Source organism: Polyodon spathula, chromosome 31, assembly GCF_017654505.1.
Source record: "Polyodon spathula isolate WHYD16114869_AA chromosome 31, ASM1765450v1, whole genome shotgun sequence".
NCBI classification, from domain to species: Eukaryota; Metazoa; Chordata; class Actinopteri; order Acipenseriformes; family Polyodontidae; genus Polyodon; species Polyodon spathula.
In genome coordinates, this window is record NC_054564.1 from 7036465 (window position 1) to 7108553 (window position 72089).

The window sequence follows — 72089 nt, forward strand, 5'->3', positions numbered from 1 at the left end:
CAGGCCCTCGCGGCGCGGGTGGTTTTCTGCTGGCTATTTGTCAAGCCGAGCGAGAACCAAAACGTGAAACTCTGGCATCACAACACATCTGAATCTGGCTCGGAGCCGAGTTGGGACAGGGCTGGGTTAATAACTTCCGTCAAGCATTCTTCTCCTCTTTGCGTAATTAGCCCGTCGCAGCATTTCAGTAATATGTGAAGAACGAAAACCAAGAAAAATACAACCATAACTCTGGATTTGCCATTCTCGACTCAAACACAGCGCCTCTGATATCGCATCCTGTTAACCGTGACATTATCCCTAGTTGGTAGTTCTAGCTTTTTGAAATGAAGTCATACTCCTCTTTAAGTGTAAAGTGATATTAACGGTCGTTTCTTTGTTCTGTGTGTGTGTGTGTGTGTGTGTGTGTGTGTGTGTGTGTGTGTGTGTGTGTGTGTATATATATATATATATATATATATAATAATAATGATAAGGAATGATAAGGACAAGTATTATTGAAACTATATCCAATTATAATCCAATTATTAAACAATGCTCATTCCATTATCGCATAGTAATATAACAACAAGCAATTAAAGCAAACACATTCTTAGCATTAGTCACCTAGCTTATGGTGACAGCAATAGATTGATCAAGTCCTCCTGTACACCAGACATTCTTTCTCAAGGTTAGAAGTTTCATTCTCTGGTGCAGAATTCCCCAAGTAGTGCACCGATCTCGTTTCTGGTACACCTTGCAACAATGCATAATAACATGTTAATTATGTGTAAGTACACCTGTATTTACTATGTAATTACTATGTAATACACAGTAATAAGAGACTTAATGTTAAGTGTTACCCATCACACTGTAAGCTATTACTTCTTCCAGGCTCACCTAGCCTCTAGCACAGCCATTTATTCTTGCTCTCTTCTGCTCTCTGTCACATTAATATGCTGAATCTTCAAAACATGCTGCGCTTCCCCAGTGTGTGTGTGGGGGGGGGGGTGCCCTGCACAGATTAATGTCCCTTTTCCAGCCAAACACGCTGTTGCCTGCATGCGCTGATCAAAGCTGCTCCCTTCAAGCTCTCGTTAATCAGTGCTGCTGATCCATCTTTACCACATAAGTGCTCTGGAACTCGTCCCATATGCTTGGTGCCGGTGCTACAGCTGCCCCAGACTCAGGAGCGATAGCGTGGCGCTAATGAGAATCCATGTGTCTAGCAAATGCTTTGTGTCACAGCTGCAACCTGACTCAGTTTATCTTGTGTGCTGCCCCGTTGTTAAATTGAAACACCTCTCGGGATGCATGAATGAAATACTGGTACAGGGATATTTCATTATTGATTGATTGCTTTATTTATTTATTAGGTTTTGCATAAGCCGTCTCGTTTCTTATTTACCACCGCTAAAAGAAATCTATAATGGAACCCAATCACATGTCTTGTTAACACATATAGCAAAGATATCATATATATGTCCCAAAAATAAATCACATAAAAATTGAAAGCAAGCCCCCATAAATTTTCTAGCCAAAATAGTATTATTGTAGCACCTTTTTCACTACTCCCTCAATCATTGAGTACTACCCTGACAGAGGGAAGCCGTGCAGAGGTTCCCTTATCACTTCAATGGAGAGTAATGGTGTGGACTCTTATGCCAGTGCACCAGCATGGAAGAGAGATGCTTTACACAGTGTCGTACTTTCAGATATATTACAAAGCGAAGGAAACGTGGCCATGCAGCCATTGCCAGCAAATATAAAGCAATTAACGAAGTGTCTACTTGTAATCCTCTCTGTTACACAGTAAATAACAGCAACTGTTAATAGTCATTAGGTTAAAGTTAGGATTAGGGTAACATGGTTTGTGAAAAAGCCTGGTTTTAGACAAAGGCAGGGAAATTCATGTTATAATCATCAATAAGACATTCTATCATTTGTAAAGTTTTAGTTTTTATTTTAATGGTGCGCGTAACCCAGTTTATAATTCCTACTGCAACTGTGGCAATGTTACTGGATTGCAAAGAACAGTGCAGCGACAAGAAGAACACGACTTCCTTTCAATAGAAAACAAAGGAAAACATTCAACATTTAATAAAAAGCCAATGACAACAGTTAAATCTCATTCTGCGTTTTCTTTTCGTATCCCACTCTGGAGCAACACGCTTTGTCTGTAAAGATTAATATGTGAATGTCAGCTTGACAGCAATGGCAAGATCTCTTTTCAAAATTGTAATAATTAAATGCACAAGAGAGACAACGTGCCTCCTCATGAGTTGCAACACTGAACGAGATGTCATTTTTTTGCAGGGGGTTTGCAATAGTTTCTGCAGTCGCTAATACAGCAGACTCTAGCAAATGTGAAGCACTTGGGATTATAACCCTGTCCAGATTGTTGATTTGTTCCAAACAGTGATCTGTCCCTTGTTAAAAATGCCTAGTCCTTTTGTGGTACAATCCTCATTCAAAACATGGATGCACTGTCTGTCTCTCTAGAGCTATGGCCAAATATTTTGCATCACCCTATACAATTGACTAATTATGCTTCATAATGTCAAATGAAACCTGCAGAATAATATTACCTTAACATTTTGAATTACACACCGCTTTGTAAAAAAGTGACAAACATTGAAAGATTTGACATTTCAAAATCGAACAGCACTACAAAGCGGTGTGTAATTCAATATGCTAACATAACATTTTTCAGTAGGTTTCATTCGACTTTATGCAGCACAATTAATTAATTCTAGAGGGTGATGCAAAATTTTTGGCCACAGCTGCCCACTAGGAGTGTAGAGGAATCCAGAAGGGATTTTTCATATTTTCCAGTAAAGGAAGGCAGATTGGCATAAGGAGAAGTGGCGAGCATCTGGAATCCACACAGTGTTCCTGTGGTCAGCAGTTTTATGTTCTTGTATCTGGGTCTCACCTTGGGCAGAGCAGCTGCTTGTAGTCAGTTAATCATCCTCGTTCCAGATCAAGGTCTGGCAAACGAGATTGTAAGTGAAGGAACGTGCGCCTCTAGCGACCTCAGATTAATCTCAAATGAAAAGCCGCTGTCCTGCCACAGAGCTGCAGGGCGCAAGCTTTCAATCACATTGACATCATATTTACCAGCAGGAAATGGAATTACAGATTGGTTGTTGTTTTTTTTTTCTGTCAATGTAAAAAAAAAAATGCCTGTGCTTCACTAAATTAAAAAGTTAAAATTAAATGTATTTGCATAATGGAAAGTGAACACTGCTAGTCTCTTATTAAAGCATGTTACTACTGTTAAACTATAAACAGTGTACTAAATCCCTATGTATGTTCTAATGTATTCTGTGGTATACCGTAGCACTGTGCTTCCAAGATTTAAAAAAAAGCTATAGTACAATCTTCAATTGAAAGGACCCTTATATAAGTTTATTATGGCAAATTATTCCCATGGTTATACTATGCATTTACCATAGCTTAGTTTGTTATGTTTTTCATATACTCTCTGGGCTTAACAATGATTATCCATGTGCTTAAAGAGTGAACTTGTATAATCCAATCAACACACTAAAATAACACACAGCAAGCTCAGATGGTTATCAGTTTTGATCTATAAAGGTTTACCACTGTATTTTTGGATGGTGAATGTGTTTTCAATGTGGTTTCTTGTCTTTATATGAGCAGAATAGTGTACGGCATTTTGGAAACGACAAAAGGCCATCTGCGATAGAAATTCTGCTGTGCAGAAGCACATATCAAAGACCCAATCCCTGACACTAGCAGAATACTGAATAACAAATCGAATGTGCTTCTTAAAACTTCAAAAAATTCTTCCATTTGATCCAGGCTATGGATTGTCTAAATTATTAATTGCGTTGATGTTAGAGTTCATGCACTTACCTATATATATATAATATATATATATATATATACTCAATATATATATATATTATTATATATATATATATATATATATATATATAGAGAGAGAGGAGACAGAGGAGACGGAGAGAGAGAGAGAGAGAGAGAGAGAGAGAGAGAGAGATAGAGAGAGAGAGAGAGAGAGAGAGAGAGAGAGAGAGAGAGAGAGAAATATTTCACTCATTTTAGGTTCTTTTGCACCCTTTAAAAGTAAACCCAGACACAGGACTTTTCAAAGCATTTTCGTGCAGTTTTATTATTTAACAGAAATAAAAAAAAATACATCAAAATAAAACTCTCACTACACTATACTTTTTTGAAAGTTTCTAACTAGATCGGAAGGCTAAGCTGTTTACCGATTTAAAAAAAAACAACTCTGTTACACAAGAGCACACAAACACAGCACCCTTTTTTTCCCAGGCTTCACACACAGCCTTATTGCTTCTATAGGATTTTCATACCCTGGCAGCCTCTTGCCTTCACACAGACTGCCGTGCACCAACTTTTTCATACTGGCTATATACCTGCCTGCTAATTACAGGCAGGTGACACAAATTCAATTAATCAAACAATTACACCCGTGGCTGTGCAAGCACACCTTTATTTGGCAGGGTCCATAAATTAACCCCATCCCTGCCAACCACCGCCACATATCTTTCAGGGATCTGTCCTGCCACAATACAGTTTTCTGAAGGACTAACAGAACTTTAGAACAGGACAGTTGAGGACTTGTCATGTAAAATCAGTGCCATCATTTCTGTCGATGATGGCCTTACACCCTATTGACATTGCTAGTATAACACAACGGTTTCAGCTTACACAATCATTTCCTGCCCCAGCCCACTTCCACGCACTATATTGCTCTCAGATGTGCAGCTTTAAAAGAAACACCTTATACCAAGCATGATTTTACCATTCTGGTACTACACTAAGTTAAAGAAATCTCTGTTTTGCTTTCGGATGGTGCTGCACTTCCTTGGTCACCTCCTTGATCGCTTCTTTCTAGTTATTGCTCAACCAGCTGACTGACGTGATTTCAAACAGTAGCTTTAATCTAGACTGGTGAAATGATTTTGAAAGTGAAGCAGTAACCAACTACCTGAAATGCAAGTAAACTTTCTTTAGCTTTGCGTAGCGCCAGACGATTTAAAATACAAATACACTGGTTGCCACAACATGTGTTTCTTTGAGAATTGCACATTTGAGATCTTTGTAGCAAATGGAAGCAGGCAATTGTAATATTTTGGTTGCTGCATCCACTTCATGTGACCTTATCCGCTGAACTTTCTTGTAAAATACAGAGTGGCATTCTCAGTTGGTTTGAATGAAAATTACATTGGATAGTGCATCAGGAAGCAATGAACATTTCAGTTGACTGAAAATGAAACCCGGGCGACTGGAGCCTGCTGTGTCTTGAACTTCAAATGCACTGCAAATCAATATCGGAGATAATTATCTCGACTATTGCTTGAGCTATATGGATAATTGGCCTGGACCCATTCTCTTCCAACAGCTTTCCATTTTTTTAGTTTTCACCTCATTGTTTGTCTTAATGAAAATCATTCAGAAATTAGGGGAAGTTTGTTTTTTTGTCTGCTTTGAGCTCACTGGGCCTGTAGGGTCTGATGTAACCTGGCGTTGAGAAACAGTCCCTGATGTTTTGACCTCCCTAACCTGGGGCTGCCAGAGCCAACAAAATTCTCCCTGTGAAATCTCCAGCAAAGATCAGCTACTTGGAACAGCCGCACCTACACCCCCACCCCCTGACAGTGTGACTCACCCTGCACCCCCACCCCCTGACGGTGTGACTCACCCTGCACCCCCACCCCCTGACGGTGTGACTCACCCTGCACCCCCACCCCCTGACGGTGTGACTCACCCTGCAGCCCCGTGAAACTTGGGAAAGTTTTGTGGCTTTCAGATCCATTATATGAAAATGATATGAAAGCACTGAAGATATATGATCCGGGCAGAAATTCTCAAGCCCCTTCACGGTTGTGAAGCAGCAGCCTTCAAAACTGTTTTTTTAACAAAGACCCTTCTCATATTGAATTCCACAAATGAAAATCGACTGATTCTGGACCTCAAACATAGCACCCTGCCATCAGAAGGCAATGGGGGATGGGATCATGAATGATGTATCTCTAGATTCGACGCCACCTTTGAAAGTAATCCTGGGAAGACAGGTTGATATTCCCCAGCCAAATTTAATATCAATCAATCTTTATTTTTATAGACAGCCTTTCATAGTGGACCATCATCACAAAGCGCTTTACAAGATGCAGTTACAAGAAAATCCATAATACTTTAAATACAGAGAAATGCATAAACCATGATATACAGTAAAAAAAAAAAAAAGCATAATACATTAAATACAGTGGAAAGTGCATAATTCATGATAGTAGCATAATACATGAAATAGTAGCAGAAATACAGCAGCTAATAACAGATATCAGGTTTAAAGGGCATGGAGAGCAAGAGAGAACAGGTGGGTGTTGAGAGTTGATTTAAAGCGAGCGACGATGGGAGCATCACGCACAAAAGCTGGAAGAGAGTTCAAAGGAGTCGGAGCCATAAAGAATTGATCAACATTTGTATTGGTATCTTAGGAATGTAAACAAAGCGCCCATAAATGGTGATAATAAGCCACCAATAGCCTGGCTTAAATTCTGGTTTGAATTACAACACAAAAGAAAGTGTTAAATATGCCAGCTTTGCTGTTGAGCTCAAATATAGCACCAGGTGTTGATAACAGTAGATTCCAGTGGTGACATGTGTTTTCAATATTCTGTCTATTTCACCTCGTTCTAATAATAAAGCGAGAGAGCTGTAAACACACTCATCGTTCACTGTGTTCTGTGTACTGGAACATTTCAATAATGCACAGCAACTTACTGACTTGTAACCCTTCTAAACGCACGCTTTTATTTCCCAAAATAGAGTAGGGTGGGAATCAGCTGAACGGCTGATAAGTGTGAGTGATATAAACGATATAAACCTAGACTGCGATATTATTCGCAAGAAATGTGGGAGTTTCTCTAGACTTCTTTTATGGAGGCTTTCCATTGATGAATGTTTCTCTTTTTCATTTTAACAAACAGTACCGCACTCGTTTACATGGCACTTAGCTTCCATGAAGTTGTTTTTCTATCTTTATTTTTTTTATTGAAATTGCGTTGTTTCTGAAATATGGATAACCACAGCGCCTGCAGATGCCACGTCCCTCAAACTTGAATGACTGTGATTTTTCAGATTATTTCTCCTTGTGAGCCTGATTGCAAGATTCAAATTGTTCCTTTTATTTGTCTTATTGATTGCAATTAACCAGCTTTTGGTCACATAAGGCGCAGAGCCAAAGGCCGTTTTCGAAAATAGAAAGTGCGCCGCAGAGCAGCCTTCTTATAAGACAGGAGATCCTGCGATTAAGTCTGTCGAAGAACTGCAGTTCAAAAACTTGAGGTTTTTTTTTCTAGCAGCTCAATGTGTTTCCTTCACTAAAAATCACATCGAAAACCTACTAAACCAGAAAAAAAAAACATGAACTAAGGATTAAAAACAATCAGCGCTTGGGGATTTCTTCCTGCGTATGTCTGTGGATGGCTAAAGCATTATTTTGTCTTGGTAACAACCACTAAAGAGAATACATTCCAGTAACAGTGTCTTACCCTGTTCCAAATTCCCTTTCTAGTGCGCTATAATATTTACAGAAACGAGAAGTCTGTGCAAAGTGTTTCAACCTGCTCATAGTTCGTACTGATGGAAAAATGTGTGTGTGTGTATGTGTGTGAGTGTGTGTGTGGTTTTTTTTAAGGAGTTTTTGGTAGCTTTTCAAATTACAGGACATGAATAACCATTATATTTTAATAACTGGGTACACCATTGTATCAGAAAAGGGTTTGGTTTAGAGTTAGGGTTAGGAGGTTAGGGTTTGGGGGTTAGGGTTATATCATGCAATTACACATGCAGTACAATGTAACTATGCATAATAACATTGTGATTATGTTTGAGCACTCCTGTATTTAATAAGTAACCGCTATGTAAATACACAGTAACTAGAGACACTTAATGTAAAGTTTTACCTAAACATTTTCCTCCCATCCCATTGTGTTTGATTGCGAATGTGGCACCAGATATTCAATCTGTTTTCCTAATGTGTTGCAAAAATAATTTATTCTGAACGAGCCAGAAACGATTCAGGGGCTGCGGTAAATGGAACCGTAGGGTACATACTGATGGATCACTTTTATGAATAATGGCATCATCAGCGTTTAAATGAAGTGGGAACTCAACTGGGCTTGTTTGCTAAAACAGACTTGGCAAAGAGGCTGAATCGTGAATGTTGTTTAAGGAAGGGTGAATTTGTATTAGTCTTTGTATTAGCCAATTAGAAATGCACCTGTGTTTGAAACATTATGTTAGGTAAACGATATTAGATTGTTAGCAATACCAGGTTATGCAGTGTATAAACCATCAAGGTAACACTTCATATGAAGGTGCTGCTTATTAATGTTTTATAAATATATTATATATGCTTCATAACTATGTTATAGAGTGTTAATAAAGCATTACAGATGGTTTATAACCATGCAATTGCCATAGACAGAATTACGTTTAAACATCCGAAAGTAGAATAGGTGGCTAAAAACTGTCCCCTTTATACAAACATAATTCCATCTATGGATATTGCATGGTTAAACATCTCAAAGTAGAACAGGTGGCTAGAAATTGTCCCCTTTATAAAACTGGAATTCCATCTGTGGTGACTGCATGGTTATAAGTCACATCTAAAGCTTTATTAATAAGGTATAACATAGTAATTAAGAATCTATTATATAGTTATAAATCGTTTATAAAACAATAATAAACAGCACATTTATATAGCGTGTTACGACCAGCAACAAATCATAATTATTTTTATATAATATAAGGTAAGATGTTAAATATTCCGAAAATATAGAGGATATTAAATATTCCTTTAAATGAAGACGGTGAAGTATTTTCCCCCTATTTTCAAAATGAATTCAGTTTCTACTAAACTTGGGAACACATTATCAACCATCATTCACAAACCAGAAGCTCAGAGCAATATTAATTCTCAGAAAAACTTAAAAAAAAAAAAAAAAAAAAAAAACACACACACACACACACACACACAGCTTGACACTTAATAATTACGCCCTCCCTTCAAAATATAATTTGCATTTAATGTTTTTTTTATTTTTTTATTTCACGTTTCATCTGCTCTTGCATGGGTTATAATTATCCCATTTTCATATCCTAATTACATTGCTTGAAAGTAGCTGCTTTTTCGGATAATTCATTGCCTTGCGGTCTGATGATGTTTAGAAGCAGAATCTGTTATGCATCTTTGGCATATTTCTTAAATCTCCGGAAATGCTCCAAAGTTATATTTCAGCTGGACTGCTTGGAATTCTTTCAAATATATTTGCAGTATTTTTCAAGGATAACATTTTCTCTCACTTTGCCAGCAGGCAAAATCTAAGAGCAGCTTGCTGTAAAAAACAAAAAAATGTAAAGGATAGAATGACCCCCTTGTGAAATAAATAAACATATAGAACGTGCTTTGATGAAGACAATATGTCGAAAAGCTTTATTTAGCTTTTATTTTTACCTTGTTCTTAATAAAATATGAATAATTGAGAGACACTCTGGGATATAAGTTTTTCATTAAGTGAGAGTTGCCGTCTTCATCAATTCAATTGTTTGTTCCTGGGATGAAGCACATCATGTGTGTTGGAAATGATTGGGGCATCTTTGTAGCACCAGCATTTTCTACAACATATACAGTATATACAGTATTTATATGTATATATATATATATATAATATATATATATAATATATAATATATATATATATTATATATATATAATAATATAATATAAAATGTAGCTTTTTCTACATCGAAAAAAGACTTCAAAAGACCTGGCTGCTGCCGTTGCGACTCTCGTTTTACATAGCAGAAGTGTCTTGGTTCGTTGTCAACAGTTTTACAATATTTATAATAAGAAGCACACAAAATTCAGTTTTTAAAATTTTCACAGTTCGTCTCCGAGGAGGCCTGTTTCAATAATCACATGAGATGACACTGGGACAGCTACTTAGTTATCTAGAACAGTCCTCCCTCTCTCTCTCTCTCTCTCTCCTCTCTCTCTCTCTCTCTCTCTCTCTCTCTCTCTCTCTCTCTCTCTCTCTCTCTCTCTCTCTCTCTCTCTCTCTCTCTCTCTCTCTCTCTCTCTCTACGCCCTGTCATTGCTCACCATGCAGACGGTTTGACTCTCTTGACAATTCTGTTTTCTCTTACCCTGTCAAAATCTAAGACAGCCAACGGGGTCTGTTCTCCTGCGCGCGCGCACACACACACACACACACACACACACACACACACACACACACACACACACGCACACGCGTGTTTGTCTCTTTAGAATTCAGAATGTCAATACTTACGGTAATGCAGGTTACAAATGACATCGCTCAGTTTTAACATCAACAACGACAATAACTTAAAAATAAATTGCCTGTGTATCTCAAGGTGCTTTACACAGTTCAAAAAATACAATATATAAAAAAGAAGTAAACAAACCAAACATAACATTATTAACAGCAACAGCAAATGTGGCAACAACAACAAAAAGACAACAAGACACGCTCTTCTCAAGGGGCTTAACCAAAATCAACATTTTTTAAACTGATCAGCTGACTGGCAGTGCCTGATGTCAATGGGGAGGTCATTCCGTAGCACAGGAGCCAAGGGGCTAAAGGAACGACCAGTGAGAGCAACCCGGTTCACATCAGGAACAACCAGCAGCCCTGCCTGGGAGGATCTAAGTAATTCAGTAAGGTAAGCAGGGACCAGTATCACTGAGTGAGCGATAAGTCGAGAGAAGCAGTTTAAAAGAGAAGCGATACTTGATGGGACGTCAGTGTTTAGCCAGGACTTTGGACGGAAGGCCTGCAAATAGGGAGTTACAATAGTCAAGCCGAGAGATTACAAATGCATTGATCAAAATCTCATCAGCAGCAGCGAGAGAGAACAGCGTCAAACTTTGTCAATCTTCCCATAAATGGAAAAAAGAGGATTCGACAACAGAAGAAATATGTCCCTCAAAAGACATTGTGGCATCTAAGTGTAGCCCAAGGCTCTTTATAGAAGCTGAAGGCTGCAGTAGATAGTTACCATAACTAAAATGAACAGAAGTGAAAGAATTCAATTGTGTTTTAGAGTCATTAAGCACCAGTTCAGTTTTAATAGCATTTAGCAGACATCTGAGATTCAGTGTCTGCAAGACACTTGGGAAGCATTAATATAGCAGGAGAAATAGAAGCAGAATAAGTGAGAAGTTTTGATAAAAAGTTGGTTTAGATAGAGCCATTCTTATGGCAGTGATCAAAGACTGTAAAGCTTTACCCTTTCCCCACTCCTGTGCTGTCCGTTATTCCATTCCAGTGCTAGCATGAGGTAATAATGCTTGTAACCAGAAGGTCACGGGTTCAAATCCCACCACTACCGCTCACTGTGCGACCCTTAGCAAGTCACTTCACCTCCTTGTGCTCCATCCTGTTAAATCAATGTCCTATTGTAAATGACTCTGCATGTAATTCACAGTTCACAGCCTACCTCTGTGAAGCGCTTTGTGATGGTGGTCCGCTAGGAAGGGCGCTATATAAAGATTTCATTATTTTGGCCAAAGAAAGTCAGGTTTATACTACTTTTTTCTATAAAAAAAAATCTTCACTGATATTCCCACAACTCTTGTAAACGGTGCGCCAGATTTTAATGAGCCTGCATCTTCCTAATCTGCATATCCAATTAAGTTAATTAGAAAAGCTTATTTGCTGGGTTATAAATAACAGTGTGTGGCAATATTGAAGCAGAGCTGCTCCAAACCAGTAATGGCTCAGTGCTTGATTACAAGGTAATCATATCAATGTCAACTTGCAAGGCAATCAAAGGAACCCTTTAAGTTGATGCAGCAAATGTGTGTGTGTGTGTGTGTGTGTGTGTGTGTGTGTGTGTGTGTGTGTGTGTGTGTGTGTGTGTGTGTGTGTGTGTCTTTTTTTTTTCATTCTAAGCAAATGGAAGATTTCAAATAAAATAATTTTCTGTTCTTTTGATTCAAGTAGCTCATATGCAAAATAATTAAAAACAAAAAAAAAGTAAATTAAAGTTGCAAAGTCCAAAAGGACACCCGCTCACTTCTTATTTAATGTTCTAGTAGAATGTAAAATTCAAAGCTTTAACTAAAGGAGCCATACCACACCCATTCACAGTCCTGTATAAGAGGAACCAATTAATAACAAACTTCACATTACATTTCACTTACTATATTATGGTGCGTGCCTTTTTTTTTCTCTATATTAGACTTGACTTTGAGCTGTCTTTCAGCTCGTCCGGAGAATTCTAAGTTCAGGGATGGAACAGCCTCCCTCATTCCATTTAAATCATGTGACAGTGTGACCTCTCAGCTCAGCCACACCTACTCCAGGCTGTTCAGACCCGGCACTCTCAGGACAATCTAAAGACTGATAGAGAGAAATAATAGTAAAATATGATAATAACTCGATATTGAAGAAACCCAGAAACCGCACCAGAGGAAATCTAAAAAAGGACTTGACGTGAGACAGCTACATATTCTTTAAATCACAACACCAATTTCTCCTGTAGCATTGTTTACGCTCCAAACGTGACACCGGAAAATTCACATCACCCTTAACATAACCCAGTCTAATTTGGATCTCTCCATTCCTCACCACAAACACGACTCTCACTTTTATTGACATTTGCTGTAACAATCTCTCCCAGAAGAAGCTGTGAGCCAAAAAAAAACAAAAAACAAAAAAAACCACGCTTCTAAATATATGCATGTTCTTTTCTAGTTGGGAGAATTCAAAAGGTACCAGGAAAAGCTAACAAAGCAGTACTAACGCCCAGCCCCAGAGACCTGACGGGGTGGAAATTACTGCATGCTTTCGTTTCGCATTATTTCAGATGTGTCCTGAAGCAGGCAAATTGCCTTGGACTGTAACCCTGCGCTAAAGGTTCAGAGTTTGTTCATTTACAAAACAGCCTCTCTGCAAACTGCAATGATGTCTGGAAAGCAATGCAAGATTAAAACAGTAGTGAGGTTATAAACGCTGCAGTATAAAGCAATATAGTAAGAAGAGAATGCAATACCATGAGCTGTGACCTGCATCACAGCTGTCCAAAAAAAACAAAAAAAAAATGTCAATAACACATCATACTATAACTTTACAGAGGTTCAGTTTAATCAATCTAAAACTGGCAGCAAAGAAATTGAAACTGCTTCATATTTTAGTGTCCCCTCTCCCAAAGACAACCATGTTCAAACCAATGCATTGTGTGCGTGCTGAATCACATTGCCCTCGGTGAAAGATTAAAGGACTATTCCTCATCCTGCAGCTTGGCACGTTCTCCTGCCTGTCTCCTCAGCTACTCGCTTCCTCAATCCCTTTCACAGAACAAAAGCTGAGATGATATATTCATTGTAGCATAAGTCACCTACCACTCAGCAATAAAGTTCTCCCTGTCATTCTTACAACTGGAATAAATTGTGATAATTTAAAAAAAAAATCCTGTGAAAGGCATGGCACCTGCAATGACTATGTCAGTGCTGGAAAACGCAATATGAAAAGCTCATTAATCATTGGAACTCATACTTACTTCCCATTTGTTGGCTCATTTGGAGTTCCCAAATTGCTCATTACAAGGTTTATAATTATTCCATTCAATCAATGTTCCACACTGCAAAAGTTCTTTGCCTCTTTTAAAACTGTTTGTTTTCCAAAGGGGTATCATGGTTTGGAAACAGATGGTTTCTGGCTAAAACAGGCTGTAATACATCCGTTCCCAAAGGTTTCACCCTACACACAACATATTCAATATAATATATTTATCAACATGAATGGTTATAAATACACAACTTGAGGCACAAAGGTGTGTTCGAGTGTCAGTGCTAGAGAATCAGAAACAAAGGAAAGGTAGCAACACTTTGTCTCGCCACATAGTGAATCGTTCAAGGTCCTTTAAGACACAGGACAAGATGCCCTGTCAATTATTTCATGCAATTAATCTTGCATAGTATAAATGAGATTTTGCTGATAAAACATTTCAAGTCGCTTTCTCTTTGCAGTCTCAGGGCTCTTTCAGAGACCACTGTTTCATTTTTAATCGCGCCCAACATCCTCCTAGGATAGCAGCAAAGAGTGCATTACAAGCTGACAGTAGACTATATGAATCATTAAGTGACAGTGGCTGCTTTAAAACAAAGGTTATTTTATACGCCAGTGATAGCACACGTGTGAATGCAGGAAACGTTCTGCTTTTAAAACTCTTTAGTGTTGTATAAAACATTGATGTTGATTGACCTAGTACAACTAAAGTATTTATTGCAAAATTTACTTACACATAATTAGAATGTTATTATGCATAGTTTCAATGTTATTATGCATAGTTACAATGTTATTATGCATAGTTACAATGTAAGTAATGTGTACATTTTTTGCATGATATAACCCTCTAACTCTAAATGTAACCCTAGCACTTTTCTGATACAATTGTGTATTTGCACATAGCATGCAAATTGATGTACAAGTTAAGTGCATCGTAATTATCCATAAAAACACTGTAATTATGTGTAAGTGCACATGTATTTGCTATGTAACTACAATGTAAATAAACAGTAATTAGAGACACTTCATGTAAAGTGTTACCATTGTCTCTCCCTATACTCTATTGCTTTTTGACCAGGGTATGAGAGGAAATGTTGCAATGTAGAGATTGCAAGAGAGCCCTGTACAGCTGTAACAGTGCCTTTCATTATTGAAGAGTCCTGGAGTTATGGTATACTGGTGAAGCTAATAAACCAGTGTAATTTCTTCAGTGGGAACCTATTCAATCACTAATGAATATGACGGCGTTCCTCAGGGTACAAGCATCGTGATGGAATTGTGAATTAGCCTTCGTCAAATGTGGTTTAAAACAGAGGCACGGCATGCCCTGTATTAATAATTCAAAATACAGTGTTCTCCTTATTTCATAACACGTACGTCTATTCAGACTGTGGAGACTTCAGACCACACTTCATATAAATGAGAGCACAGTTTTGCATTTTGATAATCTGTAACCTTTGCAAAAAAAGTGTCGAAAATGAAAATGTGCTTTAGTTGATGCATGCTGCTGAAGAAACAGGTAAAAATGTCGCTGTATACCAGTGTGTCCACCACTCATTTAAAATTATAATCTGTGAGTTCAGACATAATCCAGAATGTCTCAATTCGGTATGGTTTGGGTTCCAGTTCAGTGCACACCCTAATACATTTTGCATAAGAGAGAAAGTGTAACAATTGTAGAAATCACGCACACAAAAAAACTAAAACCAATGCAATTACAAAAATCTTCATTTACTGTTTAGCATGAGAACAAGATGACTCAATATGAACAATATCCAACAAAATACTTAGATCATGTCTGCTGTCATTTGCGTACTGAAGTGAAAACAAAATAGTTGAATTATGCCTCCACACTAATTGGGCTACAAATAATAAAAAAAAGAAAACAGCCACTAATAATAAACTCAATATACCTCCACCAGAATGATTAATAGTGGGGGGTATGCGTGACGATAATGATCCTCTCCCGGTAGCACGCAAAATAAATATTAACCTAGTAAAGAAACCTCTCTTGAGGGGCTGAAAAGCCTATGAAAGCTGGCAGTGATGTAAATAAGCCCTGCAAGCCGCAGTGTTGATCAGGCTGCCGTTTCAGGGAGAGAAGCTCAGGTAATTGCTGGATGTGTTTGTCCTTGTTAATGTAGTGGCTCCTAATCAATAACAAATTGAATATGGTGATTGGCAGAGATTTTGTGCAACTGCAGCTTGCCCTATTCAGTTCCTAGCACAGGAGAGGGCAATTTTGTGTGCCCCTCCTGCCCTTGCTGTCCTATTGTCCAAAAAGGGGTTTCAGAATATAACGAGAGTAAACCCCCCCCCCCCCCTCCAAATATGTGTTAACCCTCTTATAAGCATTTATACTGCCCCCCCATCCCGTAACTCTTTAAAGTACAAGGGACACATGTGTCCCACAAATAAAAATGACTTTCACTTTCTTATTTTGGCAGTGAGGTGCATGAAACAGGGTTTATAATGTAGCGACAGGTTGGATCTGCTCATCCAAATTGTCAGTTTCCTCCTCGTGGTACTTGAGTCGCTCTCCAGTGTGTTTTAAGTGGAACCCGTTTGAACAACAAGCGCCCGATTCCTGAAAGGAAAAGTGTGTTTTGAGCACACTTCACGGTAGAGTCTACACTACACTGTGCTGCACGTTTGGTATATTATCAATACATGTATTTGCAACAAAATGATATCTAGGGCTGATGATTGTAATTCCTTGTTTGTTGGTCTCCCTGATGTTGTATTGAACAGGCTGCGTATGATGTGTATCCAGAATGCTGAGTCTGCCAGCATGTTCAAAACATATCTCTTTGACTTGCCTTTCACTAGCAAGCAGTTTGCAGCTCTGTTGATTCGCTGTTTACTTGTGTAAAGCGTCCTGGGATGCTTGTTCATCTATATAAATGAAATTGGTATGGTACTGTATAGTATGGTTTGGTATGGTACGGTATGGTACGGTATGGTTTGGTATGGTATAGAGTTCCATTCTTACAGTTACAGAATTGTGTGCTCAGTGCGTGTTGTAATTACAAGGTGAATACAATAACTGCCCAGCCCATGAGGAAAAAAATACCAATTACTGTACAGTGCTAAAATAATTAATTAAAAAAATAACTGTATAACTGTATTGGGTGCATTTTTAATTTCTAAAATAAAAAATAAATAAATAGAAGTGCTAATTTTGAGGCAGTAGGTTTGGCAATCTAGCCCACAATGTGTTGATGTGAAACATGTGCATAAGAGCTATTTTTTTTCCCTGGAGGTGGAATGTTAATTATATAACACCACAATGGTAACCAATAGCAACGTCACACTGAGCATGACTGTCTGACTCAGCGGTCATTACCTGCTGGAGAGCTGGCTGTGGTGACAGTTCAGTGCCGAAGGCAACAGGCAAAGACACTTAACGAGAGACCAGACAAATAATCTGCAGGTAAGGACCACAGTGGAGGATATTAACGCTGCTGTAAAAAAAACAAATGCTTTATTGGGTTTGAGGACGTATTTCAAATGAGTTTCCAGGTTAGATTTTGGGCTGGATCGCTTTGGTTACTTGGTATTAACGTTGCAGTTAAAAGCAAGACTAAGTCCTAGCAGGTTTTAGTCTACCATAGACTAATGATGCTGGAAACCTGGCTGAGAAAACAGAGGACGCTTCTAATATATTAGAACTATTTTTTTTTAAAGTCAGGGGGGTAAAAATAGTTTTTGGTTATATTTTATTTAAGAACCTGCATAACATAATGACATCAAACAGCTGGAAGTTAAAAAGGGCAATTGTGTTGCACTGATTTGCGGTTTATACAGGCTAATTAATGAACCAATTAAATCCAGGTTCCACAGTAATTACATGACCACAGGTTATTAACTCTGCAGAAATTCGTCATTTCGTAAACCTCAGTGGAGCCAGCATGTTTAAAGCTATCATGTAATTATAATGAAGAGAGACTTGATTAAGAGCAGAAGTAAATCAGCATGTTATTTCCCAGTGCCTCTAGTAATCTACCTAACTAATGCACAATCCTCGTATGTTGAAGACGTGGCTGTGAATGACAATTTCAACAGAATCAAACGAACAAGGCTTGCAAACATATCCCATCCCCTAAACGAATCCCCTATTCCTAAATACTAAGGAGCCCGGTATACACATGGTGATCCTCAGCTGTGCTCAGGACCCCGATCACCCTGGATACACACACAGCCGTGAGTGGACTGAACAGATTCACAGCCCTTTACCTCTGGCTTGTAGGGAAGCATGTGACCAGGGTTCATTTACAATCAATAAATCAATTAACGCCTGGCCACTTTCCGCGCTTCTCCCAATTACCAAGAAGATTCTAACCCCCAGCCCTGCCCTATTTAGAACTTAAATTTGAATAACTAATAACTGAAAAACACTATTTGCATGTGCCGGGCTTCAGCCCTGCCCCATGCCCCATGCCCCTATAGGCTGATAATGATCTAGCTGTGATCTGTGAAAAGTCAGAAGGCTTCAGTCCCTGTAGCAGTCACCCACTCACCCTTCACAACTCTCATTATCAAACTCCTTAATCCTGCCAAAGGCAGATAGTGCAGCTACACATATCAGAAATGTAGCATCCCTAATCCTAATGAAGTCCAAACAGAGGCAGACTATTTCCCTAAGCCTCAAAGTGACACAGACGCTCAATTTGCTGTATGCTGGCATATCCAACCATTTGTGTTGTCAGACAAGAGTAGAATCCATCAGGACGCATGTGAACTCACAGGCTTACACCTCCAGATGTCTTGGATTCAGTCGTACAGTAATCCCAGTTTATTCAAACAAAACACACACACACACACACACACACACACACACACACACACACACACACACATACACACACACACATACACATACACACCCCAATAAAGTGTCGGGGCAGTGTGTGTTGTGCACAGGCGTCAACCCCAGCAAGCAGTGGGAATGTTTTAAAAAGGACTTGATATGAACAAGATGAGATTCAGAAGTAAATGGTACCCTACTTCATTAAAATCAGAGCTACTACAAGCAGCAAAGTCAACATCAGAGCCAGTACAAGCAGCAAAGTCAACATCAGAGCCAGTACAAGCAGCAAAGTCCTTGAGACACAAGCACTTCATTAATACCAGATCTAAGCAGCTACAAAACATCAAGGACAAAAACAGCAAAAAAAAAAAAAAAAAAAAGAAAAGTTAAACTAATCATCCTTTTTGTTTTATTTTCAAGTTAGATATTCCCTCAATGCACGCTCCCTAAACCCACTGACTCCACACACTGGCTGTGCTTTTGTCCTCTCATTACTTTATTACTTCATTACCACGCGCTTAACTGCTTTTAAAAAAAAAAAAAAAATGCTGCGAGGAAAGATGTTTCTCTTCCTTATAATTACTTTATAAAAATGACTCCCACTAATAAGCCTGTCTCTCAAATTCTCTCTGATAGTGTTTCCAATTATGCAGTCCCTGAAATACTAATGTGAGATAAATATAAATTGTCTCCTTACTTCCCCTACCAGCACTCAGTTTAATCTTCAGTTTTTAATATTCCTTTGAAGTGAGCCTGTTGGAATGATTGGCATCCCACGGGACACTTGTAGGATCACGGGTCTGATTCTCAAGGTCGTGGGATAGTAGCAGGATAGGGGGTGAGAGAATAGGGCACTATTTTTCTATCTTCATCAAGATTGCTAAAACCGAGGCTTAATTGTGCCGGATCGTACCGGATCCTAGATCCCGTAATTTTGTCTGACAGGCAAGAATCATACCATTTGCAAATGATGAATTGTATGAAAATGTATATATATAAAACATTATCATTTTTACAACCCAGACTTCAAAACAGCAAAAAACTAGTGCTTTTAAATCGGCCTGCCCGGTATTGTTCAAACCTGAAGATTATGTTAAAACGTGGCGAGGCAAAGGTTAGCATGCAAAGGTTAGCATGCAAAGGTTAGCATGCAGCTACCGACACCAACAACAAAACACGAAACCCACAAGCAGATGAGAACTAGAAGCATATACGGGAGCTGCTGCAAATCAAGATCAGTAAATTAGGACTAGAAACTAAAAATCTATCCCTCTTCCATAAGATCTGGTACCTTTTTGTTTACAAATGAATCCCTGGTGGTTAAACTCAACAAATACCAGTAACACACCCCCTACCACGGCTGTACATTCTGAATAATCATGACCTATCACTATGAAGCTGAACATGACTCATATCGACTGTATGTACAGAATAGTACAAAAAAAAATATCAAGGAATGATTTAATTAAAATTGGAGACACCTCTTTATATCTCCACAGTCTGATAATCCCAATCTGAGACTATTAAATGAAGTTGATCACAATTTAATAAGACCTTTTGTACCTCCGTATCTCTCCAAGAACCGAATGCTAGCTAATGCTAATTGCAAGTTTCATCACCATTGGCTCAGCAGTGTTTAGAGATACATGGGAACAATATGTACCATATATACCTGTATGCATGCATGACAGACTCCATGATATCACCATTACTGGGTCTCCCACCTCCTGAGGAATACAGCACAGAAATAAATAGACATGGCATTGCAACAGCATCTCTGGAGCAAAGGATACAAACTCTTTTAGACACACAAGCTCAAGGCGTCTCCCTGTAGTAGTAAACACGTCTTGAGGATTTAGTTGACGTTCTTAACCTTTTGGTGAAAAAAATGAATTTATGCTACTGATGGTCTGTCAGATTGGCGCAGCTTTGCAATTATTCCTAGAAGGACCTTTACAAGGGCAGGGTGATGGATGAGCTAAACGAAATCAAGCTATTGACAAGACTGTAGGGTCAGAGAGTAAGATGAGGAATGTCATGGCAGAATTGTTAGAATTGTCCTCTGATTCTGCTTCTGTGCTTCGAGTATTGACTTGGAGTCGTTTTAAGATTTTAAAGACTTTGATCTAGGCTAAATAAATCCTATAATCAAAGGGAAAGTCTGGTTGTTCTTCGTTGGACTCTCTCCAAGTCTTGTTGTGGTGGTGAAAATGGAACACAGTATAAAAATGATTGACTACAGCTTTTAGCTACACACTACTTACTTTTGCATAACCCTATGGAATTAACCAATTGTACTTCATAAAGTTGAATGATTTTCTAGGTGATGCAAAATGCAACATTTCAGAAATATTTTCTAGCAGTTTTTCACTAGCCCCAGAAAGGTAGTGCAATGTTCTGTCATCCTGTTAGGGAAGCACTGTTATAACACTGAGACTGTGCAGCGCTGTCGTCCTTCTCTCCATGTGGCTGAGTGTTTCAGTTAGACAGCCTGGCAAACGAATGCAAGTTGAATGTTTGTCATTGTTTTTGGCAGGAAAAGCGTGAAGTTATTCAGCGGGAGAGACTGTTAACCTTAAACGCAGTGTTAAATACAGCAGCAGAATCATTAACAAGGCTGGGAACCCGAGTGAGTGCCACAAAATGGGTCATCTCGACACATAAATACGGGCAATTCAATCTGCATGAATTAACAGGGCTGAGTTCAATTCAAAATGAATTGCTTCAGAACTCAGAGAAAGTGCAGAAGTGCAGACATTAGTCATTTCATCAGGATAGTTATTTGTCCCTCCCCTTCAATGTATTCTGTCATCAACCAACCAGGTACTTCCCATATTGATTGACATGCTTTGCAGCCAGTAACATGCTTCCTGCAAAAACGACCTACAGTAGGAACTGAAACAGTAACTTGCTTCCTGCAAATAAGGTAGATGTTACCAGGGCTGTACCAATATATTAATGGCTCATCCCATTGCAGGTTCCATTGTGCTGCCATGGTTTCCTCTAAGTGCAGAACCATTGCACTGTGCTGATGCTTTGCATTACAAGATCACTAGACTGCAGTTAAAATGTTTTATTTAGAACTGTGCTAGAATAGTTTGTCATTTGTATATAATGAGCTGATGTGCCTGCCGCTCTCCATAGATAAAGATCTGCACAAGCAGTCTGTTTGATCCCTCAGTCTCCGTATGCTTCCAGCTGGGGATCTGTCTTCATCTTGCTATGCGGAAATCTAGTCTCTTCATTTGAAGGTGGTCTTGCCAGCTGTTGACAGACTGACAGCACAACTCAGAAACGGCAGGAGTACACCCCAATGTGGTAGCAATGATACAGACAGTGAAGGCACAATCCTGAAATGGTTCTTATAGATGTACCTCACTGTTCGATTTTATAGATCCGGTCCAAGCTCTTTTTTCACAAATAAACAAATCAAAACACAAAAACAAATCTAAGAGTTGAACAAAAACCTACACCAAACAAAACACTATAATAACACATCAAACATTCCATTCCTTTCCTTTCTTTTCCATTCCATTCCTTTCTATTTCATTCCCTTCCCTTCCCTTCCATTCCATTCCATTCCAGCTGGGCCAACTGCCTTCATTGAATCACCCTCCAAGCAAACATTTCCTTGGTTCTCTTTTATGGGGTGTGGCCAGGATGTAAATTGACTTCAATCATTCAATTGCCACCTGGCCACATTCCACACTTCTCTAATTAACTAATAAAACAATTACACAATGAAACATTTTACCACATGGCTGTGTAAAAGCCGCTGTCTTGCCCCAGGCTGCTCCTCTACACCTGAGCCCAAGACAACTGCCAGCCACCAAACACGCGTTTCACTTGTGCAGGATCTCTGCCATGTCACACCCTCCTTTCAATGAAACTGACCATGTGCACAGCTTCTGCCAATGCCAATATTACCCGCACGCACAGACACCAGCCACTCTGTAACCCTATTTTACTGCATCTCTACAAAACGGTGCATTTGTAAAGTGATAAAGCAGCCAGTTTATTAGGCTACAGCATGAATGTGTGTTTTACATTTAAAAAGAGCTTTTGAAAAAAGATAGATAAAAGCACGTCAGCAGCCTGCCTCCCCTGCCACTGCTGTAAATTCAAAATCAGAGCGACAAGCATGACAAAGAGAAATACTATGGAGCAAGAAACACCAATCAACAGGCAGAGGCAAAAATATTAGTTAGTGTAGCGTAGAGCCTTGATAAAACATAATATATAGGTACATAATATGTGCTATTGATGTCACATGATCTGATTCCAGCTAGACCATTGGAGTAAGTTTAAACTACATCACCGGAAGGGGCTAAGAATCATATAGTTTGTGGCAGATCGAAATTAATTTGCCATACTGTTTTTAAGGGGGTCAGCTAGTTTGATCGTGCCTGGTGCTCTGCTTGTGAACATACCGCTTTATAACTTTGCTGTTTTAAAACTGCTTTGGAATTATTTTTGGTATGTATTAATGTTCTAAAATATCATTTTTATGTTAACAGATACCATGGATTCCATCCATCTGAACCCTTATGCTGCACAATGACTTCACGTGGCGTGCGATTGGTCAGCTACCAGTTTCAGAGGTCAGCTGTCACTTTTCTATTTGACTAGTCGACTATGGTGTGCTGCCCCGACTGTTTCATTATGCAGTGTATCCCTACACTGCATGTTATAAAGACATAGCCCAGGGAGCAGCCAGCAAGTTATAATGATATAAGTGGTAGAGCTCAGAAGAGGTAAGAAGATGGTTTTTAAAGCTTGGGTTATCAAGGAAACGCGTGTAAAACAGTTTCTTGGATTTTACGTGTTGTATCACTGATAGACAGTCTTACGTGCCATCCTTTTAACTTCGTTTTGGGGGAAATGAAAATCCTGTCAAAAGCACATTGTGTTTGATAGAATGGGTTTCGCTGGGTTGCAAATTGCCGGCGCTACAGAGAGAGAAAGAAAGAGAGAGAGAAAGAGGGGGGAAGAGAGTGGGGATAGAGAGAGGGGGAGATTGAGAGAGAGAGAGGGGGAGAGTGAGAGAGGAGGAGAGTGAGAGGGAGAAGTAGAGAGAGAGAAAGAGAGAGGGGGGATACAGAGAGAGGGAGAGAGTGAGAGAGAGAGAAAGAGAGAGAGAGAAAGAGAGAGGGGTCCTTAATTACCCCACCATAGCAACCATTACATGCATTGAACTACTTCACAGCAGGAACAAGTTAGACAAGTCAATGATAACTAACATGATTCAGAGTCCTAGATGTTACCATGGTATTCAGACTACACCTCAGTAAACTTTAATCATGAGATATTCACAATAAGAACACAATAAGAGTCACAATAAGAACGTCAGTATAAGCAAGCTGAAAGGGTCTTTGGGGAAGACGGCAGGAAATCTTTCTCTCTGTGATCGCTTCTATTTAGTACACCGTTCGCGTCAGATGCTAAGCCATGACATTTGCAAAAATCAATACTACAATGGAAGTCTCTTTCAGCCTCTGATGACCCACACACGTGCACACAAAAAAGACAGTGTGGAGCACAGTGTTTCCATACTCCCACTGCAATCCCTCACTTGATCTTTGAACCCTGATGAAGGAGCTGCAGATTGAGTCATCGAGCACAGCCGGTCACGGCATCTTGAGCAGAGCGGGGCTCTTACTAGGTTATTAAATCATTAAGAAAAGGAGAAGGGGTCTGCTGCCTTTAGATGGAGTACTAGTAGTATGATGTTACCTTGCAAAAAGTCATAGCCTACTCACTTTATGTTTCCACACACTACGTGCACAAAGGAATCGACAGTCTGGAGGGAGGAGGGGCCCTAAGAAACTCCCACTGCACTCCTCGATTGTAAAGTTGCCTGATGTAGGGCCAGGCGCGTACCTCATCGAGAATCTGCCGGTCCGGCATCTTGATAGGACTGGGGCTATTACTAGGTAGTATAATATATTCTTTCCCCATGATCATAATAAGGAGAGAGGAGAATTCCTGGAGGGAGAGGGGCTTTCCAAATCAAGCCATCCCAGATCCAATTAATACATTTCTGCCGTAGGGAAGGCAGTACCCTCCCAGATCTCTGCTCCGCTCCCCTCCTGGTAACTGCAAACACTATTCTCATTCTCTGCAGCTCACACCTAGCAGATCAGTGGCAAGCCCAGTCAGGCACAGTTCATCTTGCCGTGATCAACCTTCAAAACCAGCGTCTGTGTTATTAACAGCAGCCCAGCTCGAATTTTAGACCGCATGGCATGTTGAAAAGACTAGACACTCTCTCCAGACTCAGCAATCTTACAGGTGTAATAGAGAAAAGATTTGAATAAAACTATTCCCTTAGCTCCGCACACACATTAAACAAGAATGGCCAGCACTTTCAGTCGTACATCTGGAAAGTACATCCAGTAATACAGGCATTTGAGCATTTCCAACTGAGCTCTCCTGGTTATTTCATTACACAGTTAATGCCCCAGTATGTCCTGTGTAGGACGAGTAAAGTCTTATTCAAATGTCATATTTTTAATATTTGTTTTTCATGTTACGATTCTCGCTGACAAGCTAGCAGCGCCAAGCGCATATGAAATCCTTGAGTTATAATTACCGAGTGACCTGTTTCTGTTAGGATGTGAAGGATGCCTTGGGGTGCTGAGCGCGTTCCTCTCGGATCTCCTCAGCTGGGTTTCTATGTGTCACGCTTTCTCTGTACTGAGTCACTCACCCTGTACAGCAGGCTGAAGTGTCTTCATGACTCATTACACTTTGAGTGGTGTGAGTCACATGAAACAGAAGGTACAGTGCTGCTTTCATCTCACTGAGTCTCATGAGGTTCTGTCTGTGTGAAGCAGGTTTCATGTATATATATATATATATATATATATATATATATATATATATATATATATATATATATATATATATATATATAATCTATAATAATAATTAATGAACCAGTAGTTCATTTTAGAAGAAATAAAACGAGAGAACATGCAAGAAAAATAAAGAGAAATAAATGGATAAACAGACTCAATCCCATCATGCCTGTTGGTTTATATAGAAATGAACAGTGGAGTGTTACAGCATTAACTGTGTAGTAAATGACATCACAAACATATTAGTAGATTTCGATAGAAATAAGTGAGTGTGGATATACGCCCCCTGGTGACTTTAATAGGACCTTTACATTATTTTTGGTATGTCCACCATTTGCAGCCTTGACATGACTCCACAAAGTGCTGGAAGGCGTCTTTAGGGATCTATTCAGTCATTAATATTGTAATATTTCACGCAATTGGAGAGGTAGGCAGAGGATCATTGCAGGTCTATTATAGTCTTGAAAGCAACCCTCGCAATCAAGTGCAACAGTGCTGCAGTAAACTACAGCGTCCGTATCAGGACACACGCCTCACACCAGGGAAACGCCAAATCCGATCGAACAGACAAGTTTGTGTTAAAGTCTCACTTGTCATGTTGCTCGACACCAGGATTTGATCCAAAGCAGGATTCATCATCACTGCAATCGGATGTGACGCAACCATTTAATCTTAAACACAAATGCAACCATTTAATAGCAGAGTGTAATTATAGCAGGGTTTACTAGTAGGAGGTAATACACAAAAAGGGATCTCAACAAGGATGGATGTGCGTGCACGCAGACTGTTGGGTCCTGACCTCAGATTAATGCAGGGGTGTCAGCTTCAGTCCTCGAGGGCCACAGCTCTCAATGAACATCATTGATCAAATTATTGGTTTAATTTGACATATTAAATATTTTTCAAGGTCTTTTACAGTTGATGGTTTTAAAAATGCACTTGATTCAAGGTGCACTATCTATGAAACATTCTGAGGACTGAAGAGAAAAGTTAAATATGTCCAGTTAATCAAATAATTAGACCAATTAAGTAATTGAGAGCACGGGTAGAATGAACGCCAGAAGACACTGCGGCCCTCCAGGAACTGAGTTTGACACCCTGCTCTAGACTCTACCACGCTGCAATGACATCATCAATCAATCAATCAATCTTTATTTTATATAGCACCTTTCATAGTGGACCACCATCACAAAGCGCTTTACAAGATGCAATAAATACAAGAATATCCATAGTACTTTAAATACAGAGAAATGCATAATACACGATATACAGTAAAAAACAATGCATAATACATTCAATAGTGGAAAGAACATAATACACTAGATAGTAACATAATACAGGGGATGTTGAGTGGCAGAGGGTTTTCAGACCGTCGCTCTCGTTTAATCTCAGCCCCGGTGAGGCGCCTGGCCTTGCTGGATTAATAATGACAGTGACAGACGGCACAGAAGGGCCACTTTCCCGGAGGAGAGGTGCATGATGGAGCCAACAGGTCAGGCTGCACGGGCTGAGGGAATGAATTGGCCATGGGGGTAGAAAGCCTTTCGCATCTAGGTCGTCGCTTCGATTGATGACAAGGTCATCTGTGATTGAAAGTCATTTTGATCTGGTGGCCGTTGAGAGATGATTTTAGGGGTGGACGAGGACACAGACAATAGTAATCCACACTGTACTCTACCAAATGGCAGCCTGACCTGCATTTAGAAAGGAGACAACAAGGTAAACCACATTTATATCAGCTCTCCAAACAGTAGCTTCTCCACGTTGTTGTGTATTCTGGTCCTAAAAGAACGTGCTGCCTTGTACAACAATCTCAGCAACCAATCAGAAGCATGCATTTCCTGCACAACTTATTGCTCTGTTGAATTACAGTTGAATGCACCCAGTAGCACAGTCAAAAGTAGCTGCCTAGCCATGGTTGGTGCGTTCTGCGGATGGTTCGTCTTGAGTTCTCGTTTGCAGTCTGCCTTCTCGAACTGGGCGATGGCTCTTGTAACACAAACCATGCGTATTATATCACAAAAATGAAGATTTAACACTTTTTTTTTTTTTTTTACTTGAGAATTGAGACGTGCAGTATGATCTTTGCTTCTCAGGCGCGATTTATAAATCACATCTCGTATGGCATAGACTCACAATCCTCGCTTGTGATCTGCAATCATTTCCAGTCCGTTGTGTTGTGAATAATGCTGTGGTCAGCTCTTCACTGCAGTGTTCTATAGCTTTTGTAGTCATTTTTGTATTACTTTAGTATAAATACATGTTAATTTGGATTCATATGTTTTTTTTCTGCCTTTATGTGAACGAAAAGACCGTTTTCTCATTGGAAATAGGTACATTTCAAAATATCACTGTCCTGATCACAAAAGCAAAGTTTGTGGGGAATAATAGCCATTTTCTATACTTTTGAGGCATAAGCAATTAGGAAATAACACTTACTACCCAGGAACAAAAAGTGTGTTACATAGTGTTACTGTCTGCTTTGTTTAAATAATATAGGGCAAATACAATTACAAAAAGTAAAAGGAAAGAGATTTTTAATCCGGAATTAAATATGCATTCCCATTTCACATGCATTACGTTTCCTCTGTAGACCAGCTCTGGCCCTGTAACTGTTTTTAAACGGTCTGTCTTCCAGTTTGTTTGTTTTTTGTTTGTTTGGGGTTTTTTTTGTATTAACAAAATGACGCTTTAGTGACACCTATTGGTAAAAATAAACTTTTTTTTTTTTTTTTTTTTTTTTTTTTTCCAGGCTCTTGCTAATGGAGAAAACGTTTCTGATCTGCTTCCTTGAAAATAAATATGAGAAATGTTTAAATATATTTTATTAGCGAATTATTGAATGCTGAAGGTGAGTAAAGGGTTCTACTAAACAAGGTCAAAAGACCGCTGTTTTATAAGATTTTGGTATTATGTATTCCAAGCATGAATGATTCTAATTCAGTATGTATCTTTTTAAAGTGCATCTCGACCCAGCACTAAAGGGCTAATTATACAGTCGTTATTAACTGTTCTGGCTGAGTGATTCTTAGCAGGTTGCGACGGATTATCTCATCCTGGGTTAGTGGAATTCAATTTGAAGGCAACAGAATTGTCTTTTCAATGTTGCTCTCCTCCACTCCGCTCCCCAACTCATCCGAAAGCTAATTTGACAGCTCCGGTTTTCAGTAAAAGATTAGACCGGGGCAGCAATGAACAAATGCTGTTGTGTTAGCTGTAATGCTACAGGGCAAGGTCCACTCTCCGCCTTCCGCTGGGCTGAAATTGAAAGCTCCCAGGTCTAATCGGGGGAGCAGCTGTGTGCCTTCGCTCTGTGGTGGAGATAACATAATCCAGTATAATCAATGAGACAGCAGCATCTTTCACATCTATCTATCTATCTATCTATCTATCTAAATAATGAAGGACAGTAATCACTTCGATAATGTAATACATAAGGATGAAATAAACGATTTTCAGTTTACTTTTTTTTCTTCATTGAGCATTTTGCCTGTTAGATTTTGTTTTTCTCCTTGGATAGAGAGCTGTTTGCTGTTATTGAATTCTCTGGGCTCTGTATAGATAGATGTTCCGATTTCAATATTAACAATGGCTTATTGCCGGTGTTATACAAGTGGCGCGACACTTCTGTGGTTCTCAATCTCGGGGAACCTCTCTTTTCACTCAGATATACCGTGTTTTGGCAGGTGTATTGCCTTTTTTTTTTTACTCTGAGGTCATTTTGAGTTATTACCGTTGTTTTATTTTTCTTTTTAATCTGACTATATCTGGGTTTGAGTTTGTTTGGAGTGACAATGTACCTTTTCAATGCTGCCAGTCCCACCTGCTCTCTGTCTATATAGAGTAGGCAGGGTGGGTTTGGTAAAGTCACATACGGTCTTCAATGAAAACATCGATCGGTAAAAAAAAAAAGTTCCACTCACATAGTCCTTCTTGAAAACTAGGCCAAAAAAAACAAAAGTATCATAGTCATTATAAAACAAAAAAACAACAAAAAAAAAAAATCCCATAAGTGCTGACACAGGCCGTTCATGGTTTTCAGATTTGATTCTGAGAATATATCAGCTCTGATTTTATAATGAAATTCAATGCGGCGTGCTAAATCAGCACGATTGCCCGTCACAAAACTCAATTTGCCGCGGTTCACAGCCTTCAAGTCCGCTTACAATAAAAAAAAAAAAAAAAAAGGTCGCTTTTATTTATGTATGTATGCTTGTATTTATTTATTTAATTATTTATTTTGAGGTTCGTGTAAACGGCTGAAAAATAGCCCCCTCTTTCACATTTGCTTCCCCGTTATTTAAATGTAAAACAAGTGCATTCGTTGCAAGTGTGACAGTAGGCTTTTGGAATTAATTGGAATAACACTATGTAACACAATTTTTGTTCCTGGGTAGTAAGTGTTATTTCCTAATTGCTTATGCTTCAAAAGTATAGAAAATGGCTATTATTCCCCACAAACTTTGCTTTTGTGACCAGGACAGTGATATTTTGAAATGTACCTATTTCCAATGAGAAAACGGTCTTTTCGTTCACATAAAGGCAGAAAAAAAAAAATATGAATCCAAATTAACATGTATTTATACTAAAGTAATACAAAAAATGATTACAAAAGATTTAGAAGTGAGTAGTTTTTCGGGATTTACGATTATACTGTAAATCACTTTCACGAATCAGCCCCCAGATGTAGTCTCCCATCATGTTCTTGTTATCCTGTCCTTGGTAGCGGCGTTCAAAGTCCAGTATGTCCTGGTGGAAGCGCTCGCCTTGCTCCTCCGAGTACGCTCCCATGTTCTCCTTGAATTTATCAAGATGAGCATCAAGGATATGGACTTTGAGGAACATCCTACAGCCCATTGTGCCGTAGTTCTTCACCAGAGTCTCAACCATAGTTTTCGGCTTTGTGATTGCCCAGGAAGCCCCGAACCACTGCGATAAAGCTGTTCCAAACCACTTATACCGTAGAGCAGGGCTTCCCAACCCTTGTCCTGGGACCCCACTGTCTGCTGATTTTCATTCCAACTGAGCTCTCAATCAACTAGAACCTTAATTGAACTGCTAATTTGCTTAATTAGACCTTTTTACTTGTTTTCAGCTCTTGAACAGCTGTAGATTTCAAGTTAGCGATAACATTTGATAAGTAACTTGAACTCTGCGACTTTTTAGGAGCTGGGAACCAAAGGTCTAGTTAAGCACATGATCAGTTCAATTAAGGGTTAATAGACAAGTAACTGAGAGATCGGTTGGAATAGATAATTTCCAGGGAGATGTAGCTCATATGAAAAATATACAATATACAACAGAAGTGCTTAAACACAAAGTGTTCATATTCATGACCAAATACGGTCATTCTGCGTTCGCAGCAAAATAGCACCACACCAGATCCTCTGATAGTATGAAGCGCATTTTGAGCAGTGCTTTGTTGTGTTATTTTATAACCCGTCGAAAACTACACTAGTCGGTGTGTTGGTTTAATTTAGTGACTGCGTGTTCTGCAGAGTGAGCGCATTCCTGTTCACAGAAAAGCATCAGGAATTTACAGAAGAATCCAAGAACGCAGAGGAAACGGCGCGCCCAGAAACTGTTCCCTAGATTCATATTGTATTAACAGTGCATCTGTTTCTGAGCAAATGTACTACTGCAAAGACCCGACGATAATTCTGAAAAATTCTTTAATTGGGGTCAGAATGCAATAATAAGATTCTGCTGTTGCTAGGGTCTTAATTGGACCTCCAAACTTTGTCTTTTTTTCTGGAGAGAGAGAGAGAGAGAGAGAGAGAGAGAGAGAGAGAGAGAGAGAGAGAGAGAGAGAGACTAGTTGGCTACTCTTAGTAGTAACCTTTATTGATAGGACAATAGGTAACAAGATGATATTATATAATATGTTAATAAACCACACCACCAAATACAGCTGCAGTAGTTCTCAACTGCTAAATTCTTACCGAATGTTTGCAACAAAAAAAACAAGTTGTACTATAATAATCGCTTCAGCCTGGGTCTGCACCTCAAGCTTGCAATAAGAATTTATTCAGAATATATGTCAATGCGGCGCTCCGTCCACTAGAGGGAGCCAGTGACGAGCATTTGAATTGAACTGAACTCGCCTCGCCCCCCCCCCCCCCCCCCCCCCCCCCCCCCCCCCCCAACCACACCCCCCCCCTCCCCCCCCCCCCCCCCCCCCCCCCCCCCCCCCCCCCCCCCCCCCCCCCCCCCCCCCCCCCCCCCCCCCCCCCCCCCCCACCCTAAGTTAAAACACAAATCAAACACGTGTAGCGAAATAATCGCAGTCAGCCGGACCCACTCATAGGAAGGTGAGTAAATCTTCCAAGCAGACCGGTGGGAAAGGTTTAAGCCGGCCTAAAAAGCTGCGTCCTGTTCCGTCAAAGCAAAGCTACGCAAATATTTTCGCTTGGAAGCTGCCAAGTCCACCTTTCATCTGCATACTGTGGTGTGTCAGCCTAACCCACACTCAGCTAAATATCTTCAAGGGCATGTGAGCAGCTGATCTAGAATGGCATTACAGTGTACTAACTTTTTTGTAAGATATATGTAAGCACACAATTGTATCAGAAAATAGTTAAAGAGTCAAAATATTTACATACTAACACTGTAATTATGTGGAAGCGCACATGCATTTGCTAAGTAACTACTACTAAGTAATTGGAGACAGGGTTAGCCGATTTTGTCATGCTTTTCTGTCGGGGTTTTGCATGTCAGTGCATTTGCATTCTAGTAAATGTACAGTAGGGGGTGCAATTGTCGCACGAAAAATTGACTTCGTAAGGAGAAGCAGCTTACCCGCTGTCCTTAGATATACTTCTGAACTCTGGCACAAAAAAAAAAGCAGTATTTGGTAACAGTGCTTTTAGCAAGTCAAAGTGCTGACTCCTGCTAGCACCTCTGAATCAGCCCATGAGACACGAGGCGACTTTGTGCTGACAAATTTTCAGACCACAAGTTGTCAGTGATTCAAATTTGCAGTGTCTGGCGAGGTGCGGTTTCATTTGTTAAATAAGTCAGATCAAACTAGTTTTTTTTTTTTTTTTTTTTTTTTTTTTTTTTTTTTCATTATTTTTTATTATTGATCAAGTTTCAGTTTGGGGGGATACACAGTAATAAACTTCATTCTTTAATTTTATTTTATATACAACAAAGATCTGATCTGTCCTGAACAGCAGTGCCAGAAGTATCCTGGTATGGGTGTATTTAACTCCCTTACCCAACACTTTTCCTTCTGAAGTTCCCCTCGAAAATACTGATGTTGCTTTACAAGACAATTCATGCTGTTGAGTAACTATAGAAAAACAAGCAGGCGTTGAAGTGATTCTGAAGTGATACTAAAATATAACATTCTGGGGAAATAAGTTTCTTTCATAACAAGTCACAGTTCTGTTGCAGGACAAAACAAAACTAACTGTGTTTACACTGCAATGATACTAAATATGCATCCCTTGGGTTTTGTGCTCTGTGAAAGGGCACTCCAGAGTTTCAATACCAAACTGTTAGGTTGGATGGGTTCCAAGGTGTGGGTGTCCTGGTTTTATGAACCGCTCAGAGGAGCTTAAAAGCTAATCAAAAGTCTTTGTTATGTCAGAGTAGCTTTTTCTATGATTCAGCTTGGCGTGTTCTTGTACAAGAAGACTTATTTTACAAGTGCATTAACGCTACACAGTCTCTAGATGATGCATCTTCTTTTTAATGGTTGTGGAGTCGTTGCCAGGGACAGGGGGGTGGGGTTTGATTATTTGTAAACGAGGACCAAGGAAGCTGTAAGAAGGGAACTTTGCCAAAAGATGAAATGTTTATTCGGAAGTCGCTTTGCCTTTAATGGAACTGCGACTGAGTAGAAACGATCCTGTCTGTTGTCACATTTTTTTTTTCCCCTGTGTGTACTGAATGCAGCGTAGGCACCCTCCTGGTGTTCTTCTTTGCTTCCATTTTTAAACGAGAGTGGCAGCTTTAAACAGTAAATTCATCACATCCCCCTCATGCAGGACCGCGTAACCGAAGACCGAAGCTGTTTGAAACCTGTTGGTTTGAAATTACTAGGCAGATGCAAAGCTTGATCTAAGGAAAGTCATTCTCGGAATTCAGCTTTTTAAGAGCTTCAAGAGACAAGCTAGTGAGCCAACAGCACCACTTTTTAGCTATTGATACCTTGCAGGTGGCTGATTGGCTCCTAAGAAAACTACAGCATTCGTTCCTCCTTCCAGAGGAATCAGGAGTCCCAGGGTATGTCAGTGTACCATGCCCCACACCAGAGCACTCAATTAAACTGGGTAAAGCTGCCAAACAGTATATATATATGGTGAGCTGGTCTTCCCATCGCAATATGACTGGGTGGTGAGGAATTAGCACAAACTAACTCAACTGCAAATCATTCTATGATGTGTCGCAACATGTACAGCTGGAACAACCAAATGGTTGTGATGAAATGTTAAGCGTCAAAAAACATCAAACAAAGACCAGACAAGGAGTCAGGCACAAATTCTGCTCATTAGCACAAAACACTGATCTGTGCAAGGTCCCAAATGGTTTGGATTAGACCTGCTTTTGAACACTAATTTGCAATTTTCTTCCACAATGTTGCCTGATTCAGACCCCTGGATTTGGGCAAGACGATAGCTGCTTTCCCTCTCCTCAGAACATTCCCTAATCGCGAGGGCTTCTGACCTGCCGAACTGAAAAGCCCACGGCACAGTCGCTCAGCATCTCAGCAGGATATAACACTGCGGTGTCCCTCTTTGGTGTTGAAACGAGGTGATTGTAGTCAGTTAGCCACTTTGCACTGCTGCTGTGGAAAACCATTCCTAACCAAGCTGATGGATGCCTCTCCTCAAATGCTCCGCTCTGTCCGGCTGTCTGTCTGTCTGTCTGTCACTCTGTCTGTCTGTCTGTCACACCCTACTTGGTGAACATGATTATACTTCTCCTACAAGCTTTTCTGATTGCATTGATTCTGACAACCTGCTGATTTATATACATTTGTAACCTTGTAGATTAACGTAATCTCGGATTACGAGGACCCTCCTCATATGTGCATACAGGTTCAATGGTATTCTGAGAATGGAAACACCTCCTAAAACAAACAATTCAATAATATTTATTTATGTTTTTGCTATTGCTGTTGGGCCCTATTGTTGTCTATACATAAGAACATAAGAACATAAGAAAGTTTACAAACGAGAGGAGGCCATTCGGCCCATCTTGCTCGTTTGGTTGTTAGTAGCTTATTGATCCCAAAATCTCATCAAGCAGCTTCTTGAAGGATCCCAGGGTGTCAGCTTCAACAACATTACTGGGGAGTTGATTCCAGACCCTCACAATTCTCTGTGTAAAAAAGTGTCTCCTATTTTCTGTTCTGAATGCCCCTTTGTCTAATCTCCATTTGTGACCCCTGGTCCTTGTTTCTTTTTTCAGGCTGAAAAAGTCCCTTGCGTCGACACTGTCAATACCTTTTAGAATTTTGAATGCTTGAATTAGGTCGCCACGTAGTCTTCTTTGTTCAAGACTGAACAGATTCAATTCTTTTAGCCTGTCTGCATATGACATGCCTTTTAAGCCCGGAATAATTCTGGTCGCTCTTCTTTGCACTCTTTCTAGAGCAGCAATATCTTTTTGGAGATCATTTAAGGAATGTTTTAAGGAATGTTTATTAAGGAGTGTATTTAAGGATTCTCTTCAGTTAAACAGTTTGTTGAAAAAACTAGAATAAGCTTCTAAGGCCTCTCTAAAGGGTAGAAAGGGGATTTTATGAAGTGTACGATTGGTTTTATTAATCAAAACAGACTTTGAAACAACAGTCCTTAAAACATTTCTTAAATCAGTCCTTATAGGGCTGAATATGGGGACATATCTTCCTGCTCTATGGCAAATTCTGCTGTTGCTCCCTGCAGATAACAGAAAACCAAACGGCTCACAATGTCGATCTTGGCATCTCTTTCACTGTATATATGTCTGTGACCCTCAATATCTCTTGTTTGTGTGTGTAGCAGAGCTGCTGTGGCCATTCTTCAGGGAAGAATATTGTACTACCAATGAAACTGAAAACTTCCCTTTCGCAAGCCAAATACTTACAGGATAAAATAAATGACAGAGGAATTATTGAGGGAACTGCAATACTGTATTCTATCAAGGTCAGCTTGTTAGCAAAATGAAATAACACGAAATAACTTGCATTATATTCCAAAGCAGACCCTAATATCGATGTGATGCAGCCCTCAAATATTTCTTTGGATGAGATTGTTTGGCTCAGGCAGGGGTTATGTTTCTATGTGTTCTCCTCAGCTCAACAGAATCCAGTACACATAAAAACCTCTTCCAATTTTAGTTGTGCCAAAGCAAACTGAAATGTTGCAGAATCAAACATTTGCATAATTTTAAGTTGATATGTTTACAGACATCACTGCCTATAGATAGCATTTTGATTAAGCTCCTATAAAAATGTTCTCTATTTTCAGACACCTACCCTATTTTTAGACTAAACAAGTCAATAACGTCATGTTTAAAGTACTGATACAGTGTCCTTTTCCTGAGAACCTTCTGGTGACCGGAGTTGTGACCTGCAGTATCTAACTAAAGCAAACGGCTCACCACACAGCTGACCCGAATTCATAAATATCATCACAACAGATTTAGAAAGCAGGTGCTGTTTGTTTGCCCAGTGCTACCTGTCTAGGGAACGTCTGCAAATCACAAGCGTGACTAGCAGCACTGAAGCGTGTTCCTGCTAGATCTTTTTTTTTTTTTTTTTTTTTTTTTTTTTTTTTTTTCTAACACTTTAGAATTGTAACTTTTAGGCGCTTTCTCAGAAACAGACACAGGGGATGATAATTAACATTTTCTGCTGGAGTGGTTAAGCCTAATTAATAATGATCTAAGCAGAAAGAGGAAAGGACAGAGGCATTAAAACAAATCTGGACAGTACAAAGTACAATGTGCTGACTGCAGTAGGCAAACGTGGCAAGCATGACGTGTTTGGTCCAAAATCCGCTCAGAGCTGTGCTAAGACCACCAGAGCTCCTCTTACTAGATTTTTACAAGTGCTTAAATTAACTGACCGAGAGACCATCTCTCCCTTTTACCCTAGCGTTCATTGTGTCCAACTGACTGGACAGTGAACCCCAGTAGGGGTATAGATGGACTATGTTTGATTAGAACCGTTTTATAATTATTTAGAGAACATACTAACCCAAGCCAACCGTGTACAGAACTTGACGGAAATTCTAATCTATCTACTGTTCTGGAATGCAAGTGTTACTATCCGATCTGTTCCTCACACGATTTTTTTCAGTTGCACTACTTTGTAAGAATTACTTTCCAGTTCTGATTTCTGTGGCTATTTCTTGTACGAGTTACTAGATGGTGTGCAGGCACCTCGTATTATTATACAAGATGTCATCTCATGCACGCCTGTATAAAGGTTCTGTCAGCTCAAACTGTGCCAAATTATTTCTGTTATAACAATAAACGCACTACAGATTGTACTCCTGCACTATGGTGCTGTTACACCAGAGTGTATTTTTTAATTTTATTTAGAGTGCCCAATTACTTTCCCCCCTGATTTTCTTCACAATTTAAAATGTCCAGTCCCCCTCCCCCCTCACCGCTGCAATTCCCCCACACAGCTCAGGAGGACTGAAGGGGTCAGCGGGCGTCCTCCGATCCTACCACCGAGCCAGCTTCCTCTTCCACATCCAGGAACTCGAGAGCGGATGTCAGCGAGCTACCTCTGGAGGACAAAGGCCAGCCCTGCAGGTTTCCACTCTGAGCTAACTGGATGTCTGGCTGGCAGGGTCAGCTGTAGCGCGATGAGGAGAAACAATCCCTGAACGGTTTTGCCTCCCTAACCCGTGGGAGCGCCAGCGCCAATGCAACGCTCCCTCCGGAATCCCCTGAGAAGACCAGCGACTTCGCCCAGCCAGAACACAAACAGTGTTTATATTTTTCACTTTAGAAGTGGACATAAGTTCTACGCACGGGATGTCATCTGTACACAGGATAGGATGCATGAGAATTTTGACAAAGCCTTAACCCAGAGAAGATTAAATTCTTCTTGTAATGTTTTTTCTATTTAATGCATCAAAAGAGCCTGTTACGAGAACGAAAAGGCAGATCCCAGGACTGTATCAGTTGGAACTGCTCCCAGCTCAGAATAAATCTGTTTGCACTTCCCCTGGATAACGTCTGATGCTGGCCTCAGCTCCCCAGTAATCTGCAAAATGCGTAAACTGGCTTCCACCATTGTTTGACCTGGGGATTTGAGTGGTAACACAAACCCCTCCCAATGTCAGCAATTACGCACACTGGAATCCCCCTTCCAGACTATAATCTGTGAGCTTGGAGGGTTGTGTCTGTGAATCAGACTGTGGATAAACAAGCATGGTTTAACTGGGGGTCCTGTGCGTTGGACTGCAATAGGTTAAAAAGATTGCTGTAACCAAAGCCAGGTTTCTAATGTTGGGGAGGTACAGCTATGGCCAAAAGTTTTGGATCACCTACAATTTTAGGATATATATGAACATCATTTTGAAATGTCACTTTTTTTTTAACTATATGGAAAATTACAAAGCGGTATGTAATTCAGGATGTTAACGTAACATTGTCCAGCATGTTTCATTCGACTTTATGAAGCTAATTTTGTTCATTCCTCAGGGTGGCATTTGGCCATAGCTGTATGTAGTTTAAAAGTTTTTTGCTTTAAAGATTTGTAGTTGTCAGATTGTTTAAGACTGCTCTGTGTAATGATGTCTTATATGTGTATTCCAGCTCTCTGAGGCAACCACTTTTACAGGAACAGTGGCTTGAAACCTGGGTCCAGGAGACTGGGTCACCTAGTTTGAGGTGACTTTGCTGTCAAACCTCAAGTCTCCAAGCCAGAACGTGGCTTTGTGTTCCCTCAGCTTTAAGTTTTCACAGCCAAATTTGGCTTGTTTTTAAAAACATCTAGCATGTAAATCTTGTCTTTGGCGGTTTGGCTATTATTTGCCTGTTTATTATCATGCATGTTTTTCAGTTTTTTTTTATGTTTCGCAAAAGCAGTCGCCAGCGCAGGACTTCAATCCCCACAATTCCTCAGTTAATCGCCCCGCCCACCCCTCCTCATGTCTGCTTTCTGATATGGTCACGCTTTGTGGGCATTCAGCAAATCCCGGTTCCAGAAAAGGTGGAACCCGCCTTCTTTCTTTATCAGGATTGGTTCAAATGGATATTCTCACACGTACCCAGCGCTGTTACTTTCCTGAAGTCGGATCTACGCAGTTCTCTCAGTTAGAAAATTTCGTATGCTGTGACTCAGTTACTTTTGAGAATTCACTTTTTGGAAAAAGTTCAACTCGGCTAATAAGTACTACACTACAAATGTTGTGACTTAACAGACTACAGACCTACAGTATCTGCCGACATCTTTAAACAATTTCTTTATCACTCATTCTGAATGGTTTTCCCCTCATGCCTGGTTTTATCGGGTAACAGATAGCAGTGCTTGTGCTATTAATTTGAAATTTTGAAATAAACAAGCCAAGCAAAGGCATCTTTGACCATTGTTCCATCTATCAAGTTTCTGTGTCCTTGTGCATATTTTAGCCTTTTAGTCTTGTTCCCCTTTCTAAACAGAGGTATTCTTTTCAAGAGTGGCCTTCGTACTGTTGATTTGACGGACAGCCTGTGTTATATGAAGAGAAATACATCTGGTTTTGTATCCCTCAGATTTACGGTTCCTCAGTTACATTTTGCTTTGCGTAGCACCAAGACGCATTCATCCGAAATGCAATTAGCCTTAAAGTGAAGTTCACTTACAATATGCTACACAGAATTATGGTTTTCCTCATTAAAGTGTTGAGCAGAACCAGCGTGTTTCTGTGTATTTCAAGCCGCTGAGCTGTTCTGCTTTAAGTCCTCACTGATGCAATGTGCGTGAATGTTTTGACAGTCCATTTGAGTAAAAGATGTGAATTAAACTAAACAAAATCTATCTTCGTAACACCCACATCTGCACAGCAGTTCACTACATTGGAGACCTCCTGGGGATTGTCAATTGTTTGTGTATGCAAATGTAATGTTACTAAACAAAACCCCAGCCACTGCCCTTGTGCTACTTCTGATACTGTTGTGTACAGTAATACCACAGCTGCAGGGACATGCCCATTGCAGTCTGCCTGCAAGTCAGTTTCTCGCATTATCCTATAGAACAAAACAGTGCAGATTCAATGAAAACGTCACAAAGGATCCATAGAGACAACAGCAGGTCAGCAGCCGGTCGCTATTGGTAATAATCACAGGCTATAGCAATAACATGTAGCTACAGCATTTATAAGAAAATGCCTTTATAACAATCTGATTCAGGGCTTGGGCAATCTGAATGCACAAGAAGATATCTAAATGAAATGAAAGGGGTTGGTTTGGTCACCCCGGTCTAGTGTCGACGTACGATTTGTGAACCAGTAGTTTTTTTTTTTCTATGGAGCTTTCCAGCTTCTACACTGCAAACGCAAGCAAGCAGATGGCTCTAACATTGGCAGGCAAGCACAGAACTCACCTGTTCTATTTGCAATTGCAAACAGATGGTTATAAACTTAGAAGTGGCCATAAGACGCCCTTACACAGTACGTGGCTTAATGGGGTTTTATACTTTAAGTATTGAACCGGGAGGATTATTCTAGTTAATTTGAACCTGTTTATTATACGATTTCTGGGGGTTCTATTTATAGTTCCAGTTCCACAGATCCAAGCACTTGTAGAACAATAAGATACCCCCACCCAACCCCTCAAGCCTGGCGCTCCAGAGACAAGCCGTCTGTATAAATATCAAACACTCCCTGCACTGGAGCCAGACCGCAGGAACAGAGGTCATTACAGGAAGAGACTCGGTAAAACACAATGCAGACCAGCGCTGGGAGGGGGGGGGGGGGGGGGGGGGTTCTGACAGCTGTTAATAGAGGTTATGCTATGAGACTCGTGATATAACAGTGGAAGGAAGATCGCTCCGATCACTGAGACCCGTTCTGTATTCTCTTTATATGCTGTACCAGGGCAGTTTTATCCATGCTTTTTTATGGCTTGTCAAAATGCATGCATGAAAAATAAGGCAGTCGAAATGGGAACCAAAGTACAAAATCTAGGTTTCCACAGCTAACCGTTCTTGATAAAGAACCTCAGCTGCTAAATATTCCTAACAACTCCTGGTTTTGCTGACACGTTGAATTCCTGGAGAAAACAGAAAGGTGAATTTATCAGTCTTTTTCTTTACCCTGCAAAGTACCTTCATGGGACACAATATGATGGAGGGTATCTATGGGAACAGGATTATGGGGGCCAGGGCTTGCTGTAGGCTTGCCCCAAGGTGGCCCAGAGATAAAGGCAACACGGTCTTGCCATTAATAGAGTAGGAATTACATTAAAACATGTGTTTTAAATTGCATTGAAGTTAAATGGAAAGTCCCCCTAAGGTATCATCCACACTCCACCCAGTAATCCTCTCAACAATTCCACTCAGTAATCAGGGATATAGAAACAATAGGCACTCATGTGAAAATGTTAGACCACTTTGTGCTTTAATCAGGCATCTTAGACAACTTCTATAAAGTCTCCTGCATTTAATCATTTGAGGCTGTGTGTTCCTTTTCTCTTACTATTTGAAATGAATTGCATGTGCGGCCTATTAAAAGTCATCAATTAAATTAGACAATCAGTAATTTGCCTATTTTGACAATTGTCCAAGATTTTCTGTGGCAGTGGTTTGACTTCTTACCCACAACAAATCAAAACTGCAGGAGCAATGGGTTGTTGTAATAAATTTGCACACTGCTGTATATATTTTCACTCCTTCCCCAATAACTGGGTAGTTGAATAAGCGTTTGGTCTTCATTGAGTGCAGGACTCAGGTGAGAGATCCTGTTACTGCAGCACAGGAAGTGGTCGAAGAAAAATGGACTGCACCAAAAAGTCTAGAAAACAAAATGGGGCAGCCGAACTGTAAGGGACTAGGGCGTTGTCATCCTTCTAAAAGTTTACTGTAGTAAACTGTGGTAAAAGCATAGTAAAGTGCAGTAAAAGTGAAAGCACGGAAAGCAAGCAAAAATAAAGACAGTAAGCATTAAGTATAGTTAAAACATGATTCAAAATTACTGTGCAAATAATCCCCAACTTATAAAGATTTTTGCTCTTCTTTTAATTAATGAATTTTGAGCAATACATCCAGGACTGGAAAGTAAAGCTTCAAGGTGAAAATCCTTTGCCTGGGGAGGTTGCCTCTGAATCTGCTGAAGGAGTGTTTACTGGGTCCCGCAAGCCACATGCTGGCATTTATTCCACACCCTGGTCAGTCAGAACTAGATTCTTCCGGAATTTAAGGAAGAGGTGTTCAGGAAGTTACACACACAGCCCCCACACAGCACTGTGTTGTCTGCTCCTGTTACCATAACAAAAGACAAAACAGTGGGTAACCTCACACTGACTGACTCATTAAGTACACTGGTATTATACTGCTGGGAAATTTGACAGTATTAAAAAGGAGTTTCACTAGACAGCAGTTTAATGAAAGTTTAAAAAAATCAAGGGTTACCTACACGGGCAAACTATTGCCTCTCTACAAGTTATTTCAATCCCAATATCACCTGAAAATATACCACTGTGGTCTTGAAACAATATGATTCAATCCAGTCAATGAATAAAACCCTGACAGTACTAGAGCTACTGTCCTGAACACAGCAGAACTATGCTATAGAAAAGCTCTTTCCGAAGCTTGACTTTTACACCAAGTCTTACCTCAGAACGTATGACTGTGTGATGGGATGACGTCTCAAGTAGGCTAAGGCCACAATGGCAATGTACAGTTAGTTTGAGATAGAGCCACTATCTTACCCAAGCAAGTCACTATGAAGTATTGCAAATCTGCTAGATGCAGTAGGTTCAGTCTAAACAGGGCAGGTGCATAGCACAGATAGCTGTTGCCCCCTAGATTCCAGTTACATGTTGCTACCGTCTGAGAAATTTTTGTATAGGTGCCCAGTCCTGGTGTTAATAACCTTTGTAGCAAATACCTTATCTTGCATGCACAAACCGGTTTGCTCCAACTGCTATAATCATGAGCAGTGCGTAATAAAACAACCCCCCAGTTCAAATATTGAGTTAGGATTATGATCAATGCATTCTTTGTCATAAAGGAAACTACTGAAAACCTGCCTGGAAACACTTGAGTATGAAAGTCCTTTCCAAATATAAAATAATGCTTTGTGTGCGTGTGTGTGTGTGTGTGTGTGTTTTGGTTTTTTTTTTTAATAGTTATCAATTCATTTTCTATTTTGAAATGCAGCAGCTAAACTTGCCTGTCCGGGACATCAAACCAAAAAGTAAAACCGAAAGTAAAGGCACATTTCTTGTACTTCTTGCATATGGGCTTATCCTATCTTTAAAAAAAAAAAAAAAATAACTTTTGGGGTACTACTGCCGGACTGATACCTGTATGTGGGACAGTAGTAATCTATTCAGGGAATGCAAATATTAGGCAGGGGGGCCAGTTACAGTGGGGTAAAGAATAGCAAACCATACTCCAGCATCAAAGCACTCCAGGAAAGCCCATTGTTATGCAGCTATGTGTTAATATATACACTGCCCTTTCTGTAAGGTACCCAGATTGGCATTGCAATCCCCATTTCCAGTGGTGATGATGGGTTAGTTGCATGGAAATTGAGCAGGCTTTATGTGATGTAAAATGCTACATGGTGAATCAGCCCAGAAACCTTTGGATAAGATGCTGCAGGCATCAATTCGTTTTTTTAAAGAGATTGAAAGGCTGGTTAATAGAATCGCAGAGTTTGCAATGAAAACTTGTTTTGGTTTCCTGGCTTGCAATGAAAACTCTTTTTGGTTTCATTCAAATATCCCATTAAATTACAAAATATGTACTGTGTGTTCTGGTCCCACATATCTAAGGTAACAATTTTTAAAAAGACAGAAAATAAAACTTTCATTTCATAGAATATAAAAAATTTATTGTGCTGATTACATGACATCCTTAGTAGGACAATCACATTTCGTGTCATGTATATATTTTTTATCACAAACAAAAAAAAAAAAAAAATGCATGGCAAAATAAATAACCACTATTAATAATACAAATACTATAAACGTTGTTATTGTAGTTATAACATTTACTGCCACAAGAGAAGGTAACAATTCAGTCACACCTAATGCAACACGTTCCGCAGTTTAGTTTTTAAGTGCCCAACGTTTTTGTCGCATGCAGGTCTTGCAAGCCTGTTGCATCTCCTCCTGAAATTGCAGCACCTGTAAGGCGAGCTGATGCATTTTAACAAATGCATAAAAGTCAAATCAATTAACCACCGTGGATTAATTGCAGCAGTCCAGTACAAAGTCTCGTTTTCTAGTTTTGCTTGGAAACAAAAGACCCGTATTTTTTTGGTGGTGGTGGTTTTGTTTTGTTTTTTGCACAGTCGCGCATTTCACACTGTCTCTGGTGTTCTCAAGTCCTGTGCGTGTATTTGGTTTTTGTTCTTCATAATTTTCCATGCTCCTTTACCGTGCACAAAAGGGGTGCGTGTCGTTATCTTGTATTCTGTGTAATCGCCATCTCTCTGTTCATCTCACAGTGCGTGTCGCTTGACTGTGCAGCGTGGCGTGGCTCTCCGCCGTGTCCTGCTTCAGTCCTTGTCATTAGTTGTTCTACGGTAGTCATAATAGCTAGCCAAGTCGTCAACCGGCTTACTTGTACGTGTCGCTCAAAGAAGTTTCATCGAAGCGCGGATAAAGTTTGCAATCCGCAGCATCTTGTTTTTTTTCCTCTGTTTCAGTGCCACCAAGCCCCTCGCAATCTCCTCGGGCTCTTGGTCCAGGGAGAAGATGATTTTGGCTCTCTCCTGCGCTTTGCTGTCCCCGGTTTTCTGAAACAGCTTCAGAACCGAATCTTCTTTGACGTTTTCGAAGATGTTAGCCACGGCTTTCTTGCGGTGGGCCGTGTCGAACTTATTGGTGCCGTGGGCAGAGGGGCTGACCATGAGCGAGTCTGTACTTCCATAAGACATCGTGTGTGTTTCCTTCGTTTCTTTCTTCGGATTCTTTACAGTCTTGCTCTGGTGTTGAGCAAATAAGAAGGGCAACAGCTGTAATGCATTGGTCTCTGTCTGTAGCTGCTATTTAAAGGACCTAGTTCGGGCACGGTTTATACACAGCGGTGACATCACAGTGCCTGCCTCGGGTACGCCTTCTATACAAAACACGTGTTTTATTTCATATGTGTCGTATTGAGCTATTCTGGTAGGTATTTAACATTAATGTTTTATGTACAGATCTTTTCGGTAATAATTATAACAAAAACAGTGCAATCATCAACCAAATAACGATGCAAGATGGATGCAATACAGTAGAACTAGAGAATCTTTTACAAAAAAAAAAAAAAAAAAGCCTGAGGTCAAAATCTTTAAACATTTGCATATAAAATAAAAAATAAATCGTTATGCATGTGCTAATTATATATATATATAATATATATATATATATATATATATATATATATATTATATATATATATATATAAATATATAAATATAAAATTTTTTGTTTTTCACAACGTTTTCTCAAACTGGTTTGGTCCAATTCAGTTTTGTGCATCTTCATATCTTATCCTTTGGCTATTTCATTTATTTATTTATTTATGTGTGTATTTATTTATTTAGCATATTTTCAGAAAAGCTAGTTTTATCAAAAATTGATTTTGTACTGTACTTACTGTCTTACCGTTATTAGTTACATCATTGTCATCTTGCATATCTCATAGCTAACCATTCAGGTTTGATGCCAATCTGGCAGAGTGAAATAGGAAGCCAGGGGAGCAATAGCATTCTCTGTGGCTCCTGCACGGAAACGATTCACATCTTACCTTGAGGGAGAGATAAAGAGTGTTTTAGAGATAGCATCGTTCTGCTAACAGTCTCCGTCTGTATCGGAAAGGATACAGCATGCTTACATCTCTCATTGTTTTCCACAGAGAGTGAACACCCGGCGCATGTGATCCACTGCACTTGTAGATTTCTTCATCCGCCCCTCCTGCACGGCACTGGACTGGCCTGATCTACCTACAACATTACTGGATCCTCAGCTGATGCGCTATCCTTGCACTATTGCACTGCTAATATTGCAGGTATAACTTGCTGTAATCCTGACTGGCTGCATCCTAGTTCATACTGTAGTTATGTAGTATAATTTGCACTTACTGTAAACTCTACTGAATTTAAATATAATTTTTTGCATTGTAACCCTGTACTGTCCTGTAACACCTGTAAGTCACATTGGATAAAACCATCTGTCAAATAAATAAATAAATAAATAATAATAATAATAATAATAATAATAATAATAATAATAATAATAATAATAATAATAATAATAATACCTTAGCTAACCCCACTGTATACCCCCTTTTTGCTCATGAAGTGTCTTTAGAAACACTAACCGAGTCTTGACAAAGACCTCGTGTTGTAATGCTTGACGCTGAATTTAATACGTTTATTTTAGTATTACTAAATATAACCCTATTGAGTGTTTAACAGAGTGACCTTAACCCTGTAAGGGGTACAAGGGGCATATTTTTCCCACAAATAAAAATGAACTTTGTCATGCTTGCAGTGAGGTGCACGAAACAATGTTTCAAGTGTACAAGTTGGATCTGCTCGTCCAAATTGCCAGTTTCCTCCTTGTGATACCTGAGTCGCTGTCAAGTGGATTTTAAGAAGAAACCGTGTGAGCAACCTCTCAACCCATCGTGCACCTAAAAGAAAATGGATGGAAACCGAAATGAAACTGGGAGGGTGGGACCGGGAATAAAGAGTTTTAAATCGCGGGGGAACGGATGGGAGCGGAACTGAAGGCTGCGCGAAGAAGAGTCCAGAACCAAACTTAAGTTTGTCAGACAAGAACTTAGATGTTGTAATAGTAAACCAATTAGTGATGTCACTGGCCCGCCCTTCAATTCGACCCCACTGCAGCTTGCTATCGTTGATTGCAACAAACATTTACAGTAAAACTGTAAAAAACCTCAACAAATTCTAAATATGTCAAAATCAGAAAATCATTGGATTAATTCAACTTATTGGGAGTTCAAGAAGAAGTGAAACTCAAGGCTGTGGCTCTCAAGTTTTTTTTTTTTTTTTCTGTTATCAACACGCATAATGAAATGGATGCTGTAGGTTTGTGTGGTTCTTGCTATTCTTCTAGGTAATATGGCAGTAGTGAATGACATTTCAAAAATTCAATTGGTTACAGGATGAGAATGAAAAACACAAGAAATAAGACCAAATAATAGCCTGCCTGAAAGATATGTCATACAGCGAGAGGTTAAAAGAAACCAATGTCTTCTCTTTTTCTAAAACGGGATGGGACAGGATATTTTTTGACAAGACGGGAAGGGACGGGATTGCAAAAAACATACTTACGGAACAGTACAGGATGGGAAAAGATCTGGTGGGACAGGATGGGGACAAAAATTACATTGAAACGTTTTTCACAAGATGGGATGGGATGGGACAGGAAAATGTCTGATGGGGCAGGATGGGATGGAGCTCAAGTTTGACTCTCTGATGCAAAACACAGAGACAGCACTGCGTTGTGTCTCTACTTTCTTTAACCTTCAGAATGTTATATGATCGCAATAATTATAACCAATTATCCGCAAGGATGATGTCACCACTTCAACTGGCCGTACGGTGATTTTTGAATAATCATAGTTATATTTAACAGAATATAGCAGCATATTTATTAAAAATACAGTAATATATCATTTGGTATTCTTGTGTATAATGTAGCTGCACTGAGTTCAGGCCTCCCAGAATTCCCAATAATAACCCCAGGAGGCTGTGGTTGATTACTTCAAGGATGTGAGCGCAGATAGTAACCCAGTTAATTCCCAGTTACCAGAAACGAGATGCAAGATATAATGTAAACAGTGGTGATTATACTGGAAAATTGTTGGACTAGCGCTATTCCGGTAATTTTCAAAGAATTCTCCTTTAAAAGCATTCAGTGTTCTTAGGAACAGTATCACAGTATTGCCAAATTAATTGTTGTATCCTCTATTACTGTAAAAGGACTGCTGTTCAGAAAACTGCATCCTGATTTGGTCTGTAACCATCTGCATTATAATACTGGGGTCTGTTTTTCAGGAGATGTGAGTATTTTTAAGCAGTTTTTAGCAGACCTTGTTAATTCAGATACATTTCAGAATACAGGTAAGATGACTACCATAAGTTGCACTGTAGTCATTATTCACTGATGTTTGCGATATGCATTTAGCACACAATTTTTGTGAGGGTAGAAATCTATAAAAAATCAGGAATTTTTAGACTGTTACTGGTTAACATTATGTTGTATTCATGTACATTTTATAGTTATTAGCTTTTTCTTCCATGGAGGGTTAAAGAAAGCAGCAAAAAAGGAAAAAAAAGTATACGGTTTTATTTTTTTATTTTTATCACTATTGGAGAAGCGCTGGTATTATTCAACACGAGGATGAGCTAACAACATGTATCATACTGTAACTGAGATATACATGCCAAATAATGTAACAGGAAGTATACATTAGTTAATGTACATTTTCTAAGCTTAAGCTTTTTTCCTGAATCACTATTGGAAGCGCTGGCTATTATCAACACGAGATGAGACATAAAAAAAAAAGATTTGGTCGAGATTCTTGACCTTTGAGATAAAAAAACACCACCGACCTCATAATTGCTCCAATAACAGTTTCTTTATATAGAAGGGATTGGGATCTGAGCTTGTGTTTCTCATAGAGTGATACCACAAGAGCCTGTCCTCCGCTCCCAGCGACAGACAGAGGCACAACATGATGCCAGCGCAGGAAATGCATTGAGGATTGTAAATAAATAAATAAATAAATAAATAAAATAGATAAACAAGCCACTTAAAACATTTCTCTCAAATGATAGCGCTGTGTTTAATACCATTATTGTATTCAAATGGTGGCCCAACCCACTATTTGCTGAGAGTCCTAATGAAAAGAAACAGAGTCCTTGAGGTGCATGAAGTGGCTGTTTCTGTTGTGATGTCATTGTTGCATTATGGGTTGTATCACCTGGGAAATAAAAAGCTGACGTCACTGGCCAAGCATTACGCGGGCTTATAATTCCCTAAACTATTAATTATGCACTTCTGACACTGGCATCGGTATCTGCTTTTAGTCTATTACCTTATTGTCCGAAGAGAGAGTAACGATTCGCTTGCATTACATTCAAAAGACACCATTTTCAAAAGACAAGAACACAGTGCTTCTCTTTATCACAGGAGTCCTTGCTTTTTGACTGTCAGGATTCATTGCCAAGCAGGGTGAGGCTCCTTATCGGAGGTTCGAAGCAGAGCCTCGACTCCTGCTAACATGCCAGTCATTTCGTAGTAAGCAGAAAAATATATATTTTTGGTTTTATAAGCTCCCCCCCCCCCTTCGTCAATAAACCCTGAAAAAGGGAAGCGCTGTTGTTTGCTATGTGTTCAGATGAGATGATAAACCAAAGGGCTCTTTTACAGAAAACGCTATTCTGATTTAGTATTTGCTCTGATTCCATTTGCTGGAGAATCTGCGTTATAATACTGGCATATACTTTTGCAGGAGATTTCGGCATTTTTTTTTTTTTTTTTTTTTTTTTTAAGCCCAAAGGCAGCATGTCGTTCTCGACAGAATGTCCGGGAGCAAACTTTTCAAAGTGCTGTCTCCAAACATTTACACTGTGCAGACAGAAACCCTAACCATGCAGACAGGAATGCCAACTAGAACAATAGGGCAGAAGTACTAAACCATGAAAAAAGCATGAAGATAAACTTGGCAGCATGTACAGCGCTGGTAAAGGCCCCGTTCCATTGTTCTGCGGTTCTTAAAGATGGTCTTTCCTTAACACTGTGTTCTCACTCCAGGCAGACAGACAGTGCCCTAGGGAGGAAAGCACCATTGTTGTGAAGCCAGCTGGTGTGCAAGCTGCACAGCAAAGACTCGCCAGCCTGACTAGCCCAAGCCCTGTCATTTTCAAGGGCTTAATAAAACAAATGAACATTTTCTCATTGGCGGCAAACAATGCACACCTTCTTGAAATAGCAATACAGTCCCGGGAGTCTGCTGTGCAGTACACGGAGCCCTGTGTATGAGTCACGCTAGAGTCTGATTAAGAAGTTGGATCAATAGATTCTAGCTGGGTTTGTTTGATGATTATCACCTCTGATTCTGTCAGGGCAGTTTTCATTGAATAAAAAAAAAGTGACTTGGCAGAGCACTGCATATATATCTACAAAACACCCATGTTAGCCCCAGCACTAAGTACCATGCTAGAATATAAGTAGCAGGGCAGTGTGCTACTGTATTAGATTTTGTTTTTAAATAAAAAGTGATTTTCTTCTGGTGCCCCCAGTGGCTCACCTGTTAATTACATGCAGTCATGCAGTCAGGGGAGCGCAGGTTCACATACTGGCTGTGCCAAGTTGTAGATTCTAGCTGGGGATTCCAAAGGGAGTGTCACATTGTCTCTGGAGCTCCGGTGGGTTAGGGAGGCAAAACCAGCAGGGATTGTTTCTCCTCATCGCGCTAGCGAGCACAGGCAGACAGAGGCCGGTAGCTCGCTGACATAGGCTCTCGAGTTCCTGGGTGTGGAAGAGGAAGCTGGCTCAGTCATGGGATCGGAGGACGCCCACTGACCCTTCAGTTCTGCTGAGTTGTGTGGGACCTGCAGTGAGGAGGGAAAAACTACTGGACATTCTGAATTGAGGAGAAAAATCAGGGACACTAAATAAAAAAAAGTTTTCTCAAACTTTAGCCTTACTCATTAGTAAATTCTTTTACCATGTAATCGAGCATTGCTTCTGTTTTTCACAAAGTTCACCTTACTGCTTTTATTCTCTGGATCACAGTGTTCTTAGTAAAATTGCCTTTATCTAAGCAAGTTTGGCTAGCCAAATTGTTTAGAATTATATTTTATGTTAATAGTAATAGTTTATGTTTATGAGAGACAGGTAGAACTTTTATCGAAGATAAAATTTGGGAAGCGCTAATAAACAAGGACACACCAAGTATATTTAATAGATTCTTCTAGATTTTTTTTATTTATTTTTTTTTATAACACAAATTTGTTCCCAAGTTTATATTTTTCGGGCTTACAAAACGCTGAAGATTGTACTGTGACTGTGTATCCAGGATTGGGCACTCTTTTCTGGTTACAGGTCTAATTTTACCCAGTGGATTCAGGCCTACCAACCAATGTGGGGTAAAACAACAGCCACCCAGTGGTTCAGCATCAGCAGCATGATTAGGGAACCACGCTATACCCTCACCACATGTCTGCAGTCTGTCTCCAGCTGTGTGTCCTCTGGTACTGGTTTCTGAGATTTTGGTTAATTTGTCAACGTATTTTGAGATTGTCAGATTTTGATCCAGTTTAAACCTGTTGATGGCTGTTCCCTCCCTGTGGCCTCTAAAGCAGTTAGCGCTCAGTTGCAGAACAACAGACAGCCAACACAACGCCCAGCAAGTTCTCAAGAGTCTTTTACGAAATAGTGGCATTCCTTTATAAACTGACCTTGTCTTGCTTTTGAATATCAAGTGCCACAGACAAGCAGAAGGCTACACTGTGCACTCTGAGTAAGCAGAATATGATACATGCAAAACAAGCCCACACAAACAAAGTCTATAATCTAATAATTAATGCTCCCTTTGTCTGAGAATCTACGTCAGCCGCAGTAACTAATTTACTAAAGCTTGTTGACTGCTTTTTCAGAAGCTGTATGTGGGAGCTGAGATCCCTAACCCTAAGCACCACTGGTTTGCTGCTGACGCCGTGATAGGGAATGCCAGGACATCCCCTCATTAAACTGGGCAGTGGCCCAGAGGCAGGCGCTGTTGCTTGGTGGCTACAAAGTCCAGGATATGTCTTTATCAAGGGAGCTCAAGCCATCCACTGGCACTAACGTTACAGCTGTGAAATCTAGAACTGCACAGCTGTTAGAACACAAGACCCCCTGTGGACAGATCAGGGGCTGTTTGGGAGGTCAATGGAATGCAGCTACTCATGAAAGAAGCCATAAGTATGCATATCAAATCCTTCAAATATATGAACTGTAGTTTTTCCTGAAATGCAACTTTTAAGTCACAAAGTTATTATTATTATTATTATTATTATTATTATTATTATTATTATTATTATTATTATTATTATTATTATTATTTTCAAAATCATGTAAACTTACGACAATTTTAATCTAGTTTAGTACTAAGGCAATACAAGGGCACTCTGTTGACAACATGAAGCATCTCAGTTGCAAATCCTGAGCTACACTCTGGTGTTCCAGCTTCTCTCTAAGCTAGTACACTGGTGTAACCATTAACTGGTCCCCCTGCAAACTCTCCCCGCGAATGTAAGAAATACCACGTTTGTTCTACAGTTATGGGCAAAAGCATTTCACCACCCTATATAATTCTATCTAATTTTGCTTCATAAAGTCGATTGAAACCTGCAGGATAATGTTATGTTAACACATTGAATTACATACCACTTTGTAGTTTCTCATATAATTAACAAAAAACTGACAGCAACTGACATTTCTAAATCTAATATGAAACGCTGTACAAGCGTTATGGCTTCCAGCAGACTTTTGCAATATGGTTTTGTAGTTTTTTTGATTGCATTAAAAAAATATTTAAATTATGTCTCAGTCCTAAAATTTTAGACGATGCAAAACTTTTGGCCAGAGCTGCACAATCTTACACCCGACAATTTGGAATGAGGTCAACCCCAAAGATGCTCTGCCTTGCATTTACTACTAAAAAGACCTTTTCTCCAGCGCAGCTGTTGTGTTCTGCAAGACAAACTGTATGAATTACAATGCAACTCAATCTTTTAAATGGGGTGCTTGTGCAAATATGTCAGCGCTCTTTCTTAAACTATTACCTCACACACTGCTGATTTGAATTGTGTCCTTGAAAGCTGGAGGGGGGAATTCATCATGTTTTTTTGCCTTGGCTACAGATAGCTTTATAGATGTAAATAGCAATATGGAGAGACATATTTGATCATAAATCAACTTTAACTTCACAGGCACCATCGCAGATTCTAAGATGAAACGTTTAAGAAACTCAGGGAGTTCTTGATCTGCACATCCGCTAGGATAAGCCTTTGTGTTATTAGAGTATTTTACAGCACTGAGAAATTGCCCTGGATTGCATCGATGGTGGTCCACTATGAAAGGCGCTATATAAAATAAATGTTGATTGATTCATCAACCAACTAATCGTGGTTATCCCAGGATTTAAATAAGCCATTGATGAAATCCAGAGTAATTCCCTGGTGTTGCAAAATGCTCTAAAAAAAAAAAAAAAAGCAGCCAAGAATTTCAGCTACTAGCTTCACACTGATGATGGCGGAGTTACATCAAAGTATGTGCTGCATATTGCATGTGTTCTCCTCCCCCAGCATGTTCTTACCCGTATGAGGTAAGCCGTCTTTATTTTTGAATACCAGGCTGCTCAGAACGATGCCAGCATCTCTGTTTATATGATCTGTGTGTGTATCTGCTTCAGTGACGGAGATAGGATGCTAGTAATGAGTCACAACTCTTTGAAGCTCTTTTTGAATTCCTAATTCTGTCCAGTTAAGCCCATGTTTACCAGCGCTCTGAGATCATTAGCCCGATCATTAAGCAGCTTATGAAATTATGCAACCCCCCAACATCAACTTTATTTGGAGACTCAGGACGTACTGTATGAACGTTTAAAACGACATTTCAAATGTTGACTGGTATCCTGCTAATGCAGATATACAACACCTCAAGATGTGTCATTTATATCCTTTATATACCTACCTGCATGGAAAACTCTGGGTGGTGAGAATCTCAATTTTCGGTCAGTAATCAGTGATATAGAAACAATAGGCACTGGTGTGTAAAAATGTTAGACCACTTTGTGCTTTAATCTGGCATCTTAAACAACTTTTAAAAAGTTGCCTGTATTTGACCATTTGTGGCTGTGTGTTCCTTTTCTCTTACTATTTGAAATGAATTGCATGTGTGATCTATTAAAGCCATCAATTTATTTTCCTATTTTGATCATTTTCCCAGATTTCAGTTCCAGTGGTTTGATTTCATCTGCACAACAAATTAAAACAGAAGCAATGTTCTGTTGAAATAAATCCACTTAACTTCTTATCTCTCGATCATAAAACTTTCCGTTAGCAATAAAAAAATTAATAAACTGAGTGATAAAAGACAAGCATTTCTCACAAGAAGTGTTTGACAATCATTCATAGCTTAAAAATATTAGGCATTTCAGTCTTGCATATATCTTGCAAAAAGATTTACATTCTAACTAGGCACAATAACATTGTAATTATGTGTAAGTCCACTGTATTTACTAAGTACCTGCTATGCAAATACACAGTAATTAGCGTCACTTCATGTAAACCTTGTTCTGAAGGTGTTGTAAATGCCACTCAGGGGTAGATGCACTAAGATGGGCCAGTCGCAGTGCAATCATACTGCAAGTTGCGTTTTCATAGCGACAATTTGCAAAGTATTTCTTCAAAAGTTCTTGATGCAATTGTAAATCTCGCATCTCATTATAATCTTTGAGAACCCTCGTTTGCATTGTCTCCACCCCCTTTTTGCGAATTTATGCAGGAAAGCCCATAATTGCATATTCATCTAAGTCTGAACCGCATAGAAAAACTGCTGCATTGAGCATTGGGCTTGTTTAGTACATTTCACCCTGGACTTCCGACTCGTTTGCAGCTGGTTTGCGGCAGATGCAACACTTTAGTATATCTGCCCCTCAGTGTCTTAATTTAAACACAGCCTTTTCCCTGTGAAACACTCCATAACTATTCAACACTCAATAGAGCTTGAATTTAACAGGCTTCTTTTATTGACTGTACTAAAAAATGTTAGCATTGCTTAGTCATGGACGAGCACCTGCGCTGTTCTTTCAAGTTCTCTGTAATTCCCTGCTTTGCAATGGAAAGAAAGCAAAGGCACGCAAGACTGCCGAGTGTTTTTCTGGAGAGAGCCGAGCCAAATGCTGTAAACAGATGTCAAGCAACTATTGCAATGAGCAATGGGCAGCTTCTAGCTACGGATTTATTGGAAACAACGTCTGTGCGTCAAGCCAATGTATAATGTCACTCCCACTGGGGAAATCTTACTCATGCTGGCTTTTTAAAACAAAAAAAACATATGTTTCTATGAGCATGTCTCTGGTCAACGCAATCCGAATGATCACTCATAGATCCTTATACAATACAGCAAGAGGGTTTGATTTAAGGAAACATGCAAAGAAACAAACAAAACACGAGGGATGACTGCATATTTTTTTCCATTCGCTGTGCAGTTTATTCTGAGTTCACTACTCTGAAAAAAAAGTTGTCATTTCATTGGAATACCCAGAATAAGGGAAATCCCAGGAAAAACAATCTACAAAGATACTGATAGCACTCTTTGTAATCCTGTGCAAGCCCTTTGATTGCTCTGAGCCAGTGGGGTTTTCCACAATGAGGGTATTAGGCTGTGATCGCCTCGTTTTATGATCCATTTCTTGCTCTTAAAGCAACGATAAATACACATCGGGCTTTGTGGTCCTTGTTTGTTTTTGCTTCACAAATTCCTAACCCTCACATAACCAGTTAATTCCCCCATAAATACAGAAGCTGTTCAATCGCACACAGAGTGAGGACAGAGTGGATGTGTTGTATGATCTGGTTAGTGTTTTTCCCTGCCCTGTTCTGCCTTCTGTTCTCTGTCAACCCCAGCACGCTATTGCGTTCCTTAATTCTGACCAAAACATTTCACAAAACACAAAACAGCCCAGTCAGGGTAACGGAACGAACCCTATTGTGCACCTGCGGCAGGTATTAGGCACGTACAAGAACCTGACTTTGTATCAGACAGTTTGTATCAGATTGGTTATAGTTTGCTTAACTACATATTGTAAAAAAAAAAAAAGATATAGATTATACCACGCTGATGCCATATATTTTGTGGAAGTGCGCATATATATATATATATATATATATATATATATATATATATATAGTGGAAGTATATTTTGTGGTGAGTAGGGCAGCTGCTTCCTTTAAGTAGGGACCAGCATACAAAACAAACCAGGTGATGATCAGCAGAGCCTAAAGGAAAACACTCAGACCTTTTTCAATAGTTTTCCATCTATAATCACCGCTCCAAACACTCAGTCTTCTCTTCTCAAACTCTTTCAAACAAACAAAGGATCTGGTTCTCCTTTTACAGCATGTGGCTGGGCTTACTCAATCCTCAATGAATCAACTGAGCACCGTTCACATTCTGCACCAGGGCGTGGCAGAGATGAGATTTTAACCACATCCCTGCCAAGCCAATTCAAAATATATTATTTCTATTCACACAGTCACATAATTTACCAGAATGTATATGGCGCGCCATCACCATCTCAAAGCGCTTTAGAGGCAGGCTGTGAACTGTGTGTTATATGCAGAGTCACTTCCAATAGGACATTGATTTAACAATCTCATCCGCAAGACGGAGCACAAGGAGGTGAAGTGACTTGCTCAGGGTCACACACAATGAGTCAGTCAGTGACAGAGGTGGGATTTGGACTTTAATCACTGGACCACACCACCTCCACATATGGGATTGCATGGTAGAAATAGCCAGGTAGACTCATGTTCTTGTTGAAGTTTGGACAAAGAAGGAGAGGTGATCCCTTTTGTTGGACTAACTAAACAATAATTAATCACAAGCTTTCAAGACCTCAGAGGTCTCTTCTTCAGGTAAAAGTAGAAAAGAGCAATTCTCTTTATCTATCATCTCTGGACTGAAATTATCTATCATTAATGGACTGAAATATATATATATATATATATATATATATATATATATATATATATATACACACTTCACACTGCTGAAGACATCACCATGTGGAACAAACGCATCTCGGCAATAAAGGGAAGGTGAGTTTATCTTGAAACTAGGAACTTTGGAACCTCTTGGAATGAACATTCTATTCTGACGTAATCATGACATCATCCACTTCTGATGCTCAGGTGAAAGTAGAAAGTCCACAGTGGGACAGGCCCGTACAGACGTCACCAGGCAGGGCTGAGAATATTGCTGCTTCAAAGGATGGAGCTTTAGGCTGTGTGTTAAATATGTAACAGAAAAGCCCTACAATGCTGACAATGCTGCACAGGCCTGTTATTTCAGCTCTATCATGTCTAGGAGATGATATCATCCATGATAGGCAATGTGGTTTCTTTTTACTTAGCGAGCCTCTTAATGCTGTAGACAGACTGATGCGTTGAGTAGCTTTCTTCTAGCGATACTGTATATACAATTTAGCAGTGAGACCCCAAAACAGACAAAACAACTCAAACAACAAACACAGTTGCCACAGCTTTTTACCATAAACACACATTCATTCTGTTTAATTTTGCTGCAGATGGTTTATTTCAGACTCGTTGTCACTCAGGTGAAGTTCGTTTTTTTACCCTATACCCCTATAAAAGTGCCACAGTATTTTTGCACTTTAACCTTGCTTTTCCTGTGGTTATACTCTATATTTATCATAGTGTACCCTGCTTTGCTGTGTTTTTAATATACTTTACAAGACCTCTCTGTGCTTTGCAATGCTTCCCTATATGCTTTACCAGACCTCTCTGTGCTTTACAATGCTTCCCTATGCTTTACTATACCTCTCTGTGCTTTACAATACTTACCTATGCTTTACTATACCTCTCTGTGCTTTACAATACTTACCTATGCTTTACCATACCTCTCTGTGCTTTACAATGCTTCCCTATGCTTTACCATACCTCTCTGTGCTTTACAATGCTTCCCTATGCTTTACCAGACCTCTCTGTGCTTTACAATGCTTCCCTATGCTTTACTATACCTCTCTGTGCTTTACAATGCTTTCCATGCTTTACCATACCTCTCTGTGCTTTACAATGATTGCCTATGCTTTACCAGACCTCTCTATGCTTTACAATGCTTCCCTATGCTTTACCATACCTCTCTGTGCTTTACAATGATTGCCTATGCTTTACCATACCTGTCTGTGCTTTACAATGCTTCCCTATGCTTTACTATACCTCTCTGTGCTTTACAATGCTTTCCATGCTTTACCATACCTCTCTGTGCTTTACAATGATTGCCTATGCTTTACCAGACATCTCTATGCTTTACAATGCTTCCCTATGCTTTACCAGACCTCTCTGTGCTTTACAATGATTGCCTATGCTTTACCAGACCTCTCTATGCTTTACAATGCTTCCCTATGCTTTACTATACCTCTCTGTGCTTTATAATGCTTTCCATGCTTTACCACACCTCTCTGTGCTTTACAATGCTTCCCTATGCTTTACCAGACCTCTCTGTGCTTTACAATGCTTCCCTATGCTTTACCAGACCTCTCTATGCTTTACAATGCTTCCCTATGCTTTACCAGACCTCTCTGTGCTTTACAATGCTTCCCTATGCTTTACCATACCTCTCTGTGCTTTACAATGCTTCCCTATGCTTTACCATACCTCTCTGTGCTTTACAATGCTTCCCTAAGCTTTCACTGTGCTTTATTACACTTTGCTGGGCTTTTCCTATGGGAAACTTTTATGAGGGATGTTTACGGATAAACGCTTCTGTCCAAGTCATCATCCTGACCTGAACTCAAACCTGACTCTTTCCTTTGCAAAGACCAGGGTTCAGTTGTCAGTCATTTCATCTCTGGTCCTCACAAGATAATAATAATTAAAAAAAAAAAAAAAGTTTCCTTAAGTCTTGGTAATTCCAGGTTTAGTTAAAGGAATCCAACTTTCTCTGCAGGTGCTGTTAAACTGATCCAAATTTCTTTGCACTCCAGCCATCCGTGTGAGCAGGCTGCCCCCTGGTGGTTTAAATCATCATTACACTGCCACGATCTGTGGAAGCACCGACCTGGACTTCTCCTGTTCATTTAAACGATATTCACACGCGTGTTGCAGCTCAGTGTTTCCTACGACATGATAGAGCATGTACTTGGCGTGTGTCGTGGCTTGCATCCTTGTTTTGTTATTATGCCCTTAGCATTTTTGCTATTGCCCAACACTTTAGCACATTTTACAGTCTGTTTTGTTCAAAAGCCGGCAGCCCCTAAATTAACTCTTCATGTTTAAAAAAAATGTGTTTTGTTTAACTTGTATAACTTGGCCTCCTTGCAGACCTGTATTGGTGATCCACCTATTGTGCTTGTATATGTGTAAACTTCTGGAAACTATAATAAGATCCAAAATGGAAAATTAATAATAAGGTAACATTATCCTGGGATACAGTCAGCATGGTTTTATGAAAGGGAGATCTAACTGTCTAATTAACTGACCTGCTTGATTTTTTTGAGGATGCAACATCGACAATGGATAATTGCAAAGCATATGACATGGTTTACTTAGATTTCCAGAAAGCTTTTGACAAAGTCCTGCATAAAAGATTAATTCTCAAACTGAATGCAGTAGGGATTCAAGGAAATGCATGCACATGGATTAGGGAGTGGGTAACATGTATAAAACAGAAAGTACTGATTAGAGGAGAAACCTCAGAATGGAGTGTGGTAACCAGTGGAGTACCACAGGGATTAGTATTAGGTCCTCTGCTATTCCTAATCTACATTAATGATTTAGATTCTGGTATTGTAAGCAAACTTGTTAAATTTGCAGACGACACAAAAATAGGAGGACTGGCAAACACTGTTGCAGCAGCAAAGGTCATTCAAAATGATCTAGACAAGATTCAGAACTGGGCAGACACATGGCAAATGACATTTAATAGAGAAAAGTGTAAGGTACTGCACACAGGCAATACAAATGTGCATTATAAATACCATATGGGAGATACTGAAATTGAAGAATGAATCTAAGAAAAAGACCTAGGAGTTTATGTTGACTCAGAAATGTTTTAATCTACAATGAGGGGAAGCTATAAAAAAAGGCCAACAAGGTGCTCGGATATATTATGAAAAGTGTTGAATTTAAATTAAGGGAAGTAATGTTAAAACTGTAGAATGCATTAGTAAGACCTCATCTAGAATATTGTGTGCAGTTCTGGTCACCTCCCTATAAAAAAGATATTGCTGCTCTAGAAAGAGTGCAAAGAAGAGCGACCAGAATTATTCCGGGCTTAAAAGGCGTGTCATATGCAGACAGGCTAAAAGAATTGAATCTGTTCAGTCTTGAACAAAGAAGACTACGCGGTGATCTGATTCAAGCATTCAAAATTCTAAAAGGTACTGACAATATCTACCCAAGGAAATGTTTTTGTCCTGAAAAAAGAAACAGGGACCAGGGTTTACAATTGGAGATTAGACAAAGGGGCATTCAGAACAGAAAATAGGAGGCACTTTTTTACACAGAGAATTGTGAGGGTCTGGAACCAACTCCCCAGTAATGTTGTTGAAGCTGACACCCTGGGATCCTTCAAGAAGCTGCTTGATGAGATTCTGGCATCAATAAGCTGCTGACAACCAAATGAGCAAGATGAGCGGAATGGCCTCCTCTCATTTGTAAACTTTCTTATGTTCTTATAATGTTTTGGTCAGATTACTTTTGTTGTCGTTTTTATCAAATGTTGTAAATTGGTTTATTAAGCAACACAAGCACAAACCCGTTTTTCAACGGTGATTGCAACCTGATCACAAGCTTAGACCACAAGGTCAATATGCTCAATGAATCTCAATGCGCAGAGGGGTCTGCTGACGCGTGTGCTCGGAATCGCCTTTAAGAAGTATTTATCAGCTGATATTAAATAAAGCCATTAGTTCATGGAGGTCTTCACGGATCTACCGGCCCGAACGCGTTTTCGGGTGCAAAACTGTCACTGTGGGGTCGGGTCGGGTCCGATTTTGTTTACTCGCTAATACACAAGCCGTCGATTTACTTTGATTTTCAGATGAGGTATGTATCTTTGCATATTTTACACAAACATATTATATATTTCACTTTACAGTCCTCTGTGTAGGTTCATGATTTAATAAATTGGTTCAGCCAGATTTCCAGGTTGACTGGAAAACAAAACAGCGCGCTATCTTGTATCCAGTCAGTGCGTATACTAAACTGGGGGAAAGGAAATGCGTTCCAGTGTTTTTTTCGGACCGGGTCGGATCTGGGTCTAATAACAAGAATTTTACATGGGGTCGGTTGTCGGTTCGTGGTCGGGTCGGGTTGCTTAATTTGGACCCCTGAAGACCTCTACTCCAATACTAGACCAAATCTCCAGTCACTAGCTAGCATCTTACCTCCAGTGGTCGGCAAGGAAATGAGTTATATATCTTACCTCAGCTCGCTTTTTGGCTTTGTCTAACGGGGCAGGTCAGCTAACCTGCCCCCCTACCCATGGCTTCCCTATATGGTCAGCCTCTCCACTTATCTGCAAGCTAATCTCTAGTTTTTTTTTTTGTCTTGTTGTACTCGGTGATGACAAGGACTAATAAAACCAGTCCTGGGGTTAATAATTGTCACAAGGACAGCACAGCACTGTATGCATTGTGATTTACTTCTCATTTCAATAGCCTGTATCAGCAATGACACGTTCGATTTGTGTACATTAATAGTTTAATTCTCTGCCAACTTAATTCAATAGCATTATGCTTACTTCCCTTTCCTTGGTCAAATTACCTTTCTGTTTAACCAAAGGGTAACTCTTACAATGAATCTTTTCATGCCTTTCGCCGCTGGAATCATGGGTTCGAATCTGACTCAGGTTACAAGTAAATTAAGTTTTGCAGGACCTAATTATTTTATTTTATTTTTTTTATTTTTTTTTTGCCCACATAATACATTCCCCTAGTTACCAACTGTGGAAAATATATGCCAGTGCTACTCAAGTCTGGCCCTTGAGATCTGCTCCAGTCCTGGTCTTTATTCCAATCAAGTCTTATTAACTTTCAATTAACTTCTTTAGAACCTGCTTGTAGTAACACCTGGACTGGAGTGGACTGGATTTCAAGGGCCACAATGGAGTACCTCTAATATATCTATCCTGGTCTCAACCCAACCCCCCAGTGGACAGCTGTAATCCAGATCATATTTGCAGTAATAAAATTACCAGGAAGTATAGCGCACAGTGATTTCTTTCATTCTATAATGCAAAATATTGCATGGTTTGCATTAACACTGCACGCATTGTAAAATGGAAAATAGTTTTTTAGCTGCTCTGTCAGTGCACAGTACACTGCTTCATAGTCCAGTTTGTTAACAGTGTCTACATGTATTGTCAGCTGCAGGCACACAAGCTTCTTCCCTCCTTTACAGTGATGGTCCCTAGCAAAACCCTTAACCATAGAAGGTGTTTTAAAGACACATATGACATCGCGAACAAATATCTTCATTTTAAAACTCACTGGTACTACTCTAGGTAAGAGAAAGTCCACAGTTTGCTTGTCTTGCCTGCCAGGAAATCTGTTACACTTGCACTTCCTAGGTCCTTTCACTTCGGCAGAATTCTGGGTCGAGAACCTCACTGGCTGCAAACCATGTCAGTCATTAAGAGAAGCAGCTGATTGGATACTAACAGGACAGAAGGCCACAAAGGGGTGGGAATAATTAACAAACATACAGCTATTGCTAAAAGTTTTGCGTCACCTAGAATTTTAGGATTGAGACATTATATATATTGCAAAAGTCAGCCATAATAGTAGCACAGTAGCATTTCATGTTAGATTTCAAAGTGTCAAATTATAGAATTTTTGTCAGTTTTTCAAGTATCTGGGGAAAACTACAAAGCTGTCTGTAATTCAATATGTTAACATGACATTATTCAGCAGGTCTCATTCGACTTCATGAAGTCAAATGAGTTTGGCCATAGCTGTGTATCTCTTTCAAAACTCCACACGACAGCAGTACAGCGAATGGGTGTGCATGCCATTGAGTTGCAGGGTTCTCTTAATAACCTGCTTGCTGCTCTGTCACATTGACCATAGCAGGCTTGTTCCTGCTCAACCTGCTAGAACACGCTCAAGGAAACAAAAAAAAAAAAAAAAGCCGATTGTCTCCTTATTTTCCAGATGGTGTGTTTTTCTTTCTCTCTGGGAGGGTATGGTATTTAAGGTTCTTCCTTGTACTGCATCATGGGAATTAAAGATCTAGTTTCTTTCATTGTCTTTATAGAAATGGTGTTATTATTACAACACAGGACAATCCCTGTTGTAGCTACTTTGCAGAATGGAAAAAGAGAATGCTTATTTATGTTAAAGTAGAATGCTTTTTACTTTTTGTATCCTGTTCCCTTATGTACCTTTTTCTGATGTTTGCAATTATTACTCTATTCTATTGGTTCACATTAAGGTGCTTCGATCTAATTTCAAGAGCTGGTCCTTCAGTTATTTAGCAACAGGTTTGTATGAGTGGTATGCTCTCTAATTACTGTGTATTTACATAGTAGTTACTGAGTAAATACATGTGTACTTACACATCATTACGTTGTTATTATGCATAGTTATGATGTTAATGTCTAAATCTTTTTTTGAATTATATTTATATAATATATAGTCCACAATTATATCAGTAAATGATTAAAGTTAGGATTAAGGTCATGCAAAAAAAGTACTCTTTAAATACATTGTAACTATGCATAATAACATTGTAATTATGTGTTCACGTGTATTAGCTATGGAAATACACAGTAACAAGAGATACTGAATATATAGTGTCTATAGTGTTACTGTCTGCCATTGATGATTCTTTGGGAAGGGTTTAGTTGGCACACTATTAATCTTAGTCCTGCTTCAACCCAGGGCAACTTCCCTTGAGCTACAACTGCATAGCCATTGGGATTAACTCAGTAAGGTATTTACCAAACTAAGCCCTAAGACAAAAGCGTTTCCTGTAAAGCTGCATTCTTCCATGATATTTGAACCTGATGACACCAAACAGGTTTCGGGCAATGCAGTCATTGTTATTCAGAGAGACAATATGTTTCAGCTTTCCTCCAGCAGAGTTTATAAAAGTGTTTCCTTCTGCTTTGTGAAGTCTCATGTGAAGCCCTGAGTTGCAAATAAAACATTCTCAAAGGTCGTAGGGTAAGGCCAGAATGCTGTAAATCAATCGGTGACGCAAACCATGACCAGAGTCTGGAGTTATTTACGTGCTTCCTCATAATTCCACAGATTATTGCATAACCATCATATTTCATGTTTTTTTCTGCTTAGATTTTTTTGAGCACATATGAGGCAAAAACAGTGTTTGCAGCGTTACACGTACACACTTCTATGACATATTATACACTGAGCTGACAGTGGGGGCAGCACTGAGCACCACCTGGTTAGCTCCAGACTCAACTCTAGCGTGGCCGGTCCCGTATACAGGACACGCTGAGAGAAAGCTCTTTCATATGTTTTGTAATTACAACTTGTATCCTTGTTTAATGTAGGGTTCAGTGATTATAGATAATGTATTTCAGGATGTTTGGGAAGAAAAGTAAACATTTACTTGTACTTGATAAACTGATTAGGCATTCATTCAGATAGCCAGGTGCTTGTATATATTAATACACAGATGTCTTTAGCTTGTGCATGAACAAAGATACATTCATAACCACTAATGTGTCCAAATGTCAGCAGATTGTACCATAAGCTATTTCACAGGTGTAGCTATTGTAAAATTATGTGGGTAGTAATCTTTATTTTTATATAGCGCCTTTCATAGTGGAACGTCACTTCTTCAGTAATATGACTCATCCAGGAAGTGTGGCCACACTGTGTAACAGACAGTATGGAACATAATCCTCGTTGAACATAAATCCCTTTCTTGTTGTGTATATATGCAGACAGTTTAGTAAGACCTCACTATCCAACACAAACCGTGATAGAACAAATTCAAAACGCTTGCCAGCCTTCTTTCGGACGGGAAAAAGCACTGCATTCAAGGCAGTATTTCAAGGTTTGATACAATGATTAAATACGATTAATTTGGTGGACCCAGGATTAAATAATAAGCCTTTTTTTTAATAATCTGAAACGTCCACTCCTGTGTTTGTTATTGTACGGTCGCATCAAGATACGAATGTGTTCATTTCGGAACTAATCATTCGATACATGTTGCGTGGGTTAAAACATGTTGCAGGATGGAAACCATTAACCATTACTGTGAGTACAAGAGTCTGGGTCATCAGCAGCTTTACTGTCATCGCCTACACAAACATCCAAGGCCATACAATTCCAATGAGTAATTGTCACACTTGACAGTGATATGATTTCAACCTTTTTTAAACTGTGAGCAATGCATTTGTACCTGACGTTTGTGCAATTTGTTTCTTTTTCCACACCCTTTAAATTGGATCTCAGTAACTCCTTGTGGTTAATCTTTTTATGGCTTTATAGACAGTTTCTTTGATGTCTTTTCCTGCTGTGAGTCGTGCTCTGTGTTCATCCAACCTGCCCTGAGAATACTTTACTACCCATTCTCCACACTGGGACCTGACGAGGGAGGGAAGGGGAGTCACTGGAACAGCACAGTGCTTCACTAACCATTCTCTTCCAGATCTGAATGAACCTGCTTGCATAGGGAGGGGAGGGCAGTCACTGGAACAGCACAGTGCTTCACTAACCATTCTCTTCCAGATCTGAATGAACCTGCTTGCATAGGGAGGGGAGGGCAGTCACTGGAACAGCACAGTGCTTCACTAACCATTCTCTTCCAGATCTGAATGAACCTGCTTGCATAGGGAGGGGAGGGCAGTCACTGGAACAGCACAGTGCTTCACTAACCATTCTCTTCCAGATCTGAATGAACCTGCTTGCAGAGGGAGGGGAGGGCAGTCAGTGGAACAGCAAAGTGCTTTACTAACCATTCTCTTCCAGATCTGAATGAACCTGCTTGCAGAGGGAGGGGAGGGCAGTCAGTGGAACAGCAAAGTTCTTTACTCACATGCTGACTCGCATGCTACCATAAAGCAAAACAAAAACAACATTTTAGCACCCTAATAAAACTATATACAGTGTTTTATTGTTAGTTGTTGATTGTTTTCCGTATCCCACACTTCTTTATTTTGCAGGATTAACAGGTTTTATCTGGGAGCAAAAAGAATAGCGAGAACAAAATAGGACACGTGACAATATTCTGAGCGTCTAGACTACAGCTCTGGATAAAAGTTTTGCATCCCCCAAAACAGCCGACCCTGGTCCTGGAGAGCCGGGGGGTTTTCTGGTTTTTGTTCCACCAAAGTTCTCATTTACTTAATTGAACCAATTATTTTAATAACTGGTCAATGTAAAAAAAAGCAAAACAAAAAAAAAATTTTAGCCACCCTAATAAAACTGATATATTAAAGATACCCAGAAAATCTGCAGATTTGTGGCTCTAGGACCAGAGTTAGCCACCCCTGCACTAGAATTTTAAGATTGAGACATTAACAGGTTTTACTATGGGAGCAAAATTTAGAATAGCGAGAACAAAAACTAGGACACGTGACAATATTCTGAGCGTCTAGTACAGTACAGCTCTGTTAGATTTCGAAATGTCACATTTTTCAATTTCCATCAGTTTTTCTCGTTAACAATATGGAAAACTACAAAGCGGTACGTCATTCAATGCGTTAACGTAAAATTATACATTAACCTAACATTTTTATGGCCAAGAAACACTTCGAGAGTTCCTGAGTACACAATGTGAAATTAACTGGTGTGTTGTTTCTCCTTTCAAAAAAAAAAAATAGAAGTTAACTTTTGAAAAACGCATCAGTGTGTTTTTAAAGAGAGATAATCACAGCTGAGCCCCAGTGAACCCCAATCCTGTGCAATCTGTCTTGGACTCGGTTTCCTGTGTGTCTCTGTGCTGTGGTTCAGTCTTCTCTACACACTCGGTCTGTAAGGTCTTCTTGATCCGATGACTAAACGACAGTTCAAAGAGTAAATTGCTTTGAATTACATTTTTTTTTTACTGTCATCGTACACCTTTATTATGTTTGCAATCACACAGTGGGGCTCACGCAATATGTTATTTATTAAAACATACACCAGACCACACTACTACAATCCACATATTTTTTATACTACATTTAGCCTTTGGCCTCGTCTTTCCAGGTATCCTTACCCATAAATTAGCTTGCAGATAAATTAGCTTGCAGATAAGTGGAGAGGCTGGCCCCAGGGAAGCCATGGGGGGGGGGGGGGGGCTGGGGGGGGGGGGGGGGGCATGATAGCTGCCCTCCCCCCGGTAATCTGGGAGCCTCCCCCATTTAGGGTAATCCACCTCCTGGCTGGGGAGCTGGAGGAGCCCAGCGGGGATGGAATGGATTGTGTCTCTCTGACTTTGTCATGTTTGCAAAGTTGCATTGAGATCATCCAGTGCGAGTGACCTATACAAGCATTTAATCAAGACCTACTTCCTTATTGCAGTACATACTGTGTTTTCATGCACAGGCTGTTAACAACTAAAAATAAATGATTATGTAGCCAAAAGTTGAGAAACCAATCAATCATTATTAAGGAGTTCCAAACTCCCAAACTCCCAGTACATCTGATCTTGTGTGTAGATTTCATAACATGTGATCAAATTCTGAAGTAAAAAGACAACAGCACTTCCTGACTGCAATCCTGGGTCCTGTGACTCATTACCAATGACTGTGTCGCATGGAGTGTCTCTTATTGCAGCAATACATATTCTGTACAGTTTGAGCAGCCCAAACTGCAAGAGAGGGCTCCTCGTATAATAATAAGGGATGTCCTGCACGTGACGTACTGCAGTAATTTAGAATAATCCTGTCACAGAGTGTGGCAGGCTGGCAAGTGGATAGAGGCCCAGAGACAGTCTGTAGTTCAAAAAAAATAACTATTTTATTATAAATAAACACAAAAATGAAAGGGCACAAGGGCCAAAACAAAGCGATTTAAACACAAAAGGAAAGACAAAAAAAACAAAACTTACAAAAATAACAATTTTCAGGCTGGGCAATGCCTTCACTGGATTCAAACTTTCCAAACAACCAAAAAACCAACCTGCTTCCTCAGCTCCCTCCTCCCAAATGAGAAGCAGAGGCCTCCTTTTATGTCAGGTGACTGGGCGCTGATTGATCGTTGACCTAATCAACCCCAGCCACCTGAACATAATAAACCCAGGCAGGTAGGGGAAATTAACCCCATCCCTGCCAATTTAAAAAGGGCAGAGCTTTGCTCTGCCACACAGAGACAGAGTGATTCTTGATGATAAATTTCCCTCCCGTCCTGTAAGGACGCTGTGTAACAGGAACAGAGTGCCCTGGACTGGATGGCCAGACAATTCATTCCCAGGGTTAGCTGAGCCATCTAGAAAGGGGGCGGAGCTACAGTACACTAAATCATTGACCCGGAAGGGAAAACGATGTGGCAGCTGTGGATTAGAGGAGCGGTTGCGCTAGTTAACCAAGGGGTCATGATTGACGGTACAAAAGGGGCCATAGCAAAGTGATTTGTTCCTTTGTGTGGTTAAAAGCTGAACCAGAAGGAGACCGTGTATTGTAATCGTGAGTGTTTTGTTTGTTTTGTCGTGTCTCAGGAACCACTCTGTTTGTTGTTATTAAACGGCTGAACACGATCTGGAGCTGTCGCCAAAGGCCAGCACTTACCCTGACAACATTGCACCATTTGTTCACAGATAAACTGTATGTACACCACAAGCACGATATCACTCACTGTGGACTTGTGATTGTGTTTTGTGTTACGTGTGGGTGAAGACGCAATGGATTGGGTACAACCCCAGAAGCCGTGCTACGATACCATGAACAGAGGACCAGATGTCCGGAGCAATATAATTACCGTTGCTTCAAAACCATTGACAATGCTCTGCTCTGCTAACGACTCAGAGATTAAAAAGCTCAATCACGTTTTCAAAAACTTTCAGCAAAGGCCTTGTCCAATGTTTTGAATGCTAAATACGCGGTATTAAAATCCAACTCACTTAAAAGTGAGATTATTTTCTTTCGCTCGTGTAAACACTTTGAACGCTAATGCAACAACAGACCTGTTACAAAATCCTTCAGTGTACAAACCTGCAGAGGTTTTGAAATATGCACAGGCACATTCCTTAAGCTACTGTAGTTTCTGCAGGTCTTACATGTTGAAGCAAGACCAAGCCACATCCTACACTTATCTAAAGAGGAAGCTGGAGTCACAAAATTTAAAGCACTGACAAAATAAAGGAGTGTCACTCAGTGCGTGGTCAAGTTGCACTGTGTACACACACAGGTGATATAAAGAGTCCTTGCAGTGCCAGAGCGCTCATTATACCCTCACAATGGGGAGCTTCACTCCATTCCTATGGATCTTTATACTCTTTGCTTTGCCTCAGTCATTTGGTAAGTGCCTGGTTACTTTATTGATCATCTGTGGTTATTTTTCTTTTTCATTTTAGTTAAGGCATGTTTATGTTTAAATGTTTCATTGGTGCTGTATCCTGTTCAGTAGTGGTTGTTTGCCAGTTGGCTGAGGACGTCTTGCTGAGTAAGTGGTTTTACTGGTTCAGGGATATAAAGTATCTCATTTATATGTTTGAAAGGAGCCTTAACTGTACTGTACAAAAATGAAAAGTTGTTTTTGTACTTGTAAGGTAATGTGCTGGCAGCTGCAACTGAAAGAGGTCGGTCTGCATGCAATTAATAAGGAATGTGAGACACTGCGGCTTTAATTCATGCAAACAAACTTCAGCACAGCAGCCCGTCCCTGAGGCATCAAAGCAGGGCCCCTGCCAATGCACTCCTCTGATCCCGGATCAGCACAATAGCATGATCGGTCTTGTTTAAAGCTGCCGTATCCAACAGCTACTTTAAACACACTGCAATCTACTTCACAAGAAAGAAAGAAAGAAAGAAAGAAAGAAAGATGCAGCCGTTGTTCACATTACTGTTTGTTTATGTCTACTAAGACCTGCTTGTAACTCTCTGAGGCAAAGCAGTATCTGGTAGTAGTAGGACATTAAAAAAGACATATGCATGACAAGGGGGGCCGCACTGGACCCAGGGGGGGGGGGGGGGGGGGGGGGGGGGTCTGTTTTACCAGATGCTGTTTGTTTTATACTTCAAATATGAACATGTTTTGAAGCCACGTGTTTGACACTTTATTGTAGTCTGACAATTTCACATTAATGAAAGCTGTTGTTATGACCAATTTTTTTTTTTTTTTTTTTTTTTTTTTTTTTTGAGTCTGGTTACCTTTAGGATTAGGGATAGGAGCTATTCTTAAACTGTTTGTATTACTGGAACTGTGTTTGAGTTGGAGATAGTACTTATGGATACAGGCATCTGTTGTTCACGTATACTGTATTTAATCCAGGAGGTTCATCAGGTTCTCAAGCTAGTTTTATCAGGTGTGTGTGTGTGTGTGTGTGTGTGTGTGTGTGTGTGTGTGTGTGTGTGTGTGTGTGTGTGTGTGTGTGTGTGTGTGTGTGTGTGTGTGTGTGTGTGTGTGTGAATTTTACAGTGAAGGTGAATGCCCAGCCTATATTGCATTGTTTGGTCTGGACATTTTGTTTTGGCCCTTGTGCCTTTTTCTTTGTGTCTTTTTTATTTAATAAAAGTGCACAACAGCGCTTCACTGCAGTTTCTGTCTCTGCGAGTCTCTAATTCCTGTTAGTAACTATTAAAATAAAAAAAAACTTTAATGTAATTCAAATGTACTTACATAGATATGACTGTGTATGCATTAGTTCAATTCAAATGAAGTAAACACCAGATCATACTTAAACCTCACACAAATACAAATAAATCACGTATTAAAATATCAAAGTGAGTCTTGAATGTATCGCAAATTGCTTTAAATGAATTTAATAGGGTACAGCACCCCAGCTCGGTCACCACCAGTTTGTTTTGAGTAAGTCACCTTGTGTCACTACAGTTTTATCTGCAGCACCCTTGACAAACATTAATCACAATCTGAAGACCCACAGTTTAGTTACGCTGTTACAATACTCACACAAACAGCCTCTTTCACAATTTGTGAATCACCATATGTGGAAAAGGCAACAATATCCTTGCAAACTTATAACAGTAACATACATCCGCTGACTCAGCTGTCTATACGAAATACGAATGTCCGTACCAAGTTTCATCATCACTCTTGGTCTGTTCATCAGATAGATGTAATCCTAACTCAGAGCACAGACAGACAGACAGGCAGCCTCTTTATACTCCCAGGTTATGACAGCTAATTAATGTCCTTGGCATGCTTCATCTAATTTGGGCATCGTTAGTAAAGATAGTTGGGTTTATTGAGGGTTGGGGGTGGTTGGCAGGGATGGGGTTAATTTCTATCCCTGCCAAATAAATGTGGGTTTTGTGGCTGTTTTGCGCATCCACAGATTTAATTGATTACTTGCGTTATTGGTTTATTAATTTAATTAGCGATACCTGTCTGTAATTAGTAGGTAGGTATTTAAGCTGGGCAAAAATATTTGCTCAGGGTCTGTGTAAAGACCAAAGGGGCGGAGTAAATGTGTGACTTCTCGGATGTAGTTAAAAGTAAAAAAAAAAAAAAAAAAAAAAAAAAAAAAAAAAAAAAAAAAAAAAAAAAATTCTAAACTAAGTTAAGGGAAGAGAAATGGCAGTCAACAATAATCAAGCACATCGCATCGATTTAATTTATTAAATGTAAATAAATGACTAACAAAATAATGATATACAGATCTGTGCCAGTGGTGGCCGGTGACAACTGAATCAGAAGAGGCACAGCTACAAGAAAAATTAAAAAGAAAGAGCTTCGTCCATTTCTTTCTTGTTTGTAACTCTAACAACTTCAGGGGCGTGGAAAAGATATTAATCACAACCTATATATATATAAAGGTAAGCTAAGATGCACGACCATAAGCAAATCAATAGATTAGATCTATACTTTGTATTTTAGACTTCTTTCCTGAACATCTCATCTATTCACTAACCTGCTGCTCATCTTTAAACCCACTTTTGCTGGATTGCTCATTATAACAAACTTATTCAATTGGAACTAATCAAATACAATTTTGCATAAAACGCACAATTAAATTCATTGTTCCTACATATGGGTGTGTGTGAAAATCGCATTGTGGCACACTGACGGTACACGAATTGAACAAGCCTGTTCCGGTCGGTATAACGTGGAAAAGCAAAGGCGATGTGTAAAACAGCATTGCAGGCATGATAAAGCACAGGATATTACGGTTATGTTTAGTCAAAACCATAGTTACAAAAGAGAATTCCCCTACATATGTAACGCCATCTCGATAGCTAATGTTGCCTGCAGCTTGAATCTACTTCTTGGTTCCATTTAAAAAAAAAAAAGACTTTTCAAAACTAGTTGCCTGTAATAGATATATACAATAGGGATAAATTGTCTAAAGCACCATCTAGTGGACAAGCAGTGTATTACCAGCAAAACAAAAGGAAACTTAATATGAAGTGGTGGATCACTCCGTGAAAATACTTCAATGAGAAATGTTGTAAGTGGAGAGGTGTTTGTGCATGCCCCCTAAAACTATGTTAACCTGTAATAAATGTTCAAACCCTTGTCAATGGAATTTTTGATACAAGATAAAACAGAAATGTACCAGCGCAAGACGTGCTTATCAGGAACATCTGCACAGGAGAATCCGGGTCTCCTTTAACGTATTTAATGCCATTCTGGAGACTAATGCGAAAGCATAGTGGGAAGAACACATGCTTAGAAAACAGAGCAAGTCTTGACATTGACCCTCCTAAGTTAAATAGGATAATAATAACCTAATTTAAAAAAAAAAAAATTCTTTAGTCTCTCGTGTCCATGACTCAGTTCTTACAAAACCCTTGCTGTTTCAAGATTACATTTTCACTTTGACTCGGTCA

General features: G+C 39.6%; 2 protein-coding genes and 1 long non-coding RNA gene across 4 annotated transcripts in view; 2 read left to right on the forward strand and 1 right to left on the reverse strand.

The window, feature by feature from the left end:
* Positions 1-16955: 16955 nt before the first annotated feature.
* LOC121302974 lies at positions 16956-47594 on the forward strand. The gene is made up of 4 exons (XR_005947747.1): positions 16956-17028; positions 22923-23006; positions 45268-45420; positions 45906-47594. It is a non-coding gene; the product is annotated as an uncharacterized LOC121302974 (long non-coding RNA).
* Positions 43234-44427, reverse strand: LOC121302973 (transcriptional and immune response regulator-like). Its single transcript, XM_041233342.1, has one exon. The coding sequence runs from the start codon at positions 44303-44305 to the stop codon at positions 44003-44005; it is 303 nt and encodes a 100-aa protein (XP_041089276.1). The 5' UTR covers positions 44306-44427; the 3' UTR covers positions 43234-44002.
* Positions 47595-68446: 20852 nt separating the features above from the next.
* The window catches only part of LOC121303087 (zinc metalloproteinase-disintegrin-like crotastatin), a 17513-nt gene continuing 13870 nt past the window's right edge, over positions 68447-72089 (forward strand). Inside the window, exon 1 of one of the 2 annotated variants that reach the window (XM_041233522.1) lies at positions 68447-68597. In XM_041233522.1, the coding sequence (XP_041089456.1) occupies positions 68537-68597 (61 nt within the window). In that variant the 5' untranslated portion in view covers positions 68447-68536. The remainder of the gene's footprint in view (positions 68598-72089) is intronic. The other variant, XM_041233521.1, reaches the window with a different exon arrangement.

Excerpts from the sequence above, each read along its gene's own strand:
- LOC121302973 (XM_041233342.1), bottom strand. The coding sequence starts at position 44,305 with ATGTCTTATGGAAGTACAGACTCGCTCATGGTCAGCCCCTCTGCCCAC.